The 71,204-nt window shown below is 46.1% G+C and overlaps 3 protein-coding genes, 1 long non-coding RNA gene and 1 pseudogene across 8 annotated transcripts in view; 2 read left to right on the top strand and 3 right to left on the bottom strand.

Moving 5' to 3' along the window:
- Positions 1 to 7,484, bottom strand: part of wdr91 (WD repeat domain 91) — a 16,089-nt gene extending 8,605 nt beyond the window's left edge. For 2 of the 3 annotated variants that reach the window (XR_008947802.1, XM_057019891.1), the window contains exons 1-6: positions 7,253 to 7,484; positions 6,052 to 6,188; positions 4,559 to 4,738; positions 4,273 to 4,479; positions 3,869 to 3,952; positions 3,630 to 3,739 (exon numbers count right to left, since the gene is read on the bottom strand). Coding sequence is in view for 2 of the 3 variants with exons in the window: in XM_057019891.1 (XP_056875871.1) it covers positions 3,630 to 3,739; positions 3,869 to 3,952; positions 4,273 to 4,479; positions 4,559 to 4,738; positions 6,052 to 6,174 (704 nt within the window). In the remaining variant the exon portion in view is untranslated. Of the gene's footprint in view, positions 1 to 3,629; positions 3,740 to 3,868; positions 3,953 to 4,272; positions 4,480 to 4,558; positions 4,739 to 6,051; positions 6,189 to 7,252 lie in introns of those variants that run through there. The other variant, XM_057019892.1, reaches the window with a different exon arrangement.
- Positions 7,485 to 12,772: 5,288 nt separating this feature from the next.
- Positions 12,773 to 16,583, bottom strand: LOC130517775 (E3 ubiquitin-protein ligase RNF180-like). 3 transcript variants are annotated; one of them, XM_057019893.1, is made up of 8 exons: positions 16,450 to 16,583; positions 16,212 to 16,290; positions 15,921 to 16,013; positions 14,895 to 15,623; positions 14,326 to 14,448; positions 13,950 to 14,166; positions 13,711 to 13,836; positions 12,773 to 13,193 (listed from the first exon to the last, which is right to left on the bottom strand). In XM_057019893.1, exons 2-8 carry the CDS (start codon positions 16,266 to 16,268, stop codon positions 13,000 to 13,002), a joined length of 1,539 nt encoding a protein of 512 aa, XP_056875873.1. In that variant the 5' UTR covers positions 16,269 to 16,290; positions 16,450 to 16,583; the 3' UTR covers positions 12,773 to 12,999. The 3 variants fall into 3 exon arrangements, with proteins under 3 accessions (XP_056875873.1, XP_056875875.1, XP_056875874.1); XM_057019895.1 differs by having other exon boundaries at positions 15,921 to 16,016; positions 16,450 to 16,582; XM_057019894.1 differs by having other exon boundaries at positions 14,326 to 14,415; positions 16,450 to 16,582.
- Positions 16,584 to 26,334: 9,751 nt separating this feature from the next.
- On the top strand, positions 26,335 to 27,977 carry LOC130517589 (5-hydroxytryptamine receptor 1A-beta). The gene has a single exon (XM_057019566.1). The coding sequence runs from the start codon at positions 26,404 to 26,406 to the stop codon at positions 27,688 to 27,690; it is 1,287 nt and encodes a 428-aa protein (XP_056875546.1). The 5' UTR covers positions 26,335 to 26,403; the 3' UTR covers positions 27,691 to 27,977.
- A 2,276-nt stretch (positions 27,978 to 30,253) lies between these two features.
- Positions 30,254 to 36,066, top strand: LOC130517640 (uncharacterized; annotated as a pseudogene).
- Positions 36,067 to 38,316: 2,250 nt separating this feature from the next.
- LOC130517557 (uncharacterized) lies at positions 38,317 to 41,317 on the bottom strand. The gene is made up of 3 exons (XR_008947745.1): positions 41,126 to 41,317; positions 40,143 to 40,354; positions 38,317 to 39,137 (listed from the first exon to the last, which is right to left on the bottom strand). It is a non-coding gene; the product is annotated as an uncharacterized LOC130517557 (long non-coding RNA).
- Positions 41,318 to 71,204: the final 29,887 nt, after the last annotated feature.

Genomic DNA, 71,204 nt, shown 5'->3' with positions numbered 1-71,204 from the left:
ATGCCAGTTCTGCCTTCTTCATCAGCCCTTGTAATGAACATAAATAAAACATTTGCTGGGAGTTTTCAACCTCGGCGTATCTTAAAATTTAAAACAACTCACACAAAAAATGACAAATTATTAGCATGAGAAAATATCCAAAAAGAAAATACATTTGGAAAGAAAAGTTTGCAATTTATTTTTATCCCTACTTCAAGCAGACACTGGGTGGCCATCACAGGAAATGGATCTATATTTCTGGCAACTTAGTGTGATTCATGAGTTGAGCTCACTTACATGAATAACGGTGCAAATCCTCTGTAAAAATCAGTGATGCCACAACAAAACCACGCACTATTGGCTTTGTTTGTAATATAACCACTGTCTGTAACCACTGACCTGGTAGACGGATTCTGTTACTCTTAGGAGACATTGTTCAGCCTACCTTGAATTTATAATGGTTAAATGTAGACCGTTTTATCTGCCTCGGGAATTTACATCCATCATAATAACTGCAGCTTACATTCCCCTGGATGCTAATGCCACACTCGCAATGAAGGAGCTTCATGTGGCCATTAGCCAACAAACCACCCACCCGGAGGCTGAATTTATCGTTGCAGGTGATTTCAACCACACAAACTTAAAAACAGTGCTTCCCAAATTCCACTAACAGGTTTCCTGCAGTACAAGAGGGAGCAAAACCCTGGACCATGTTTACACAAACATGGCTGATGCTTATACGGCAACACCCCTCCCACACCTAGGACAATGAGACCACCTTTCTGTGTTCCTCACCCCCAAGAACTCACCGCTCATCAACCGTGTCAGACCATCAAGGTGTGGCCAGCAGGGGCAGACTCTGTACTCCAGGATAGGTTTCAACCTACAGACTGGAGTATGTTTACTCCCCAGGCCAGCTGTGGCTCACCCATTGATATTGACAATCTCACCTCCTCTGTTCTGGACCACATCACCACCACCATAGACATCATCACAACCACGAAGCAGATCACCACGTACCATAATAAGGCATATGTGGCAAGGCATCCAGGCTGAATGAGCTTAATAACTGCCTCCAGGACCCCACTGTCAACAGACCACCAACCCCTCACACTCTCCTCCAATGCTGTCTATACATCCCTGAGCCGGATCAAACCACTCAAGGCTGCTGGTCATGACGGCATCCCTGGATGTGTGCTCAAAGCATGTGCAGAACAGCTCTCCGGGATTTTTACAGACATCTTCAACCTGTCCCTTGCCCATGCGGTGGTTCCGACATGCTTCAAGGCCACAGTCATTGTTCCAGTACCAAAACATTCCAAGTCGACGTGCCTTAACGACTACCACCTGGTAGCACTTACCTCCATCATTATGAAGTCCTGGCACACCTGAAGGACTGCCTCCTACCCACACTCGACCCACACCAGTTTACCTACTGCAGCAACAGGAGCATAGATGATGCAGTCTCCATAGCACTGCACTCTGTATGTATTTCTATGCTCTATGCCTCTCCTCTCCTATCTTCTCCGGACCGGTGTTCTTTCCATTAATTTCTGTGCCCTTTTCCCACTGAAACATACATTGCTCACTGCAGCCAGAATTCTACGTTAACCTCATCAGTCCTTGACTGAGACTTGTTCTAAAATGCATCAGGCAAATCACGGTGTTGTTTTAGGGAATTCTAAGATTTGGGGAGTTTGTGATGAGGATGTAGAGTAAGTGAGCATCCTCACCACAAAGGCGTCACTTTAGAATACCACAAATACTGAGTCAGCGAAATCTTCCTGGGGTCCTTTGTCAAACAGGGTTATGACTTGTCTTTCTAGCAATCTTAATGATATGATCATTTCTTGGCCTTCCAAATCTTAAGTTGATTTACATTTATGTCTTAATCACACTCTGAACTGAGGACCCAGGTCTTCTGGGTATTTATAAATCTTTGACATTTGCATCACCTGACCTTTCCAACAATCCATGAGCCTTACAGACTGATGAATGTCTGATCTAGCTGAAATCTCCTTTGGGTTTTCCATTCTTTTGAAGTGTGCTGCTTTCTCTTGTTCACTCTTTGGGAGCTGATTTTATCCTCCACTTCAGGAGCACTTCACAATAACAGACACTTTAAGCAGGAGTGCCACAACTCTTGCATGCCCCTGTACAATGTATGCTTATCCAGAGAATCCCTGTTGTGAGGACATTTACATTCAGCCAAATATAGCATCTGTCAGTAGTGGTATATTTTTCTAAGGTTCTGTAAGTGATACCTAACCAGCAAAATGTTCTATATCAGGAGATATGAAGATGCTTTTGGGAATAGTTGGGACATCAGGACATTTCCTACTGAAGAAACCTACAAATACATCACTGCAACAGAGTTGTATTCCGTCAGATGTACACGCAAATGTTCCTTATGAGCCTGGGAAGCAAAATATAACCACGACAAATAAACACTAATCTCACAGCAGTTGATATATGTTCACCCTCGGGAGAAGAAATGACATTTATTATTGATTTATTAAAAAGACTCCATTGGATGTCCGTAATTTTACATAGATCACTGGGATCCACTTAAATTAGAAATGTTGTGTTTGAATAATCGAATTAAATTGGATGCCAGTATAAAAACCATATTGCTTTTGTGAAACATGTTGGGAATGACTACAAACTATAAAGTATTGTAAACTGCAACAGGCTGCATATGAAATAGGGTAATGACAAGAGAAACACTCAAATACAAAAATATTAAAAGAAAATATCCAATATAAATACTTTATACTTAATGGACTGTTTATATAGTGAGACTAGATGGAGATGAGAAACAGAGTGTTTAGGATGGAAGGCTGCATCCAAAAAGAAGCTCTGTAGAAACTTAGAAACTTTCAAAAAGTTCAGGTTAGAATAAAATAATAAACTGTTTATAGAATACGGAAGAGTTAAAGTGCTAAAAGGGAAAAAAGTTAAATTTAGCGCAACAAATCATTCAAAAATGTGATGAACACAGTTAAACTGTCTAATCTCACTTTCTCACAGTCTGTTTCAATACTGAAAATGATCAATTACAAATCAATCAAAATATGAATCAGCAAATACTTAATATGACTAAACACATTTCAGTCCATCACAGTAAAGGGTTTGTTCAGATTGGCACAGGACTCAACGTCACTCTAACTCTCTAGACACAATTCAGTCAGAAATGAGGGGAATCACCACATTCCCGGAGGAAAAAAGCAGTAAACAGATAAAGAGCTAAACAATATTCATAATTAAACTAATTTCACTGTCAAACAAAATAAATAAGTTACAACAATTCAAAATTAAATTTGATTGGCAAACTTTAAATAATATATTAGCCAGCTGCCTGAGCTCAAATATGATTTATTTTATAAAATCCTATTTTACAGCTAAATCCATGTATTTTATGAATCAGGATAGAAAATATGTATGGTAAGCTTTAAATTAAATCAAGATGGTCCTATACTTTCTATATCGCCCATCAGTTCTGTCCTTTTGTTTGTTGGGTTTCAAATATTTCATCTTTAACTCCATCTAGCATCATAACATGGTAATGTATACTGGAAATGACAAACTTTTTAAAAAATGACAGCAATTTTAGTTGCAGTCAGTGATAGACATTGATGTTAGGATCTCACAGTTCAGTGTCTCCAAGGCGATCCATGTTCTGAATGTAGAGCGGCAGCTTGTGGTGCACCACCTCGTCCCCGTCCTTCGGATCTCGACTCTCCGTCTGTAGAGCAAAGAGCTGGAAGGAGAACAGGTGACAAAGAGGAATTATTACAACACGTTCAACTGATAGAGACATCGCTAATAATTTTACTGTGGAAACGTGAATATGAAATATTAGTCAGCAGAGAAAGGAGCTCTGTCCCACCAGCTGGCAGAGCTGCTCATTCTCTTCTCCCAGACTCATCATCTTCTGGACTTCACCATCAAAACTCAGCAGGACAGGCTGAGGTGAAATCAGTTAAGGAACCCACATGGCCTCATGGGAAATGCTCCCCACACACTTCACAAGGGAGTATGTTACAGAAGCTGGTCACTGGGGTTTTCACCACTCGTTTCAAGTGTGCACGTGCAGTCCAAACACACGACCTACAATCTCCCACATACGCCCATGAACCAAGAACATTTTCCATAACCAACAGCAGGTGGCAAAAGCTAACTAAGTTATTAGTTCCTGACTGAGTCTACTGTAGTATTTAAACTTTATCAAACGTTGGAGCACAACTGTCAAACTGTAAAGCATTTACATCGTGGCCTTCCTTTAAGGATATGCATACACTGGAAGAGGACAGACAGGAAGTTGTGCAGTGAAACCAGGAAGGTGTCGGCCCACTGCCGGGAGAAGTATGGTGAGAAAGCAGGGTTCTGCTCAGGAGAGGGAATAAATGGCAGGATGAACCAATCACGCCAATCAGCTTGACCCTGCAGCTCCAGTGCCTGCTTCTGGAAAAACTCCTGCGTCTTCTCCAGGTTACCTTTCTGGAAAAACAAAATAATACAATCAGAATCTCTAAGGGTTGTAGTGTTTCAGGACCACATATTCTTTTGATGAGGTTACCTGGATTGTGTTGACGACATAGTATCTGTACAAGCTGGTTCTCAGCTTGTTGACTGTGGTCCTGTAAATGTCCTCCAGCCTGGAGAACAGCCGTTTGTCCAGGTAGAGCCAGTAATCCTTCAGGCCAAATAGGTCAAAGCTCTGGACAAACTGCTGCAACTGATCAATGATCTTGTCTACCTGCAGACAGAAAAAACTATTCCATCATCCTGTGCATCAATCTCTTTCTGGGGTCAAGACAAATTATTGAAAAGGCTCACATGATGTTGAGATCTTGACAGCAATTACCGTATTTTCACGACTATAAGGCGCACCTCAAACACTGAGATTTTCTCAAAAATTGACGGTGCGCCTTATAATATGGAGCACCTTGTGTGTGGACTGAATTCCAAAAGCTGCTGTGCGCCTTTGGTGGGTGCACTACGGTAAACGCTCCACCAATCGATTAGCGGCACACCTACGCGTAAGGATCCCCTAAAATGGCGCTGGTCAAGCGAGACGCGTATGAATGAGGCTTACTTTAAACTGCAGGCCATCGAATATGCGGCTGAAAATGGCAATCGAGCAATCTTAGTGTTTTCGCTTTATGAGGAGGCGGCATCTCTCCATACGCGCGAGGACAACTGTTGCGCAGCGGCTGCCAGCGGATTACCAGGAGAGGGTGGCCATTTTCCGCACCTACTGCCTCGACAAGATAACCGCGCCCAGCCACATCACCAACATGGATGAGAGCCCTCTGACTTTTAACATCCCTTTGACCCACAAAGTGGAGAAAAAGGGACCAGCACGGTGGCGATACGCACAACGGGGCACGAGAAGTCGTCGTTCACCATGGTTCTCGGCTGCCACGGAAACGGACAGAGCGCTGGATGACGGAAGGCGAACACAAGACTGAGGCAGCGGTGGGCAAGTTATGCCACCATATGCGGGTGGATTGCAGATGCATGGGCTATGATACCATCTTCATGTATTGTAAGAGCTTTCACAAAATCAACGCTGAACCGGAACCGGTCGGTGAGTCCGATTCAGATGATTAAGAAGAGGAATTCGGGATGTTGGACACTGAAATAGCGCAGCTGTTTAATTCAGATACAGAAGATGAAAACTTTGATGGTTTTGTGGCGGAAGAATTAATATTTTGTTCAATAAATGTGTCGAAACTCACTGTTTTACTTCTGTTGTCATTTTTTACTGTATGTTTTAGCATGCGCCTAATAATACGGTGCGCCTTGTGTATGTTTTAAATACAGAAATAGCACCCATAACTGAGACTGCGCCTTTTAATACAGTGTGCCTTATGGTCGTGAAAATACGGTAGCCTGCTTTTATTTTGTATAACACTAATAATTAGAATAAAAGTCATAAATAGGAGGGTGAAATGTTGCGAAAGGAGAATGGAGACAAAGGAGGATGAGAAGAACAAGGAGAAGAGGAACAGGATAAAGAAGTGAAAGCGGACCGAATAGAACATGTGAATTTTGAGACAAACTTACCCTGAAGCCTTTCTCTTTGTCTGCTTTGATCTCACTGTCCAGATGTCTCAGAGTGTTTGTAAAACCACGGTAAATAAGATATTCTCTCACATGTTCGTCCGTTCTCTCCACAGCTGATCCCATGGTGACCTATGACCCTGCAATATAAAATGGAACTCTAAACAATGCAGAGACAGGACTTTTCAAACCTGTCTGAACTTACAGCAACAGGTTTTTTTCCCCCAATGTTTGACCTCTCATCAGTTCTTTTAACAACAGTTTGCTATTGTATCAAAACAGAGAAAAGCCACTCAGACCTGAAGGTTGTGTCATTTGTGGTGACTCTGGTTACCTTTTCTATTACAATGTTGTGACTATTTTAATAATATATCAATAATCAACAACAATGTCACAGCAACTCCATTTTGTACTGTGAACAGTTAGCACATTTATAATCAGAAGCAATCTCTGCAAAATACAAGACATTTATCTGTATGGTGAGAGATTTAATTAATATGACAACTATCTCACTGACTGTGTGGAGACAGGGGACCTTAGCTGGCAGGTAAATAAAAATAAAACCCTGGTTTACAAAAGCAAAATTAAAACATTTAAGCAAAAGAAGAACCATTAATGACAAATGTAATCAATGCACAATGCAGATTTGTGCATCAACCAACAGGCACATCAGGAGCACAACAGCATTGTCCAAGATTCATGTCAATAATGTGCATAAACCATAAAATATGGTTCCCAGTGAATTCAAAGAATGGACAGTATAGTTCAAACTCATACCTTGAACTGTTGCTGTCGCTTTATCTAACCATTGAGTTCAAACAAAAAGAAACTGCTTTTTGATATAAGAATCTAAAGATAAATTTGTGCATGTCCAATTTCAAATGATGAATCAAATCACAATAAAATTTGTATCAGTGTTGATTCACAATCTGTATAGTATATGTACAAACATATATAGTGTGTGTTTTTCTTCAAAAGAGCAATTGACATTCAACCCCTAAAGTGTAGTAAATTGTTTTAACAAAAGAGAAAACGGAAATAGTAGAAATGACTCATAAGACAATGGTTTCTGCGCACATTTGATCCGTTCTCGGGACTGAACTCAAAGGTGTGACCTTCTAAGGTCTTTGATGTTGCGCTTAACATTAACATTTGGCCAAAGATGCGCCAATAACATTAATGTGGATCTTCCGCGTTTACGTACCGGGACGGACAACCAAGAGGATCCTTTTTAACTGCAGTTCCTCGAGCAGAAATGGGTTTTCGACGTCAAACAAATGTGTTCAACAAAGCAACGTGAAAGGAAAGTATTCCTGAAGCTGATGAGAGGAGCCGATGGTCTCCTCGCACATGCTTTAGAGAACACACGGAGGCTCAAGTTTGCTCTGCGCTGCCGACGACATGAAGCGACCCTACTTCCGGTCTGCTCCAGGTGACAGTCACGTGATAATTACTCTGCGGCCGCCCCCTGGCGGCCAACATAGGATATCAATAACAATAATTAAATCCAGCTCATCAAAACATAAATGAAATATTTGGAAATACACAATTTTAATCAGCTTAACAAAAAATTACAACACAAATAAAACCATCGTTTAGCAATTTGGTTCAGCAAAAAACAGGTTTTAATACTAACTTGAAATGTTAGCGTTTACTTTCTACCCAGGAAATGACACATTGTTAGAAAAAAAAAAAATCAATTCCAGATGACTTGCTGATTTTCCCTTCTTTCATCTGAGGTGCTTCAGCTCTTCGCGCCACCTGCATAAGAAAATCAAGTTCCCGTCGACATTACTTCATATGGTAAAGTGTAGGAGAACTAAAAACTAAAAGAAAATGTTTTATGTTGAAATCATTTCATCACAGAATGCAAAATGGGCAGATTTTACAATTCATTAAAAACAACAACCAAAAAAAATAAATCCCAAAACAGAACAATCAAAATGTTTTCTGCAAATTAAACCAGATTCTGGTTCTACACCTCCCTGGGGATCTTTGAGGGGATTTTACTTTTTTGTACGATTTTATCTCGCTCTCTCTCAGTGTGAGTGAGTGAGAGACACCCCCCCCCACACACACACACACGCACCCCAGCTCAACCCACAAGTATTTTGATTTTTTTTTTAACCTGTATGTCATCGATCACTGTTGTTAGTAGCAGTTAGTGTGATTCCCTTTGAGTTTGTACGTGTTTCTCATGATTATCCTTAGTTTGTTTTTGTTGATTTTTTTTAAATATCTGATTTTTCTATGTCTGGTTTTGAAGTAATCAGGTTTTGGATGAAGTAACAATCAGATCTTGGTGTTTGGTCCAGTGATTCTCATCATGCCTCTACCTCTGTTTGGTGTTCTTTTGCCTTTACAATGGTAGAATGGAGATGTGGAGCCAAGATCAGGACAAAAAGACAGTTAGCAGATCTGGTTTTTGTCTCTTTCAGATTTGAGGGTAATATCAAAAAAGCACAGAGAAACTGCTGCCAAACTGGGAAGAGACTGAAACAAACAGAAATAATCACCAGAACACCCAACAGTGAGCAGGCTCATAATAAACAAAGCTAACTGAAAATGACTGAATGTTGTGGAGCTCCGGCACCCTGAGCAGTGGCAGATCCAGAGCTCACAGCAACAGTAGATGTGATGACTGTACAAGCATCATGGAGGCTGTAGCACAGCTACAGATATTTCAGTCATGACTTTTGTGTTGCTTCACTAGTGCCTGTCCCGAGATATTAAAGGTTAAAAAAAATCCATCCTAGGTCATCCTAGTCTTAATCAGTGCACCTCATCATGAGCAAACTTTATTTCCCTTAATGCTGGAACTTGGTGAAAAGGAGCAGGGAACAGTGTCAGAAGAGCTTGGCTTCTGGTAATCCACTAGTTACGAGCACATTCCTTCATCCATCCATCCATCCATTCTCTGCCGCTTATCCGGGGTCGGGTCGCGGGGGCAGCAGCCTAAGGAGAGAAGCCCAGACTTCCCTCTCCCCAGCTACCTCCTCCAGCTCATCCGGAGGGACCCCCAGGCGTTCCCAGGCCAGTCGAGAGACATAGTCTCTCCAACGTGTCCTGGGTCTCCCCGGGGGTCTCTTACCGGAGGGACATGCCCTGAACACCTCACCAGGGAGGCGTCCAGGGGGCATCCTGACTAGATGCCCAAGCCACCCCATCTGGCTCCTCTCAACGCGGAGGAGCAGCGACTCTACTCCGAGCTCCTCCTGGATGGCAGAGCTTCTCACCCTATCTCTAAGGGAGAGCCCAGCCACCCTACGGAGGAAGCTCATTTCAGCCGCTTGTACCCGTGATCTTGTTCTTTCGGTCATTACCCAAAGCTCATGACCATAGGTGAGGGTAGGAACGAAGATCGACCGGTAAATCGAGAGCTTCGCCTTTCGGCTCAGCTCTCTCTTCACCACAACGGACCGGTGCAGAGTCCGCATTACTGTGGACGCCGCACCGATCCGCCTGTCGATCTCCCGCTCCATTCTTCCCTCACTCGTGAACAAGACCCCGAGGTACTTAAACTCCTCCACTTGGGGCAGGATCTCCTCCTTTACCCGGAGAAGGCACTCCACCTTTTTCCGGTCGAGAACCATGGCCTCGGATTTGGAGGTGCTGATTCTCATCCCAGCCGCTTCACAGGCGGCGGCGAACCGATCCAGTGATAGTTGGAGGTCACGGGCCGATGAAGCCAACAGGACCACATCATCCGCAAAAAGCAGAGACGCGATCCTGAGGTCACCAAACCGGATCCCCTCAACACCATGACTGCACCTAGAAATTCTGTCCATAAAAATTATGAACAGAATCGGTGACAAAGGGCAGCCCTGGTGGAGGCCAACCCTCACCGGAAACGAGTTCGACTTACTGCCAGCAATTCGGACCAAACTCTGACACCGATCGTACAGGGAGCGGACAGCCCGTATCAGCGGGCCCGACACCCCATACTCTCGGAGGACCCCCCACAGGACCCCCCGAGGGACACGGTCGAATGCTTTCTCCAAGTCCACAAAACACATGTGGACTGGTTGGGCAAACTCCCATGCACCCTCGAAGACCCTGCTGAGGGTGTAGAGCTGGTCCACTGTTCCACGCCCAGGACGAAAACCACATTGCTCCTCCTGAATCCGAGGTTCGACTATCCGGCGGACCCTCCTCTCCAGTACCCCTGAATAGACCTTACCAGGGAGTGTGATCCCCCTATAGTTGGAACACACCCTCCGGTCCCCCTTCTTGAAAAGAGGGACTACCACCCCGGTCTGCCAATCCAGCGGCACTGCCCCCGATGTCCACGCGATGTTGCAGAGTCGAGTCAACCACGACAGCCCTACAACATCCAGAGCCTTAAGGGACTCTGGGCGGATCTCATCCACCCCCGGGGCCTTGCCACCGAGGAGTTTTTTGACTACCTCGGCAACTTCAGCCCCGGAGATACGAGAGCCCATCTCCAGGTCCCCGGGCCCTACTTCCCCACTGGAAGGCGTGTTGGTGGGATTGAGGAGGTCCTCGAAGTATTCCTTCCACCGATCCACAACATCCCGAGTTGAGGTCAGCAGCACACCATCACCACTATACACAGTGTTGACAGTGCACTGCTTCCCCCTCCTCAGACGCCGGATGGTGGTCCAGAACCTTTTCGAGGCCGTCCGAAAGTCGTTCTCCATGGCCTCACCGAACTCTCCATGCCCGAGTCTTTGCCTCGGCAACCGCCGTAGCTGCACTCCGCTTGGCACGCGCCGTACCCATCTGCTGCCTCAGGAGTCCCACAGGCCAGTAAGGCCCGATACGACTCCTTCTTCAGCTTGACGGCATCCCTCACCGCTGGTGTCACACAGCGGGTTCGGGCATTGCCGCCACGACAGGCACCAACCACCTTGCGGCCACAGCACCGGTCAGCTGCCTCAACAATGGAGGCACGGAACATGGTCCACTCGGACTCAATGTCCCCCGCCTCCCCCGGGACATGGTCAAAGCTCTCCCGGAGGTGTGAGTTGAAGCTCCTTCTGACAGGGGACTCTGCCAGGCGTTCCCAGCAGACCCTCACAACACTTTTGGGCCTGCCAGGTCTGTCCGGCATCCTTCCCCACCATCGGAGCCAACACTCACCACCAGGTGGTGATCAGTTGACAGCTCCGCCCCTCTCTTCACCCGAGTGTCCAGAACATGCGACCGCAAATCCGATGACACAACCACAAAGTCGATCATCGATCTGCGGCCTAAGGCGTCCTGGTGCCAAGTGCACATGGACGCCTTTATGTCTGAACAAGGTGTTCGTTATGGACAATCTGAGACGAGCACAGAAGTCCAATAACAAAACACCACTCGGGTTCAGATCAGGGGGGCCGTTCTTCCCAATCACACCTCTCCAGGTCACACTGTCATTGCCAACGTGAGCATTGAAGTCACCCAGGAGGACGAGGGAGCCCCCAGAAGGGGCACTCTCCAGCACTCCCTCTAAGGACTCCAAAAAGGGTGGATACGCTGAACTGCTGTTTGGACCATAGGCACAAACAACAGTCAGGATCCGTCCCCCCACCCGAAGGCGAAGGGAGGCTACCCTCTCATCCACGGGGTAAACTCCAATACACAGGCACTGAGCCGGGGAGCAACCAGAATTGCCACCCCTGCTCGTCGCCTCTCACCATCGGCAACTCCAGAGTGGTAGAGAGTCCAACCCCTCTCAAGAAGACTGGTTCCAGAGCCCTTGCCGTGCGTCGAGGTGAGGCCAACTATATCTAGTTGGAACTTCTCAACCTCGTGCACCAACTCAGGCTCCTTTCCCACCAGAGAGGTGACATTCCATGTCCCTAGAGCCAGTTTGTGCAGCGGGAATCAGACCGCCAAGGTCCCTGCCTCCGGCTGCTACCCAAAACACAATGCACCCGACCCCCTTGGCCCCTCCTGCAGGTGGTGAGCCCACGGGAAGGGGGTCCCATGTTGCCTCATTCCTTTACATTTGCTAAATTGGCATGTAGGATAATCTGTTAGGGTTATTATCACATTACTGTAAAATGATACAGTAAAATAACCCCCACAAAGGTACCTGGGGAGGGGAAGAACCAGAATCTTACATTTATTTAGTTTACAGGGTCATTTTTCAATATTTGTGGGTTGTTTTAATGTGTCTCTCAGGTGCTGTGGGCTCAAAGGAGCTGTGCAGTCCCTGCTGGTGTTGTTGCTTCATGGTTCCCCCTTTTTGTTGTGCATGTGTGGGGTATCACGGGTGAGTGCTTGAAGGATCCCTTTACTCTGTGGGTCATGGACATTGCCACATGATAAGCCCACATAAAATTCTGTTTGGGCAGCATTGGATTTTCAAAGCACCGTTGGTCGGCGTGCGGCTGAGGTCCGCCAGTGTGTCCCATTCTTCCACACCTATAAGCTGGATGCTCTGGTGGCGCCTAGGCAGCCTCCCAAGCTGGACAGCCTGGAAGTGGACAACTGGACACAGCTTCACCCTGGAACACTGGGCTCTGCTCACTGGTGTTCCTGTGAACTTCTCCCTTGTTGAACCGGCAGCAGGTTTACAGGCAGATTAGCTTCAACGCTGCTGCCCTCTAGTGACAAGAGGCTTGTTTCTTGTTCAGGCAGGAAGGACACCAATGCTGATGGTGGCCCCCGGCCCCCAGCAGCGCCGCTAGCTGGCAAGGAGACAAGCTTTGAAAAACAAAGGATGCCCCTGTGCAATCAAGGCTTGATAACCGGGAAATAACACCCATGCAACATATTTGAGCAATCATTTATCAGAATATCTTTGAACTATTTTACACAATGTCAGTTATTAAATGCAATAATGTTCCATAATTTGTTTCAACATTAATAATTGTAATTACTAAATTGTTCACATTTTAATCAACAGTGGCCATGTAACCCTTTTATTTGGCTAATTTTAATGTCACATTCCTTCTACTCATTCATACTTCTGCAGAAATCAGGAAACAAACATGCTGTTTTTCAAAAACAGAAATAGTACAAAAGAACAGAGAGGAAGAGAAAAATTACGATCAAGTTTGCTGAGCGGACATACAATACGACCAGGCCAAAGAGTCCAGTGTGCATGTTGGTCTGGTCCAAAGCAGCCAGTGAGTAACCTCCATGACGATGAAACCACCAGTGTCCTATTGTCCCTGCTCCCTGTCTCTTCTGTCCTGAAGTGACACAGATACATTTCCATTAGACTGGGCACCTCAGGTCATGAGTGCATTCAGATCTAGAAAGGATTAATGTCAATTCATGTGTAGTTATCGTAATCATGTTTCTATGTCCTGTTCAATAAATGAATACAATCAATAAAAACATATAGAATTTGAAAAACAATAGAAATGACATTTTTCTGAAATACAGGATGCCAAGTGATAATCCTTGCTCCATCATATTAGTAGTCTAAGATTTAACAGCCTCTTCAAGAGGTACTTACTTGATACTTGAATAAAGATTGAGGAGTCTGTTGTTAAATATGTGGTCTATGGTCTACTGAAGCAATATTTGTGTTATGCACAACAAAGTAGCCCAGCACATCAGGACAGATGGAAAACAGTCATTAAATAGCTTAAATTTGTGGAAAAATAAATTTTCTGTCAGAGCTGTTTTATTCACTGCTGAAAGAAGATCCTAACTAACTAGAAAGTTAAAAATGTCTAAGAATAAAATGACAAAGACTCTCACTCCAAAAGGTGCAGAAGCTTTTACGACTGCTGGGCAGAGGCCACTTTGCGCACGAAGCGCGCTCAAAGTTCTGCTTGCGGGTGCAATACACTTTGGGGAAGAAGGTCTGAGCCATTTGGTCGAGCTCTGAAGAGGAAGAATAGTGTAATTACTGCATGAATCCAGCTGACAAACACCCAGTGGAACACCAAATCCAGCATCAGACGGGTCAAACAGCCTCTTTTCTGTCACACAATTACCTCTGTTGGAGTTGGTGTTTGAGATTAAGGTCCGGCACAGTGGGCAGGGAGTGTTCCTGGGTCGGTCGTTGGCGATTGTGCGGAGACACGGCTCACAGAAACAGTGGCCACAGGGCTGACAGATGTGCGGACTGATGTAAATGTCAAGGCAGACAGCACAGGTTAGGCCGTCCTTGTCCTCATTCTCCTCCTCCCTGTTCTGCAACAAATCCTCAGCCTGGAAACCCAAATGTACAGAAACACAGAGGTTTGTGCAGCTATCTGTCTTACATTAGGCACTTTATTTACCATTTCAAGTTTTTAGGCTGATAGTTATAAAAAAGATTGTTAGCTAAGACATTTGTTGAGAATAAACCAGTGAGTGCTGCAGTTTCACCTTTTCCAACTGCCTGAGCAGCCATCGCTCTTTCTTCCTCTGTTTCCTCCGGAGACTCTTCAGATGGTTCTTCTCTCGCTTGCTCAGTTTCTGTGAGGCCAAAGAACCCATAACTGCTTCAGTCTAAATCCAGGTAGACCACATACACAATTATAAAACACATCTTGGAGCTGCCATTGATCAACAAAGTTGATTTGATACATCAGGAATTGCAAATTAAGTGGCATGGAAGTAAATGTGTGATTTCATTCATTATTTTGTTGAATTTTATTTGTGAAACTATAAACTCAGCAGTATAATCTCACTTAATCAAAATGAAAAGCCTTATTATTGCCATCTCCCAGTGCTTCTCCTGTAGAAACATGAGAGGAACGCAACACAAGGTTTATGGAGGATGCTAATTGAGTGCTGGTCAGCCAGACTTTTAGCTGTGGCGAGGTTTTGAATTGTTGGACCGGAGTCTCAAACCTACTCACAATGCAGCTGGAGTATATAGTAATAATATAATATAAACCTGCCGTAATGTTTGTATATATAATAACCATCTGCATTCATTATGAATTACATACTGTCACTTGCTCCTCTCCTTCGGTAAGAATGTCAGAAACAGAACTGGCTCTATGGGGCAGGAGCGGGCCGTGGACATCTTCACGGACAGCTGAGGGCTCCACAGAAGACATATCATCCAAGGTTTGCTGCAGCTGTTGATGTGGAGTTGAATTTCTCCTTGCAGAGATGAGAGAACAGCTGCCAACCGAGGGTTCGCAGGCATCATCATCATGCTGCTGCAGAACTCTGGGCTTTGACATATGTGAGGACTCATCTGTTTCTGCACTCATCAGCCATGTAGAGGGTGTGTGTGCAGGACCTACAGAACAAAGACAGGAGGGCCTGATAATGGCAACATTTCCCTTGCTGTGCTGCCGCTGTTTACAGACGTAGCACAGAGGGCTGGAGGAAAACAGCCCGCTGTTTTCACTGCCCAGATTAGAGGTGACTGCAGGACTTCTGTGGGAGATGGCACGGGTAAGGCATAAATTCTCTAGTCTTGTTTGGTTCAGTTCAGGCTCTTCAGTCTGAGATTCAAGTGTCAGAAAATTATTCTGCTCTGTTCTTGGCTTCATCAGTCTTGGTTGGACCGTAAGGAAACATTTTTTGTGTTCGGGATCTACGCGGCTTTTGTTGAGGTGAATGGCAGCATCTCTGCCGCAGGGACACTCAAAGTGATGAATGAAGTTAAAACCCCCCAAACGAGCTGAGCAGTTGTGACAGTTGAGTTTTCCTACAGTCCACTGAGCCTGCACACAAACAACAGATGCACTGAATCACTACCACATCTGGAAATATGACATAGACGTACCAGAAACACAGTTTTAGTTATCATACACAGCACAACAAGAAAGTGGAAATGACAAAAACATTACAGCTATAAAACAAGCACTGTAAAATATGTGGAAAAATGCATTTCCAAGTCAAAATTAAAGCAATTCTACAGAGAAAAACTTAACGTTGAGAATCTAAAACCAGTCAACCACGTCTGCCTGATGCACTAGATCCCTGCCAACAACACAGCATTGATCTGCTGACACACTTACCTGGTGAACAGAGGTCAGGATCCACTCCGGCAGTGCATCAACGTTCACATGCCAAATGCTGCAAACAGTTTCTGAACTTTCTGTGTCCTCAGCCTACTTTCACATTAAAGATCAACAATACAGGGATCAAAAAAGCGTTGACTTTTGGACATAAACAACACGTTTAAACGACATTGACTATTTCAAATTCTCAAAAATAATCTATGTAAAAAATAACTTCTACAAAGCGAACATTATTTTGCCACTGCTAATACTGAAATGGTAAAAGAATTGAGCGCACTTTGGACCGACCTCTAACAGAGATTCCGAGTCGAGGATTCCTTTCCGACACCTCCTGCATCGGAACATCTTTTCACACTCTTCCAACTATCTGTAAAATAACCCCCAACCCCAAGAAAAACCAAAATGTTAATCACCGAATATATAATTATTCACCACTGCATCCTTTAAATAAATATAATTCAATTATACTCTAGTGTGAGGGAAATGTAGACATTATTGCGACTATAATAAAGCCGCTAATACCTACCTGGCTGTTGGAAAGGTTACTAGACACGACCTGAGGAGGAAAACACGAACAATCAAAGTTTTTACAGCCTTAAGACTTCTTCTTCTGATCCTTCCGCTGTTGTTTCTTCTTCTTCTTTGGTTGGTAAATAGCTTGTAGGCACATTACCGCCCCCTTCTGGGCTAGAGTGTAGAGCAGAATACCCTAAAATTTAGGGCCTCAATCCTACTACTAAACCTAGTTACTTCTAAAAATTCTAAACATCCTCTGAACTTCTCCTCAGAAACTTTTAAATTAAACGTTATCAAATTTATTTTAAGCATTTATTTTAGTGGGAATCACGGTGCCTGGTACCTTGCACACTGGAAGAGGACATGTTCCAACATTTCTCTCAACCCACAATGTTCACAATTTCCCATTTCATGTTTCTCTATAATAAAAACTGCACTTTTTAATTCCGTATGGCCCAATCCCAATTGTGATATGATGTCTTCTTTGTTACTCCTGTGAAATTCTCTCATTTCTCATGCATTCGTTTGTATGCTATAAAACTGCAAACCTTTACTCACTATCCCAATGCTTATGACATTTCCTCTTTATCTCTGACTCAACTATACTTTTCATCTCATCTTCACTATATATTATATCCATTGATATTTGTTCTTTTCTTGTTGCACTCTTGGACCTATCCAATATTTCATTGTCTTCAATTGTCTGTGTAGATTCTCAATCATCCAGGTCATTGTATCCAAGGTAGTTTTCTCTGTCAACTGGACTGGGCTTCTTCTCTTGAAGACGTTTCGCCTTCTATCCAGAAGGCTTCTTCAGTTCTGAAATTGCTGGGGAGAGAGCTTGAAAATATATAGCCCCTGTGGACCATTTGCATGCTAATGATCTGGGTGGTCACCTGAGAGTCGTTAGCAGGGTCGTTGGTCGGGTCGTTCACCTAGTTTCGGTTGAGGTGTCTCCCCTTTGTCTGCTGGATCCCATGGTGGTGAGTCACTGGGTCTCCTGGAATGGTGTGAATGTTTGTTTTGCTGTTGGAAGGAGTGGAGGACTGCATTGTATGTGGGTGATAGGAAGTGCCTCAGGCCACCACCTCTGTTTAAGGAAGGTTTTTCCAATTTGACATGGACAGCTTCCTTGACCCCCCTTTCAAACCAGCGGTCTTTTCTGGCCAGTATCCTTACTTGGCTGTCCTCAAAGGAGTGCCCACTCTCCTTTAAGTGTAAGTGGACTGCTGAATCCTGACCCGAAGAGGTGGCGCGTCTGTGTTGTGCCATTCTTCTGTGGAGAGGTTGTTTGGTTTCACCAATGTACAGTTCCTTGCATTCCTCCTGGCACTGTATAGCATAAACAACATTACTTTGTTTGGGTCTTGGTGTCTTGTCCTTTGGGTGTACTAACCTCTGTCTGAGAGTGTTGCTGGGTTTGAAATGAACCGGTATGTTGTGTTTCTGGAGGATCCTCCTAAACTTCTCAGAGACTCCGGACAGGTAGGGGATGGAAACACTGTGGCGTTTGTTTCTCTCCTCCTCTCCTTTGCTGGGGTCTCGCTTTCTTGAAGTTTTGGTGAAGGCCCAGTCTGGGTAGCCACATGTTTTGAGAGCTGTCTTAATGTGGTCCTGTTCCTTCTTTCTGCCTTGGGATGTGGTGGGTATTTCTCTGGCCCGGTGTTGGAGAGTTCTGATCACTCCCAACTTGTGTTCCAGTGGGTGGTGAGAGTCAAACTGAAGGTACTGGTCGGTATGTGTAGGTTTTCTGTAGACTTCGATGGTGAGATTTCTGTCCTCAGTGATCTTGACTGCGCAGTCCAGAAAGGCCAGACTGTTTCCTTTTGTATCTTCCCGGGTGAATTTTACATACTGGTCTGTTTTGTTGAGGTGATCGGAGAACGCTTCCAATTCTTGTGTTTGAATTTTGACCCAGGTGTCATCCACATACCTGAACCAGTGGCTTGGCGCAGTTCCTGTGAAGGATGTCAGGGCCTGGGATTCCACCTTCTCTATGTATAGATTGGCAACTATGGGGGATACTGGTGAGCCCATGGCACAGCCATGTTTCTGCCTGTAGAAGCCTTCTCTGTATTGGAAATAGGTGGTGTTCAAACACAGGTCCAGCATGGTGCAGATTTGGGCCGGTGTTAAGGTTGTTCTTTCTGGATGATTCTTGTCCAATAGAAGGTGCTTGTGGATGGTGTCTATGGCGCTGGCGGTGGGGATGCACGTGAAGAGTGACGTGACATCATAAGATACCATAGTCTCTTCTGGAAGTAGTGTGAGTCCACTGACCTTTTGAGCAAAGTCTTGGGAGTTTTTGATGTGGTGTGGGGTGTTGCCAACCATGGGAGACAAGATGGAGGCCAAGTATTTGGAAATGTTGTATGTTACAGAATTGATGCTACTTACTATGGGTCTGAGAGGGGTCCTTGGTTTGTGGATCTTGGGCAATCCATATATGCAAGGGATGGTTTCTCCTGGATATAGACGGTAGTATTGTGGTCTGTCGATGGCTTTATCCTTTTCCAGTTTCTGTAGTAAGTCTACCACCTTCTTCTTGTATGAGCCAGCTCATACAAGATACACCAGCTCATACAAGAAGAACATTGGTAATTACATTGGTAATTGTAAGTGTCTTCGTTTTTTGGGGTTTTTGTATTAGTTTAGTCAGTGTGTGTGTGGCGGCCAACGCCTGGTTGAGCAGGAGGCACAGGGTGAAAATGAGATCGGGCTCCGTGCTCATTGTGGAGGAGGTGGCCCAGTTTGTTCAGGTGACTCCGCTGACGCAGCCAGCAGCGAGGATCACCCCGTCAAGCATGCCGCCATTCACCAGTGACGAGTTCCTGGTGAGAGTTGTCCCGGCATGGAAGGTGGTGTCCCCTATTAGAAAGATCTTGTCAGGCTCTAAGTCGCCGCTGTTGAGACATGTTGTGTCTCACCGAAGGTAGCTCAACGTGCTCGTTCCAGCTGCAAGGCATCGGTGATTCGGTGCGGACGGAGGCCCTGATGTCTTGGAGGATTGGTGAGGCGGGGAAGGCAATGGGCATAACAGGTGAGATAAGTGAGGTTTGGGGTGAAGCAGGTGAACTGGATGAGGTAGGTGAGGGAGGTGTGAGTACAGGTGCGGGTGGTGTTGGGGCGTTTGAGTGATGGCCTGCTCCCATGAAGCAGCGGAGCAAGCCCAAAAATGTTATAAAGGACGTGGGGGAGAGTAAATCTGGATGGCTGGAGGATGCAGCTACTATGGATACCAGTGACTGTGAATCTGTCTTTGATCAGAGGACTAATCTCAATAAAAGAAGGGTGGCGAGAGGTGTGCCTCAGGACGTGTTGGAGATCTATAACTGAGCACATCTCTCCATCCTCCTTGCTGCAAGTAAAACTTAAAGCTGTTTGCCTTATTTGTTTCTCTCATGTTTTAGGTTGTTCGATCCTAACAGAATCCTACATGTCTGGCTGTAGTGAGGTGCCACCCACACATGTCTGACAGCCAGGAAAAAAGCTTTACCGTGTAAAAATGTGTTTTCTCCATCAGACCAAGGGATGTGTGGAGGAGGATGCACACATGGTGACTGAAGATAGGATCTCCTTGACCAGACTTGACTGTTTTTACTGCTTTGAACACCACTTCAGTTGTTTTTAGGGCTTGTAAAATTATGCCAGTTGGTTTTACTGATCATTCTTTGGTTTTAAGTGAAATTTCTATTAAGAATATTTAACCTAAGAGTGCGTAATGCCATTTTAACTATTTATAAATGGATAATGGTTTGAGAAGTTTTATGCTATTTCTGGTGTAGGAAATCATATTTTACATATCTAAGACAGTGGTGGGACCGTGGCAAAACAGAGATGCAGGTCCTATGTCAGCAGTATACGCTCAATGCCACGTGAGACACATACAGATCCATTATTAGCAATTCCACAGGGGAGCGAGGATGCATTGAAGTCCTCAAGTCCAAAAAGGTGGCCTTAGACCAGCCTGCTGGACGGTAAAGTACAGGGTGCACTGGTCAGGTCCCGGATTCAGAACAGAGATGGACACAGCTTCCTTTTTCAGCTGGAGAAGGAGCGTGGGCAGAACAGGGTAACCCATTCACTGTTTTCTGGCACAGGGCAGGAACTTGTAGAGCTGGGCCAGATAAGGGAGCGTGCAGTGGAGTTCTTTTTGTCACTCTACTCCAGTGAATATCAGAAGAATGAGGCACTGGAGTTCTGTGGGGAGCTGCCTCAGGTCTCAGAATAGACCAACTCAGGCTGGACAGGCTTCTGCAGCTGCCCTGCACAACATGCAAAGTCAGAGGGCTCCAGATGTCAATGGGCTCACTGTGGAGTTATACAGAGCCTTCTGGGACACTGTGGCTCATGACATGCTGGAGATGTTCAATGAGAGCCTGGCCTTGGGTTCCCTGACATTGTCCTGCCAGAGAGCAGTTGTTACTCTTCTGTCCAAAAAGGGTAACTTGCAGGACATAAAAAAGTGGCACCCTGTGTCTCTCCTGTCTGGATTACAAGATTCTGTCCAAGGCTTTTGCTACCAGGTTGAGGGAAGCTCCAGGTCCTCCACCGGGATCAGACCTACTGTGTGCCCAGCAGGTCCATGGTGGACAATGGCCACCTAATTCACGATGTTCTGGGGGTGTCTGGCTCATTGGGCATCAAATCTGGTCTCATTTCTCATTTCACCTCTGGAAGGTGACGGAAAGGCTTGGATTCAGCCGTGTTTTCATAGCCATGATCCGTGTCTTGTCCTGGGAGGAAGACGGTTAAAATTACCTTGGTCTTTTTATTATTATTATTTTATTATTATTCTTATTATTAGGCAACAGTGAAAAAGAATTGGTTTGACACAATTGAGAGAATTGAAGGGAAAAAAATGGAACTGGCTTCTCCCCCTCATGTTGTAAAGAGATAGAACTCTTGTCCACAATAACCTGGTGGCCTCTGTGCTGTGGCAGATGGCAAATTCCGACAAGATTTCTAAACTTCTTCTTGAATGTCATGCATTGGGTCCAGGGGGTTCTGTACCTGCCTAGAGAGGAGGGAGGGCAGGGGTCTCATCCACCTGGCCAGCAGGACCACCACCTTTAGAATTCAATTTGTTATGAGGTTTTTAACAGGTCCAGTGGCTCTAACGTGGAGCAATGTGGACGGTTGTGTCTTCAGATGGGTGAGTAACTTGGGACTCGCTGATGCTCTGTTTTTAACTGACTTTAAATTCGTCACATTAAATGGGCTACCTCTATTTTATCAAAGTGTTCTTAAGGCATGGGCTCTTTAACCGAACCAAGAAGAAGCTGACTCCGTTCTGGTTGCTAAGGGAACCCGTAGTTCATGGAACCAGGCTGGATGTCTCCAGCAAAGCCGCGCCTGGACTGATGGCAGCACTGTGTGGGACCTGGACTGTTCTTGAGCACATAATGGCCACGGCAGGGCCGGACCTAATGGGCTCAGAGGCTGTGGGCTCTCTGTTGGGCATCCGCTCTGTCCGGGCAGCTGAAAATGTGCTGCAACTGTGGAAGAACAGGCTCAGCGCAAGTGAGAGGTGCCTTCTTGTGGACTATGGCCAGGGGACCGAACCAGACACTGGCGAACCCTTTCCGGAGATCAAACTGGTTGCCCATCTTGGGGATCTGGATGGTCCTCTCCTCAGGACAATAAAGTCGTTCATCCTGCACGGAGTGGACAAGAGGACCCTCGACCAGAACTGTGTGATGGTACTAAACAGTAGAGGACTGTCCAGCTGAAGTGCCAGTGTATGGACTGACCGGTTGGAAGGGGATGGAGCTCGTCCCTGCTGGAGGGTGTTGTACAAGCTACCCCTGAGGAAAAGGACCAGGGACCTCCAGTGGAGGATCCTGCATGGGGCCATTGCATTGAATGTTTTTATCTTGTAATGTGTTAAAGTGTTTTTAATAGTTTTAAAGCAGGATATAACAACTGTTCAGAATAAGTGGCAGCTCCTGAATTTTATTTCTGGTGAAGCCAAGATGGTGATTTACATTTCTAGAAAAAATAAAATTGGGGGGAAAAAAGTGGCCTCAGTGTGGCGCTGCAACATTCGTTGCAGGCCCAGGCTGGAGTTTGGTTTTTCTAAAATGATAAATGACCTGGGTCAATTCTGTTACAGGGTGTCACAAGAATGTACTTTGCACTGTTGCTGAAGACAAATTGCAAATCACTTTAGGAGTGATTATATTGCTGCTTTTATTTTGAGTTTTAAACTGTCTTTTAAACTGTGAAAATTAGTGTTGTTTTTGTAAAACTCTTCTTCGTTCTTTTCCCTACAGGTGTCACAGCCCCATTCCCCCAGTTCCCTCCTTTCCCGGTAATTTTCCACTCCACCTGCCAGCCACTCTCACCCGTCAGCTCAACTCCACTCACCTGCAAGCACAGCTGCAGCCGATTCCCAATCAGCTCGGTTTATAAGCCTCCCCTGCACTCTCAGTCTATGCCAGATTGTTTTTCTGCTTTGATGCGAGACTTTCCAGCGTTATTTCCCTGTCAGATTACCTGTTATCGACCCTGCCTGTCTTCGTTCTGCCTGCCTTGCCTGTTCCCTGGAAAACCTACCTGCTTTCTGCCCTTGACCACGACTTCTGCCTCAGCGTTTCTGGTTCCGGCCCGCTCGCCTGGTCCTGACTTCTCCGCGTGGCCCCGACTTCGCTGCTGCTCACCCCCAGTCTGCTCAGCTACATCGTCGGCCTCATCTCCTGTAAGCCCCGTTCTGTCACTCCTGCCCACTGTTAACGGGACTGTAGGGTTCTGAGGATTCACGTCCTTTCCCCTCGGTTCTGCACTCTGCCCGACCCAATCCCCGAGCCTGAAACCCACTGACTTTGTGTGGGCCCTGGGCCTGAAGAACGGACTGTTTCCTGTGCTTCCTTGTCTGCCTGAGTTCCTGTTTGCCCGTGTGCTAATAAAGGTCATTAATCAGAATCAGAGTACTTTATTGATCCCTTTAGGGGGTGTCCATTAGGGAAATTAGCATCTCCCCAAAGAAACGTACAGCACTGTTTAAGATATTAAAAATAGAATAAATTAAAAATAGAAAATAAATATAAGACTATAGAAATGTAAATAAATGAACTGAATGAATGGATGTCCCAGTATTATGTTATTGCAGTGTTGTTCCAGTCCTTCTGTTGGCCCTCCTCCCCCCCCAGCGAGGAGTTGAACAGTCTGATGGCTCGGGGAATGAATGAGTTCCCCAGTCTGTTTGTCGAGTTCCCCAGTCTGTTTGTCATTACCACGGTCCAGTTTTCCAGAGTGCTGCTTTTGGGTCCTAATTGCACCCATCACATCAGGTGTCAGTTGCCTGCAGCTACCCACATCTTCTGGGTCCTCTTCTCTCTTACCAACTACCTTCGTATCCTCTTTCACTCCATCTATGGACCCTATTGACCTCCGACCCCGCTGACCCACTCAACTCTTACACCAACCCTTTGTTATAATTAATGTATTTCCCTGATCTGTCTATTCTCTCCTCTACCTGTCCTCCCCCTTCTCCTCCCTCTCTATGCAGCCCCCCATCAGCAGAAGGGTCACCCTACATGAGCCTGGTCCTCCTCAAGGTTTCTTCCTGTGAAAGGGGAGTTTTTCCCTTGCCACTGTTGCTTGTTGGGGGTCAGGCCCTGGGATTCTGTAAAGGGCCTAGAAACAATTTTGATTGTAACAGATGCTATATAAATGATTGATTTGATTGAACCCCCTCTTTGGTCTTCCTTTAGGTCTCCTGGCTGGCAGTATGAAACTCGGCATCCATCTACCACTATATTCAGTATGTCTCCTCTGGACATGTCTGAACCATCTCAGTCTGGCCTCTTTGACTTTATCTCCAAAGCCTCTAAAATGTGCTGTCCTTCTGATGTACTCATTCCTGACGCTATCCAACCAGGTCACTCCCAAAGAAAACTTTGGCATCATTATCTCTGCTACCCCCAGCTCCGTCTCCTGTCTCTGTCCACTGGTCCTGCTCAAGGTTTCTTCCGGTGAAAGGGGAGTTTTTCCTTGCCACTGTTGCTTGTCTGGGGTTAGGCCCTGGGAAATCTGGAAAGCACCTTGAAACAATTTTGATTGTATAAGACGCTATATAAATAAAGATTGATTTGATTGATTGACCTGTTTTCCACAGACTCTGGACTGTTGACCCAAAGTACTTAAAATCCTCCATCTTCTTTACCTCTTCTCCTTGTAACCTCAGTCTTCCACATCAGTCCCTCTCATTCACACACACATATACTCTGTCTTGCTAACCTTCATTCCTCTCCAACCTCCACCCATCTAGCCTCTCCACTTATTCCCTGCTCTCACTACAGATCACAATGTCATCTGCAAACATAGTCCATGGAGATTCCTGTCTAACCTTGTCTGTCAGCCTATCCATTGCCATAATGAACAAGAAGGGGCTCAGAACTGATCCCTGATGCAGTCCCACCTCCACCCTGAACTCCCACCTACAGCATATTTCAACAGTGTCTTACAGTCCTACATGTCCTGCACCACTGTAACAGGCTTCTCTGCCACTCCAGACTTCCTCATACAACACCACAGTTCCTCTCTGGGCACCCTGTCATAACCTTTCTCCAACTTTACAAAGACACAATGCAGCTCCCTCTGACCTTCTCTCTACTTCTGTCAACATCCTCAAAGCAAATACTGCAACTGCAGTACTTTTCCTTTTTCTTTTTTTTTGGCATGAAACCATACTGCTGTTCACAAATACTCACTTCTGCCCTCAGTCTAGCTTAAATTACTCTTTCCCATAACTTCATTGTATGGCTCATCAGCTTTATTCCTCTGGAGTTGCCACAACTTTGCATTTGTCCCTTGTTCATAAAAAGGACAGCAGAAGACTTCTCCAATCTTCAGGCATCTTCTCATTATCTAAGATCAGAGTTTTTGTATCAAGTAGTATGTCAGTTATTTGTTAATAATGTTTTATACATTGGCTGGTACATATTGACAGAAAAATGTCCCCAGTCATTACTGAATGTACAAATATCAATTTTCACAGCTATGGCAAACACATTGACAATTGTTAAAGCATAATTCACACGCGTGAAGGAATAGCTCTTATAATGCAAACCCCCATTTATTGCTCAAATTACAAACACTATTAACAAAAGCAAAAACCTGAGTCAAAAATTCTAACTGGAGTTATTCCTTTGGATAACTAGATAAACTAATACATATTAAAATGCAATTCATTTTAATGTTTTAGAAAGTGTGGATCCCAGGAGGCTAAACCAACGCCAGGTGGCAGTGTTAGCTCTCTGTTACCCACATAGCGTTGATTTGGGTTTTAAAAAACCAGAACAAAGAACACATTCAAACACTAAAAGAGTCTGCATGCATCAGCGATACTAAATCATGATGTCCAAAGCTTTTTAAATGTTAAGAGTCCCCAAAAAGAAGAGAATATATGCTATAGATAAAAAAAAAACCGATGCACCGATGCTTTGAATGGTTAAGCCCATATTTTCTCGGGTTTTATATGTATTTGTACTTTTGTATTTATCAGGACTAGATGTTTGCTATGTCATTCATATTATACACGGGATGACAGCAATTCATTTAAATACAACATTTTACAACATATTTCATTTTTCAGGATTGATTCCTAGCAAATGTGGCAAAATATCTTCATAATAATCCCACAATAATCAAAACTAACGTGGGGCCAATTCAGTTTGTTACATTATATGAAAACCCAAGTGGCTATAGGACAAAGTGAAACATTTAATTCAACAAAATGTTTTCCGTTAAAAACCTGGTAAAATGTATGAACAATGGTTTTGTTCCATGCATTTTTCTACTCATCATACTGAGCGCTGATGCATCCTCATGACGCATTTTCCATCACTGGTATAAAAGTGAAACATCATTGTACGTAAGCAGCCTCGTTCGCCCCTCTGCTGCACAATATGTGCTCCTCCGGGCGCAGCGGCGTGATGCGCACCCGCCTCTCCAACAACTGATGGAAGCGCTCCAAAATATAGCGGGCTTGCCAACAATGGAGGGCACAAATAACACAACAGGCTGGACTCATTTTGACAGCACATCCAACAGAACTTCCAAATCTTTTGACGAAGAAGTGAAACTTAGTTATCAAGTGGTTACATCCTTCCTGCTCTGCGCGCTCATCCTTTGCTCAATATTTGGGAACGCGTGCGTCGTCGCAGCCATAGCTTTGGAGCGCTCTCTTCAAAATGTGGCCAACTACCTAATTGGTTCTCTGGCAGTCACCGACCTGATGGTATCGGTACTGGTGCTGCCCATGGCGGCGCTTTACCAGGTCTTAAACCGCTGGACTCTTGGGCAGATACCATGCGATATCTTCATATCTCTAGATATGTTGTGTTGCACGTCGTCCATCCTGCACCTGTGCGTCATCGCTCTGGACAGGTACTGGGCCATCACTGAGCCGATAGACTACATGAAGAAGAGGACACCGAGAAGAGCCGCTGTCCTCATCAGCGTCACTTGGCTCGTCGGATTCTCAATATCGATTCCACCGATGTTAATCATGCGCTCTCAGCCCAGCAGCATGGCAGAGGACAGAGCCAACTCCAAACAATGCAAGATTACGCAAGATCCCTGGTACACAATATATTCAACATTTGGAGCTTTTTACATCCCCTTGACGCTGATGTTGGTTTTATATGGCCGCATCTTCAAAGCGGCCAGGTTTCGGATTAGACGGACGGTGCGTAAAACTGAGAAAAAGAAAGTTTCTGACACTTGTTTGGCACTATCGCCCGCGATGTTTCACCGGAAGACTCCAGGATACGCACACGGTAAGTCGTGGAAAAGGAGCGTGGAGCCGCGACCTCTCCCGAACGTCAACGGCGCCGTGAAACACGCAGGGGAGGGCGAGTCTCTGGACATTATCGAGGTGCAAAGCAACTCCAGATGCAACCTGCCACTGCCCAACACCCCTGGCACGGTGCCGCTGTTCGAGAACAGACACGAGAAGGCGACCGAAACGAAGAGAAAGATCGCGCTGGCACGGGAACGTAAAACGGTGAAGACCCTGGGCATCATCATGGGGACCTTCATCCTCTGCTGGCTGCCGTTCTTCATCGTCGCCCTTGTCATGCCCTTCTGCCAGGAGTCGTGCTTCATGCCTCACTGGCTGAAGGATGTCATTAACTGGCTGGGCTACTCCAACTCTTTGCTCAACCCAATTATTTACGCTTACTTCAACAAAGACTTCCAGAGCGCCTTCAAGAAAATCATTAAGTGTCATTTTTGCAGAGCTTAATAAGTGAAAGAGAAGACCCCAAAAAATAAAATAATGAACAGCCGGTTAAAATGGCACAAACTGAATGTTGTAGGCTAAAACTAAAAGTAAAGCAGGGGAAAAAAACTGAAATATACTAGGGCTCAAATGGCTTTTTTCTATCATCACTACTGGCAACAGCACCATTCCTCCATCTTCCTCAGTATTCTGCCTGTAGTCAGTCGAAGCATAGAAAAGCAGTGATCATCTTATTGAAACTCTGTTCCCTGCTGTGCTCTGTAAAATTCAATAAAGAATAACGTTTTCAAGTTTCTGTGAGTTGTCTTCTTACATTTTTGAGCTTTTAAGAGAAATGATGGTAATTTATTCACAGGATTTCATGGCTCTTTAACTAAAATGTAACCCTCCAATTTTCTGTTCACTTTTTTTTTTTCTTTTTTCTGGGATTATCCGACTAGATTGTCCTTTCTTTCTATTGCAGCCGTGGGGGCTGGTCATAGGGGTCCAGGAGGATTCCCAACAGGCCGATCTGTTCCACACCGAATTGGCCGCTGGTCGGAGCGCTTTTTATCCTACAAAAAGCAGCCATGGTTGCGTTAGATGAGGTCCCCTCCCAATATGAGCTAATCACTGTTTCTTTTGAAATAGGAATCATTCATTCAGGTATCAAACGTTGTTTTCCTGTTTGTATTGTATTTGTGTTTGAAAACTGAATTATTTGCTTTTCTATCAAATTCAACATGGTTGCTGTTACTGTTCTTATTAGGTGAGAAGGCCAGTGCCAGTCAAAGAGTTGATGCAGAGACAGGAAAATGCCAGTCATAGGAGTGAGGAGGAAGAAATTAATGAGGAGGGACAGGACAAGGGGAGGAGGAGACAGAAGAGGAGGAGAAGAAGAAGGAGGAAAGGGAACAGGAGGCAGAAAGTGGAGCAGGACCCACCAAAACAACAGTGGTTCAACTAGATTTCCAGAGTTGGCCGTAGGTCTGTGCATCGATGTCATATGTTGATGTTCCAACTGTAATCAGACAGGAAAAATAAGATGCTCCACTCCTGCTGCTACATCAGTGGCTTTCAGGATTATTGTTTCTGTATATATCCTAAATTACTGTTAATCTCCATGATTACTGATGTTCATATGTGGTACTTGTACTTCAACACACTCACTGGCTGACTAATCCCTCTGTCCTGTTTAATATCATTAGATCGTTTTACACTTCAAATAAAATATTCGGACTTGAATTACGGTTCCACTTAAATCCGTGGTGCGAGTGAATACAAGACCTTTCCAAATCAGGCTCCAGGGCTGAATTTTAATCCCAGAATGCCCCTGAGTGCCGGATCGAAAAATGTATCTAAATTTGTCCAACATGTTGGAGAGATTAGGATTTTGATTATTTATACTGAATGTAAAATTGATTAAGTTATTTAGACAATGTGAAAAATCTATTTCATTACTATACTCCATCATATAAATATATAATTATATAAAATTATATAATATATAATCTACATTTAAATAAAAAAAATTACAAATCATCATACTGTCCTACATAAATACATGTTACCACAATTATAAATGTAATTATAACTAAAGTTGTTTTTAAGTTAGTATGCTAAATAATCACCAAAGGATGTATTATGTATTCAAAAAACATGAGTGACATGTATGAGTACAGGACAGGTAGCAGCTATATGTCCCTAAAAAGTTTCATGTAAACAGCAAGAGACCAATTATATTGATCCTCTGGTGCAACTTTAGCTGGTCCAGACACATTTCTGTGCTTCTGAACACAAATGTTCCTCAAAAGATTTGAGTTGTGGAAAAATTCCACCAATGGTCAGTCGGTCCATCCATCCCTCCATCCCTCCATCCCTCCATCCATCCATACATCCATCCATCCACTAACTGACTGACTGACTGGATGACTGACTGATGATGGGGATCCAGCAGTTGCTTTGGACAGACAGACAGACATGCACAGAGTTTGATATCTGATACATTACCAGTGTCTCTCTTCTCATTTCTTTTGACAAAAAAAGGCTGGAAAATGGCCACACAAATGCAGCCTAGAGAGGTGGTCACCATAGCAACACACGGGGATGCATACTCTGGGAACCGAAGGGGCAATTACCTGATCAAAGGTCTACTAGCTCACAGGAATACAGAGGTGAGGGGCCCACAGCTGGCTGCCTGTCCAGACAACAGGCAGGTGTAAAATTTATTCTCACTTTTAGTCTCCCGATCATTTTCCTCCAGATTTTCACCTGGAGGCAGGAGGAGTTAAAGAATTCTGTGTTGGATCTATAGGCTAAATCTGATTTCTTTAGAACCTGGACGTCTGTACTGGTGCATAATACTTTTGAAAGTTTCTTCAGGACTTTGGGGCATAACACAATACACAGTTGATTTCAGCTGCCTGTATATTCTGGCTGTACTGGTGAGCCTTGGTGATGCAGCAGTAATTGGTCTTTCAAGATAACAACATTATTTAATAATTTATAATTTATTTATTTCCACCTAAAAAGGGTCCTGGCCCAGTGGAAAAACTTATGGATTCAGATGTTTAAACATGTCTGGAGCGGGAGGTTGAGGTGCAACGCACAGGTCCTGGACCTGGTGAGACACAGGAGGAGCCCGGACAGGAGGCAACCCACAGATCCCAGTCCCTCCACGTACCGGAGCCTCCCAACCCTAACAGAGTAGTTCAACAGCAGCGGATTAAGTGGCCCCCAGCAAATAGACGGAGTGAGTGGCTGCAGTTTGATGAGGATGTGTCCAACATCATCCAAGCCACAGCCAAAGGAGATGTCGACAGCAGACTCCAGGCGATGAGTACCATCATCGTTAGCTATGGCTCAGAAAGATTTGGACGGATCGAGAAGGGCAACACTGAGACCACCTCTTACACCATGAACCGCAGGTCCTTTAAGATACACCAACTGCGCAAGGAGCTGCGAACCCTCAAGAAACAGTTCAAGAGAGCTTCTGATGGGGACAAGCAAGCTTTAAAAGAGCTGTATAACATCCTGCGGAAGAAGTTGAAAACTCTCCGCAGAGCAGAGTGGCACAGGAGGCGCGGGAGAGAGAGAGCTAGGAAGCGAGCAGCCTTCATTGCCAATCCCTTCCGGTTTTCTAAACAGCTGCTCGGGGACAAGCGGAGTGGCCAACTTGAGCGCTCAAGGGAGGAAGTGGATCGCTTCCTCCAAAACACCATGAGTGACCCACTAAGGGGTCAAGACCTAGGACCCAACAGAGCGCTCATCAGCCCTGCCCCACCATCGGCAGAGTTCAAGCTGGCAGAGCCTAGTTTGAAGGAAGTCATCAAGGCAGCCCGTTCTGCATCTTCCCCAGGCCCCAGTGGTGTACCTTACCTTGTCTACAAGCGCTGTCCAGAAATTCTCCGGCATCTGTGCCAAGCTTAAGTGATCTTGAAAGGTGAAGGGGGAGAGTAGCCGACCAGTGGAGGAGTGCTGAGGGACTTTGGATACCCAAGGAGGAGGACTCGAAAAACATCAACCAGTTTCGGACTATCTCACTACTGAGTGTGGAAGGGAAGGTGTTTTTTAGCATCGTCTCCCGAAGACTGACCGAGTTTCTCCTCAAGAACAACTACATCAACACTTCAGTGCAGAAGGGTGGGATCCCTGGAGTCCCCGGCTGTCTAGAGCACAATGGTGTAGTCACACAGCTCATCAGAGAGGCCCATGAGAGCAAAGGAGAACTAGCGGTTTTGTGGTTGGACCTGACTAACGCCTACGGGTCCATCCCACACAGGCTAGTTGAGCTTGCGCAACACCTACACCATGTTCCCAGTAAGATCAAGGACCTGATTCTGGATTACTATAATAACTTCAGTCTCAGGGTCACTTCAGGGTCAGTAACCTCAGACTGGCATCGCCTTGAGAAAGGAATAATAACAGGCTGTACCATCTCCGTTGTTCTCTTCGTACTGGCGATGAATATGGTGGTAAAGGCGGCTGAGGTGGAGTGCAGAGGGCCTCTATCCAGATCAGGTGTTCGACAGCCCCCCATAAGAGCCTACATGGACGACCTTACCGTCACAACAACATCAGTCCCAGGGTGTAGGTGGATCTTGCAGGGTTTGGAAAGACTCATCCTATGGGCTAGGATGAGTTTTAAGCCCACCAAGTCAAGGTCCATGGTACTGAAGGGGGAAGTGGTGGACAGATTCCGATTCTCAATCTCAGGAACCGTAATTCCATCAATCACGGAGCAACCAGTCAAGAGCCTGGGAAAGCTCTTTGACTCCAGCCTGAAGGACACTGCTGCTATCCAGAAGTCTACAGAAGAGCTTGGAGGGTGGCTCACTAAGGTGGACAAGTCTGGCCTGCCTGGTAGATTTAAAGCCTGGATCTACCAGTACTCCATCCTTCCCAGAGTCCTGTGGCCTCTCCTCGTGTATGCAGTCCCAGTAACAACAGTGGAATCCTTGGAAAGGAAGATCAGCAGCTTTTTGAGCAGATGGCTGGGTCTTCCTCGCAGCCTCAACAGCGCTGCACTGTACGGGACAAGGAACACCCTGCAGCTACCCTTCAGTGGGCTTACTGAAGAATTTAAGGTGGCACGCACAAGAGAAGCCCTACAGTACAAAGACTCCAGGGACTGCAAGGTGTCATCAGCCGGGATTGAGGTGAAGACAGGAAGGAAGTGGAAGGCAGAAAAGGCAGTGGATGTGGCTGAGTCACGCCTAAGGCAAAAGGCACTAGTTGGGGCCGTGGCAACAGGAAGAACAGGCTTGGGCTACTTCCCAAAGACCCAAGTCAGCCATGCCCGGGGTGGTTTGATGGTTTTGTGGCGGAAGAATTAATATTTTGTTCAAAAAATGTGTCGAAACTCACTGTTTCACTGTCATTTTTTACTGTATGTTTCAGCATGCGCCTAATAATACGGTCCGCCTTATGTATGTTTTAAATACAGAAATAGCACCCATAACTGAGACTGCGCCTTTTAATACAGTGCGCCTTATGGTTGTGAAAATATGGTAATAATTACGAACCGGTCGCCGGGAAAAGTGGCCAGGTCCATTTCATTATCTTAACCCATCAGAAATACATTCAGCGGTCATTTTATGAAAATTCAATATTTTACCCTATAATTAACTTTATATAATAAAATGAAATATTAATGTTAATAATAATACAATAATAATTACTTATTACCTAAAATAATTAGTGTCCCTTGACGTTTTCAAGCCAAGACGTGATGGCACATTCTCAAGTCATATTCCGCTGTAGTGAAAACATATAATAAAGCAATTTTTCATCAAAAAATTGATCCAGAGCTACTTTGTAAATCTTTGTAAATATTCTTTTACTGAGATTCTGTCGCCTGGTGAGGAGGATTCCGAAGAACAATTTTAAGTGAGGGGCGGGGGATCAGTGAAGTTTGATTGATTTTTTTTCTACACATTTATGTTTTAATATTTTAATTTTGATCATATTGGACCCCTACTGAAAAAAAATTATTTCCAAAAATTTCATATATCAAACCGCACAGTAGAAACTACATTAAAAAATGTATCCCGTCGGTATCACGTGATACTGTAAAGGCTGATGGAATACATTTTACGAGTTAGGGTGCTTGCTTGTACACTACTTTTCGCAGTGCATTGTGGGATACATTGAGTGCACTACATAGGGTACAGTGATGCTCACTAACATTTCGGACACTATTTCAAAATGGCGTCCACACTATTGAGTGCACTATGTAGGGTATAGAGGGTGGTTTCGGAAACAGCCAATGTCTGGCTTTTGCATCCTACCAGGGAGAAACAGCTTTCACCAAGGTAAATGGAACCCCAGGTGAAAGTGTTTACCTGTAGGACAGAAAGTCTTGCTTGGATAACATATTGCGTCACTTCCTGTCTTCTCAATCGTTCGTTGGTTGCACTGTGCACGGTGTGTTGTATTCACTTTACTTAAAATTTGAACACTTGGGACATTCTAGTCACCCGATAACAGTGAGAAATAACCCATATTAAACAAATACAGGGCTCCGCCAATTATCAGCGTTAGCATGGCCTCGCCATCTGTTTCACCCGGTGTCTTTGTCTGTTCAGCGTGTGAAATGTTTAGTTACTCTTCTGCCTCCTTTAGTGAAGGGAATAGGTGCAGAAAGTGTAGTTGATTTAGCTTGGAGTTAGCTGGAGTTGCGTCAGGTAGCCAGGAGAAGCTAGCTGCCGCCTAGCGTAGCTACAGCTAGCGGTCCCCCGGCAGCAGCCGGCTAGTCAGGGCGGTCCCCTCCCCAATCTGGCCAGCGATGAAATGTTTAGTCGCATGTCGTCGCTTCGTCGCTGGCTGTCACGGTGGTGCCCTGAAAACCAGATGGTCTTTGTAGACTATTGGAGCACTTTTTGGGAAAAACCTGGTCTGTGTCCATCCCACACGGGATGGTGCCTCTCTCATTTTTAGTAACTTGGCTAATTTTATTAGACCCAAAGTGACCTGACAATCCAGGGTCCAGACCAGGATGCAGAGTTGTAGTCTTATACACCTCTCTGCTGCTTCCATAGAACCCTCATCCACCAACAACAATATATTTAACACTATAGAGGTAGTCTCTGTTCCACGGTTGAAAGTTCACCAAGCACAGAGCAGGGGAGCGGTCAATCACCATAATCGTATTAAAATTAATACTAAAGCACAAGTTGGAGAAACTAATATCACAATTAAGTGTGGACTGTTAAATATTAGATTTCTTTTGTGTAAATCCCTGTTAGTGCACGACCTGATAGCGGATCATCACATTGATTTATTTAGTCTTACTGAGACCTGGCTTCAGGAGGAGGAGTATGTTAGCTTAAATGAATCTACTCCTCCTACCCATCTTAATTATCATATTCCTCGTGTTACTGGTTTAGGAGAGGGAGTGGCAGCAATCTATCACTCCAAGTTATTAATTAATCCTAGACCAAAAAATGGCTCCATTGAAAGCCTGACTCTTGGCATCAATCATCTGAACTGGAAGGCGGAAAAGCCACTTTTGTTTGTAGATGTTTATCGGCCTCCTGCTGGGCCACATTCAGAGTTCCTATCTGAGTTCTCTGATTTCATATCTGACTTGGTCCTTAGAACGGACAAAGTCATTATCATTGGAGACTTTAATATCCATGTTGACGTTGTAAAAGACAGCTTTAGAAATGCCTTCATTTCATTACTTGAGTCAGTTGGTTTCCTCCAGCAGATAAACCAACCAACTCATAGCTTCAACCACACCTTAGATCTAGTTCTGACGTATGGTGTTGAGGTAGAACATGTGTCAGTGTTCCCTCAGAACCCACTCCTGTCAGATCATTCATTGATCACTTTTACATTTATGATTCTGAATTATAAATTATATAGGATTCTTCTATCCTCAGAACACAGTCTTACTATAGCAGATGTCTTTCAGATAATGCTGTAGCTCAGTTTAAGGAAGCGATCCCTGTGCTAATCCCAGGACCACCGTGTGTTTCCCTAGGGATCAATCATTATAATCTTAGCCCTGCTGAGGTTGACTATTGCTGAAGGTGCAGCAACCTCACTGAGAATCACGCTTGATTCTGTTGCCCCCCTGAAAAAGAAAATAGTAAATCAGAGGAGATGTGCCCCCTGGTATAATTCACACATTCGGACCCTCAAGCAGAAAGCGCGCAGACGAGAAAGGAAGTGGCATTCTTGTAAAATAGACAACTACCATGTAGCCTGGAAAGACTGTCTATTAGTTTACAAAAAAGGCCCTCCATAAGGCTAGAACAACTTATTTTTCTTCTTTAATTGAGGAAAATAAGAACAATCCCAGGTTTCTTTTTGTGGCCAAATTAACCAAGAGTCACAGTGTTTTAGATCCACGTATTCCTTCTTCCCTTAGTGGTGAAGACTTCATGAGCTTCTTCACTGATAAAGTTCTAGCTATCAGAGAAAAAGCTAACCAGGCCATCCCAACAACTGGACCATCACCAGATGTGCTGACTGTGGGAACATACAGGTTCTCCAACGAGCCCTTAAACTCTTTCAGCCCTATATATTTTTCTGAGGCGTCATCGCTAATTCGGAAATCCAAGACCACCACGTGTCTTTTAGATCCCATCCCAACACACCTGTTGAAGGATATTTTACCATTGATAGGCAGTTCTATCCTGGACCAGATCAATTGTTCTTTAGTGACAGGTTATGTGCCCCGGTCGTACAAGGTGGCAGTGATTAAGCCGTTGCTTAATAAACCATCACTGGATCCTGATGTCTTAGCAAACTATAGGCCAATATCCAACCTTCCTTTTATCTCTAAAATTCTTGAGAAGGTTGTGGTGACGGTTGAAGGTTCTGTACTTCGACCAATCCTCTTCACCTTGTACATGCTTCCCTTAGGGAACATTTTTCGGCCGCATGGGATAAATTTTCATTGTTATGCTGATGACACTCAGCTTTATCTATCCATGAAACCAGAGGAGACAGAGAAGTTAGTGAAGCTTTAGACCTGTCTTAAAGACATAAAGGATCAGGAAGTCCTGGATGTCTTCAAATTTCCTCCTCCTTAACTCAGGAAAAACTGAGGTCATGGTGTTTCATCCTGAACCTCTCTAGGATAGATTAGATCACATGATCACTCTAGATGGTATCTCATTAACATCTAGTCTCTCTTTGAGGAATCTAGGAGTAACTTTTGACCAAAATCTCTCCTTCAACTCACACATTAAAACAGTCTCTAGAAGTGCCTTTTTTCACTTGAGGAACATCACAAAGATCAGGAAGCTACTGACGTGACATGATGCTGAAAAGTTAGTCCATGCATTTGTTACTTCCAGGCTGGACTATTGTAATTCTTTATTATCAGGGTGTCCAAACAACTATTTAAGAAGCCTCCAGCTGATCCAAAATGCTCAGCCAGAGTTCTGACAGGTATTGACAAAAGAGATCACATAACTCCTGTACTGTCTCTTCATTGGCTTCCCGTTAAATTTAGAATAATTTTTAAAACCCTTCTTTTGACCTACAAGGTCCTCAGAGGCCGAGCTCCATCCTACCTGGAGGAGCTAGTGACACATTATTATCCCCTTACCCACCCAATAGACCGCTGCGCTCTAAGAATGCTGATCTACTTGTGGTTCCCAGATTCTCTGGGAGTAGAATGGGGGGCCGAGCATTTAGCTACCAGGCCCCCCTGCTATGGAGCCAGCTCCCTGTCCAGGTACGGGAGGCGGACTTCAGCTCTACTTTTAAGATCAGACTTAAAACCTACCTCTTTAAAAAAGCTTATTGTTACTAATTCTGTAGTTCCAGTTACTATTATAGACAGACAAATTATCATACTTTGGGGGTCGTCTAATCATTAGGTTAACATCTTAGCTATGCTTTTATAGGCCAAGGCTGCCGGGGTCCAGAAACATGATCACCTGACAGGCCTCTGTCACCCCACTGGGTCATGGGCTCTTCTCCTCTCTCTCCTCTCCTCCTCTCCTCTCTCCTCTCCTCTCCTCCTCCTCTCCTCTCCTCATCAAGCAGACTAGTTATGCTGATTCTCTTGTAGTTTTTCTGTTCCCCCTCCCTCCCTTCTGTATTCATTTACAGGTATCGCCGCCTTCGGAGCTGCATGATGACCTCTGGCCCCGCTGACCCACTCGGCCGGTGGCTTGCATAAATAGTATATTTTTGTATGTGTTTCTGTGTTCTGTGCCCGTCCTGCTCCTCTCCTCTCCTCTCTCTCCTCTCCTCTCCTCTCCTCTCCTCTCCTCCTCTCCTCTCCTCTCCATTCTATCCTCTACCTGTCCTCCCCCCTCTCCTCTCTCTACCCAGCCAGCCATCAGCAGGAGTGTCTAATTTTGATTGTAAAAGACGCTATATTAATAAAGATTGATTTGAAAGTCTGGCTTGGATACGGCCCTCAAGGACTGGATTTGCCCACCCCTGAATTAGACTGAGAGTGTGAGACTGAGACTTTAACTATGTTCCCTGAAGGCAACATGATTTTGGGATGGTCTCAGCCTTCATTGTAATGTTGTCACTCAACATCTGTTAACATGCCCCCTCCCAAGTCAGATCAGAGCCATAAATCTGTACCCCAAAAAGTATGAAAGATTCTGTATTAAATATTAGTTTTTGATCTAATGTTTTTTTTTCTCCAATGACAAAAGTCCTGCAAGTCCTGAATCCTTTCTACTGTCCTCCTGCATTGTCAGCACTAAACTTGGGGGGGCTGATTAGAGGATACACAAGGAAAGCACCCAGCACGTCTGGTGAACCTCCTAACCTCTCTGTTCTGACGCGCAGCAATATGCTCACTTATCTCAACTTGAGGACCAGGGATGTGCTCCCCCAGCACTTCTGGTGGCCCAATGTGAATGAGGACATTCACCGCTTTGTTACAGCCTGTCCAATGTGTGTCAGCACAAATCATCGCATCGGGCTCCTGCTGGTTTCCTGGGGCTTTAGGAAACCAGCAGGAGCCCGATGATGTCCTCATCCATAGTGGACCACAAGAAGTGCCAAGAAGTGGTCCCACATTTCTTCAGGTTTTGCGGGACTTCCTCCCTCCAGTGTTAATTTCTCACAGGGGGCCACATTCTTTAACAAAAAGTATCCCAAATAAACACCCATTTGTTGCAACTGTGGCTCAAAGGGTGGAACAAAGTACAGGGACACTGAACATTCTGAAAACATTGACTTTTTATTTAACTAATCAGCCAAACCAAATAGGAAAATCATTAATTTCCTAAAGAAAGGTCTCAAATCAAGTCAGATTTTAGTACTGATGTACTTTTCTACTACTGACATATCCCTTAAGGTGACATTATTGCAGCTGCTCATTATGACTTGCAGAACATTTATTATATCCACATTGTTTTAATACCATTTCCGAGTAGTTAGATTAATATTTTATTTTTATTTTCTCAAACAGACAGTCCTTCCATTGAAGGCAGGTACAGCTGGCAGATCATCATAAGTGAACAAATTGATTCATTACTAACAGATTACTCATATGCAGCTCATCATGTGTGCGTTTCATCTGTGGAGTTTCATCGTGCGGCAGAGGTCAGAGAGACGAGTGCTCAAATAGGATGACTTTTGAATGGTTGGACAGACTGGACAGTCTTGAGGGTTTGAAAACTCCGATTCGAGAGTACACGTCCGCGTCTGAGCAGGCCCCCCATGACAGGTGAGGGCTGGGTGGAGTGGACTGGATTACAGGTGGAGGTAAAGGCAAACCATGTACAGGTGGGGGTGGAGGAAGAGAGGGTGGAGGCATTACAGGAGGTTGTGGGAGTTGCAGTGGGGGTGGAGGGTCCTCTGGAGGAGGTGGGAGTGTTACTATTACACTAGGTGTTGCATTTTGGAGAGGTGGTGGTGCTTCAGGAATATGAATCTTGGTTGATTGCTCCTGAGTTGGCTGTGGATGTTTGAGTGTGTAGGTAGCACAGTGGAAAAAGCTGTAGTATTCCAGGGTGTTTCTCGCCCTCGCCAGCCTCAGCCTGCAGGACACAGGACATAGTTTGATATATTTATGAAGGTTGTACTGAAATGAAGCTCAAATATTCAGACATGAGCTTAGCTATCATGCACTGAAGATCTAAGAATCCTTTTGGTCCTTTTGCAGTCGAGGAAGCCAATTATTTACCACATATACCACATCTGTTCTTTCTGTAGGAATGATTTTTTATAGAAAGGCAATAAACAATTTTCACACTTCTGTTCACTGTTGCGCACTGTACACCAAAACAATTGGCACGTGTTGTCTAGTTTTGCTCCAGTAAGGCATATACATGCCGGATCATATAGATTTCCCATTGTACTAATTGTGTGTCGTAGTTGGATACAGACAGCACTGATATGAAAAACAGATGAGGTGTTCCATTTGCCATTTAGTTCAAATATAAGGCTATATGAGCAACAGCTTTGTTTACGTTAAATTGATAAATAAGAAACTTAGATCCCCCTTGTCAAAATGCTAAAATTTACAACAAAATACAGACTAAGACCTAAACACCTGGATTTTATGTAATTTGGCGAATGAATCACAGCTCCACTGGTCTGCAGAGGTGCCATTCACTGATGAAGCAATACAGACACAAACCCACCATGACCCATTCGGAACCATAACGATGCTTTACCGGGCAGATTTATGTAATAATTAGTTTATTGGCGTGGCAAACAATAAGTGATAGAAACTGTCAAAAGCAGGGAAAATACATACTGCACAAGAAGATAGCAATTAAATAAATCTTATGTTGAAAGAATGCCATGCTTTTTTTCCTTTTTTTATTCACAAAGATAAACCTTCTGGTTGATTCTGACCTTAATTGTATTTAATATCAATTCACAGCAGACCCATTCAGAAGACAATGGTTTATGTTTGCTAAAAGGTTACCATTGCTGTGGTAGAAGCCTGCATGTTTCAGGAACCAAAGAACATTTGCAATTTTATAGATTTCCACTGCCCATACTCTGACAGGTCACCATGTTCCTAAGCTACACACCTGTGTCTCAGCTGTAACATTCTGTACAACAGCAGCAGGATTACGACTCCAGCCAGAGTCAGCAAGAGCATGGATGCCCTCATGTCTAAGCTCCAGCATAATTTCCCAGTCGATGTGCAGCTCTTGGAAGGCTGTTGTGACTGGACTGGTCCATCCATACCTTCTTTAGGATTCACGACTGCCTGGACCAGTGGAAGATGCTTTGTGATGGACTGTGGAAACATCTGGAGATCAGTTTTTTATGACACCAGTCCCTCTGTCTGTCTGTCTGTCTATCTATCTATCATATGATCTACATTACTGACTGTATATCAAATCTAAATTGATAGTAAAATAACAAATATATTAAAATGACCACCCAAACCCAAATTCTGTGTTCTTGCTGCAGTAACATGTAAATGGGTTGTTTCTGCTGGCACTGGTAACTCTTCAATGTCATTAAACAATTATGTTAATCTCTCCAGCCATCTCTGAAGCCAATGACTGATTAGTAAATACATGTGTTCAAAAGCTTCAGTAAGTGGTGTTGTGGCCATTCAGGGACAGTGATCACAAACCGTGAGCTCAGTCTTGAGCCACTCAAAAATAATTGATGTTAGAAATAGTTATGTTACATGTGGTTTTTCAAAGTTCCTGTCCCACCAAAACACCCTTATGGACCTTTAGAATCTTGACTCTTCTCTGGACATTGATGTTGCGTAAGTTTTCAGTTGTTTCTATCTGGAATTCCCGTATTTAAGTGCTTAATAATTGTTGTAATCATTCAGTTAATGAGCAAATATTCTATTGAAATAGTTGGTGCTGTATTGTTATTCTGTTTAAAACATATCAGGTGAATCCTTGAGCCTAGACAAAAATGCACTGAATGCCTCCTTCCCATCTACAACACTGAAACTAAAACACACAGAAGGAAGGCTTACAATGTCTCAATGTATACTGTTACACACAGCGATAAAGAAAGGAGCAAAGGATTGCCAACTTACGTATATCTGTTGATGTTGCAGTAGTCACGTTCACAGAGAAAACAGAGAAATTAATGTGTTCATGACTTTTCAGGATAAAATGTTGAATCCTATGGACATGCTAGTGGGAGGAAGCCATTGAAAGCCTCAGGAAACAGTTCACTTCCCGAACACACAATCCAGGGATGTGACTGGAGACCACTTCCTATCTCCATGGTTACAGGAAACTGGTCAAGGATGTCTTTTTGGCGTGCACTTTCAGTGTGGGCCAATGCAGATATTTGTTGTCACAGCAGATTGTGAACACACAGTGAAGGTCTACCTCCAAGATCAATTAGGCAGAGATGCACAGGATTGAGTTTTCAGCCTGAAGAATGAGATGAAACATCTTCAGAAGTATTTTTTATCAAAAGTCTAATTATGGATCTGAAGTATGAAGCCTGTCAAACGCTGCTTCATGAACAGTAAAGTGCAGAAAGTTTGGCAGCATATGCAACCGTGTTTTTGGGGTTAAAAAACACACACACACACACTGTAACTGTAGATATGTGACAGCAGCCCATATGTGAGAGAAATATTACATTTATTCATTTGTTAGTTTGTCTTCGGAAATCTTTTAAAGACTTCTTGACACACATGTAAAGGACCAACATGAAGCAAGTTTTTTTTTTTTTTCAAACTGATTCATCTATTGACAATTATGATAAGTAAACTCCATGAAAGAGACTTTCACAGAAGAACATAGTGTGGTCTTGTAGAAAACAGATTTTTGGTGAGTTCCACCTTTCCATAAATATCTTACATAACTGAAGAGGTTGTTTTGGATGGACACACTGCTTAAATTATTATGGTTTGGTTTGTTGAACTGTAATTATAGTCTGAAAAAGCCAAAAAGATGCTTGAAACAGTTGTGATCAGTATATGCTTATTGCTGTGCACCATACATGTATCCAAGGTAGTTTTCTTTGTCAAGTGGATTGTGTTTCTTCTCTTTGAAGACATTTCGCCTTCTATCCAGAGGCTTCTTACCATAAATGTAAATACAAACTAATTTTCTAATAAATTGCTCTAAACAAATTTTTTTTTAAAAACGACATGGATTAAAAAGGCTTATTTGATAAGGATTGATTAAATAAAACCTACATGTGTTGTCAGGACAAAATGGATGAAAGCTGCACACACAATGGTTTCAGTGTGTGTTCTGACAACATTCATGCAGGTCAAAATGTGGAGACTTGGTCACAGTGAATGGCTGACCGCTATCAGATTGAGCCAGTATTCAGGGGATGAATAAATGACACATGGACACTGAAAGAGGCTGGTTTCCGATGTAAGCCCACCTCTCATTTATCTGTCTAATAAGTTCTGATGTCCAGCCAAAACGAAAGCACAAACTCTCAGCTCTCACTCAATATCCCCACCTGGCACCTCCACAATTCTCTGATATTGAAGAGAGTAATATTAAAAGATCTGTTATCAGTCGCTCAGTTGTGGATAGATTGGTGGGGAGAGAGCTGAGAATACCAGCTTCAAAAGTGCTGAGGTGCTGTTCTGCTTTTCAAAACCACTCATTTATTTTGTTGCGTATTTATAAAGCAACAGTGGATGAAAACATCGTAAAGATGACCACTGTCGGCTGCTGATTTGGAATCTTGCACACGGTGAACAGCAGTCAAGGCATTTCTTTCAGCTAATCACCATAGATATTTTGATCTGTTGAACAGCTTTGATGTGAAGAACTAATGTGTCTATTTCCATGGAAGCACAGAGCCACTCTTCCAGCCATGTGGTTGGAGAAGGAGCCTGGTGATTGGACTTTTCTGAGCGTGTGACTAGCAGGGAACTTGAAGTGTTCTCTGAGTGTCCATTCACTGTTAACCCACAATGACAGATACAACGGTGTCCATCTCATCACAGCAGCCTCAGAAACTCTTGGGTTGTTTTTTTCAAATATATGTTTTTGCATTGTATAGGAAATGATATTTTGTTCATCACAACCACCTAGGTGTGCAGTTGTGTCCCAAGCTCAATGCTGGCAGCAGCACCGGATATTCCTTCTCGTAGCTGTCCACTCAGCTTCAACATCAACTCAATTAACTTCAAACGAACATTTCATCCAATCTTTGGTTGAACAATTGAATACATTTTTATAGGTGTTGGACTGAAGCTTTAAAACAGAAATGAATGTACTAGATAACCTAAAAATGAGCTGAACCTGGAACAGCTGATGATTCCCTGCATCTTATGTTTGCCAACAAACACAGAGACTGTTAGTGAAATGTTTATTAAAGTGTGACTGCATTGCTCTTCAATGTAGGTCTTTTTAATTTCTTAATCAGCTAAAATGCATGAACATATACTGCAAAATATGCTGCTGGTTTATATGCAGAGCAGCAGACATTGAAATGGTAAATGACGTTTGGCCAGATATTGAGCCCTGCATGGAAGAGCTCACCGTGCTGTCATAAATCAATTGAGCACATAACAAACTGCATATGCTAACAAGCTGTCCTTGAGTCAGTCAAGCTGCAAGTCCAACCAAAGCCGTTTGCATTGTTGCAATTTCAAAGATAAAGCTGATAATTATAAAAAGTACTGGTGAGTATTCCAACATTAACATTACAAATTACCAGTGGTGGGCCGTCAGGGTTAGGGTTAGGGTCTGAATCACAGACTGATGTTAATTATATTTTGTCCATGAATACGTATTAAATAATTCCAAATGGTCTGTCCTCTTCCTTTCATTGCTAGCCCTCTGGTTGCGCTGTTTCCAGACGTGTATTTTCATATTTAAGCATTTAACCAATCACATTTCAGCCACTATTTGTTGCCAGGGTCAAAGAAATCTGCCTGGAGGCCTTCACAATCAGTTCTGCGGGCCCTGTAGCATAAAATAAATGTCGATCAAACTCTTGCTTCAACCAATCAGATTTTGAGTTGGTGACACCAAGGCCCTCTAGCAGGCGTATGGAAACGTCAGCGTATTCACACGCTTTTATTGGATAGTCAGAGAGTGTACTAGCCAGAGCTAGCAAACTGCATCTGTAGCGAGCTGCACAAGCAAAGATATTGTTGTGTTGATTTAATAGCTGTTTTGTCAACCCACAGTGGCTAAAGTAGGAGAAGAAATGGATTTGGTTGCAGATTTACTGTCAAAACCATTTTCAAGACGGACTTTTCAACAAGGCTGCTGAACGCACCGCGGGCGCTCCGAGTGCACGAAGAGGTCCAGTGCAAGATCCTCGCGCGCACTACCGCCAACTCCACGGCAGGATTCTGGACAATATTATTTGCCAGACACAGACCAGATTCCAAGACCACGAAAAACTGATCTTTGTCACCCTCCTCGACCCCCAGAAGTTTCGGGAATACCAAAATATCCCACTGATCTCCTTGACTTCCTTCATCAGAAAAATCTGAATGAGAGCATGAGGCAGCTATATACATTTGTGTGTTTGGCGGTGACCATCCCTGTGTCTACTGCTTCTGTTGAACGGACATTCTCAGCCCTAAAGCGAATTAAAACTTATGCCAGAAATACGACAGGGCAGGCTCGACTTTCAGCATTAGCTTCGATGGCGATAGAAAAGGACTTCTTGATGGAACTGAAACGCAGGGATAATCTGCACAACAGAGTAATTGAAATCTTCTTGAGAAAAGAAAGGAGGATGGATTTTGTATACAAATAATCAGGAATTTTAGTGAGTAAAATGTTGCTATATTCCTAAATAATATTGCAATTTTATCAGGTTATTTTGATGCTTTTTTATGTGTGTTGCAGCTGTACCTGCAGTAGAAGTTTTATAGCCATAAAATAGTTATTGCGGGTTGGATTGATTCAGACGGAGCACTACTGAAGGCCTAGGTGTGAAATCCACAGCCCGCCACTGCAAATTACAGAAGACTCAATATCAACATTAAACAAACAAGCATGGGACCAAATTCTAACATGTCTCTGCAAAAAACAATATGTTTTTGTTGAGCCCACAATCACAGAATAAAGACAAAACTAGTGTTTAAAAAAACCCTCAAAATTCAACATGAATGATAGTAGAGCTTTGCCTGAACTGTTATTTTTCAGGTGATCTTTGATTGATATTAATTATTTTTTTGTTACATGCAATAACTAAATTTTCAATGCATGTTCAGCAGAAAACTGGTAGAGGCTACTATGATGAAAGGGCACTTTAGGACTGACAAAGATGAAGATAAAATGTTAAGATTGTAGCGGTCACTTGTATTTCATAATTCTCTACAGCTGTTCATGTACTCAAATATCATAATTCACCATAATTGTTCATATCTGTTCCATTGCCATAGTCCGGTTTGGAGGCGGCGAGTGTTTGATTCAGTCCACAACCTCTCCCATCCGGGGAGGAAGGCTTCTCAACGTCTTGTAGCTGCTAAATTTGTTTGGCATGGGCTCAGAAAGGACGTCAGGGATTGGGCTGCCATGTGCGTCGCATGCCAGCGCTCAAAGGTACAGTGCCATGCTAGGGCCCCGCTGGCCCCATTTCCGGTGCCAGAGCAACGTTTCGACCATGTCCATGTGGACCTGGTTGGGCCCTTTCCCCCTTCCCGCGGCTGCACTTACCTCCTCACAATGGTGGACAGGACCACCCGCTGGCCGGAGGCGGTGCCCCTGCAGTCGGCCACCTCGGCCGAGGTGGCACGTGCGTTTATTGGGACTTGGGTTGCCCGTTTCGGTCCCCCTGCTGACATCTCATCTGACCGTGGCTCGCAATTCACCTCTGAGCTTGTTGTGTTTTTTTCTCTATGTCTAATTACTTTAACAAACTTACACTTTTCTTAAGTTAGAGTGCCTATGTTAGTGCCAATGGGTTAATGTAGAGTTACCGCAACAAAGTCGAATGATGAGTCAGAGTCAGCTGGTTCACGGTCCAATGATGGTTTATTGATGATTCACAATTCACCATGCATGAGAAGTAGCCCGGGCTAAGTCTGCAAACTAGCGAGAAATCTCCAGCTTTTATACAATTTGGAGCCTGGGTTTACTCCTCCCCGGGCTCCTCCTTCTTATTATGCAATTTTTCCCGTTTTCCACCGTTAGGTATTTTTTATCATTCTTATCAGAGGCTAAATGTGCTTTTGCATATTTTTTTAAAACAGGCAATCTCTTGCTTACGTGGACAACCTCTTGTCCTTGTACCACGCCTCTGAAACCCCCTGTATCATCAACATTTTTAGGCATTTAACATCATTTTTCTGCCCAGTAAGCATAATAGAAAACTTTTACAATCGTACAGGTGTTGATCAGCAAAATTGATTAGGCACTTAGTCTGGATAATCATTGACACCAATCATCAGATGTCCTTGACCTGCCTGACCATGCTTACACAGGCTTTTAGAAACCTTTACCTTTTACTACAAGCTCTGGACTTCTGTAGGGGAGAGCCTAGGGGTGAAACTGCATCACACAACGGCATACCACCCACAGGCCAACGGCATGTGTGAGCGGTTTCACCGCTCCATGAAGGCTGCTCTTCGGGCGTCTCTGAAGGACAGTAGCTGGGTGGACAGACTTCCTTGGGTCTTGTTGGGGCTGCGCACCGCCCCCAAAGATGACCTGCAGTGTTCCTCGGCGGAGATGGTGTATGGAGAGCCACTGCGGGTGCCAGGTGAGTTTGTCCCTAACACTACAGCGCCTTGGTCTGCGAGCGCACAGCGTGCAACACTCCTTGATGCTGCCAAGGTTTTTGCACCCATCCCTATTTCCCAGCATGGTTTGCCACCATCCCATGTCCCACCATCCTTGGAGAGGGCAGACTATGTTTTTATCCGCCATGATGCTCATCGAGGCCCGCTGCAGCCACCTTATGATGGGCCTTTTCGTGTTTTAGAGAGCGGGGACAAGCATTTTCTGCTAGACGTGGGGGGCCGACCTGAACGCGTTATGATAGACCGCCTCAAGGCAGCTCACTTGGACCTTGGTCAGCCAGTTGCCACGGCCGTTCCCCCGCAGCGAGGACCCCCCCCGCTCAGCCCAGTCCTCAGATCCCTGAAAACTCTGTCAGTGCCACTGACCGCCCTGCGCGTCCTGTTTCCCCTGGTCCTCTAGCACCACCAATACCGCTTCGACGCACACGGTCTGGCCGACCCGTTCAAGCCCCAACTCGTTGACTGTTCTTGCTTTGTGATGGTGAATTCTGGGGGGGCATGTGTAGCGGTCACTTGTATTTCATAATTCTCTACAGCTGTTCATGTACTCAAATATCATAATTCACCATAATTGTTCATATCTGTTCCATTGCCATAGTCCTGTTGAGCATTTTGCCATGTATGAGTTCCTTACTCGCTCGCACTATTTGCCGACAACTAAGTCGGGTAATTTGGCACGGTCCCTTTAACGGACCGTGGGAGTTGAGGGGCAGGGGTGTCTGTTTTTCCCGCTCTGATTTGATTTTTCTTCTACTCGTTGTTGTGGCTTTAATAAAAGGCACACACGATTGTGTGTCAATGGTAATCTAAGTTGTATTGCCTTTACTTTGCAAACGCAACAAGATATCCTTTATTATACACACTGCTCACACACATACCTTCTCATTCCCAGTTTTTTCTAACTACATTTCTTATTTATTTACTATGGTTTTTTTTTTTACTACATTATAGATACTTACTGAGGATGTCAAACCTCAGGAGGCATTTATCAGGCCTTTATTGTCAAATATGTGCTAAGAAAACCACTGCTACAGAAAAGCAGAAGAGATGTGATTGGGCAAAGAAATACAAGGGATGGACACTGGACCCGTGGAAATATGTGTTTTGGTCTGATGAGTTCAAATTTGAGCTGTATGCTTCCTCCTACTGTGTCTTTGTGTGATGCAGAAAAGGTGAACGGATGGTCTCTACATGCACGGTTGTCACTGAAGCATGGGGGAGGAGGTGCTGGCGTGGGAGTGCTTTGCTGAATGCACACTGAATCAGCATGGCTCCCACAGCAGTGACATGCCGTCCCAGCAAACCTCCAGGCTGTCAGGAGTTTTGACCAAGGAGGATAGTGATGACCTGGCCTCCAAGGTCACCCGACTAAACCCAATTGAGATTTTTTTGGGATCAGATGGACGGATCAGAGTAAAGGAAAAGGGCAGAACAAGAAGCCAGCATCTCTAGTCCCTTCTTCAAGACTGTTGCAAAAGCATTTCAGGTGACCACCTCCTGACGCTCACTCAGAGAATGCAAATCAGGAGTGTGTGAATCAAAGTAAAGGGTGGCTCTTTTAAAGAATCAAAAAAAAATTGTGTTGCTTCCCACGTTTTTCTATATAAAGTGTGTTCATCCATAGTTTCAGTGTCTTCAGTGAGAATCTACAATGCAACTAATTGGAGCCATTAGTTATCCAACCTTGTATGATCAATGATGAGATTCGTGCTGTTGATTAAAGCTCCTTTCCCAATAAAAACACACATTTCCTGATGTGAACTGTGACTCACAAACAAGAGCTCTCACAAGACCAACCATCCAGAACTTTTGAAAGTAAGTAAGAAGAAAGTTCTGAACTGCTGCTACGCCACCCTAGCTCCTCTGTTGCGTCGTGGTCTTTAACAACAATCAATATTATTACTGTATCTGTCTCTCTCACCTGCTGTACTGTACAGCATCACACTGTCTCGTCATGTTCACCTTGATCGACCACACACTCACTCACCAGCCTGTTCACGAGCATGACACACAATGTTGTGTTCTGCAGACAGATAAATGGGGCCTGTGGATGACTTCTTCCTTAATTGAGGAAAATAAGAGCAACCCCAGGTTTCTTTTCAGCACTGTGGCCAAATTAACTAAGAGTCACAGTGTTTTAGATCCACGTATCCCTTCTTCCCTTAGTGGTGAAGACTTCATGAGCTTCTTCACTGATAAAGTTCTAGCTATCAGAGAGAAAGCTAACCAGGCCATCCCAACAACTGGACCATCACCAGATGTGCTGACTGTGGGAACATACAGGTTTTCCAACAAGCCCTTAAGCTCCTTCACCCCTATATATTTTTCTGAGGAGTCATCGCTAATTCAGAAATCCAAGACCACCACGTGTCATTTAGATCCCATCCCAACACACCTGTTGAAGGATGTTTTACCATTGATAGGCAGTTCTATCCTGGACCAGATCAATGGTTCTTTAGTAACAGGTTATGTACCCCGGTCGTACAAGGTGGCAGTGATTAAGCCGTTGCTTAAAAAACCATCACTGGATCCTGACGTATTAGCAAATTATAGGCCAATATCCAACCTTCCTTTTATCTCTAAAGTTCTTGAGAAGGTAGTGGTGACTCAGTTACTGGAGCACCTGCAGAGGAACAGCCTGTTTGAGATGTTTCAGTCAGGCTTTAGAGCTCACCACAGCACAGAAACGGCCCTTCTTAAAGTTACTAATGATCTTCTCATAGCTTCAGATCATGGACTGGTCTCTATGCTGGTTCTGGATCTCAGTGCTGCTTTTGATACAGTTGATCATAGCATCCTGTTACATAGACTGTAACATGTGATTGGGATTAAAGGGACAGCACTAGACTGGTTTAGATCATATTTATCTGATAGATACCAGTTTGCTCATGTCCATAGTGTTCCCTCCTCATACAGTAGGGTTAGCCATGGAGTTCCTCATGGTTCTGTACTTGGACCAATCCTCTTCACCTTGTACATGCTTCCCTTAGGGAACATTATTCGGCCGCATGGGATAAATTTTCATTGTTATGCTGATGACACTCAGCTTTATTTATCCATGAAACCAGAGGAGACAGAAAAGTTAGTGAAGCTCCAGACCTGTCTTAAAGACATAAAGTCCTGGATGTCTTCAAATTTCCTCCTCCTTAACCCAGGAAAACTGAGGTCATGGTGTTTGGTCCTGAACCTCTCAGGGATAGATTAGATCATATGATCACTCTAGATGGTATCTCATTAACATCTAGTCTCTCTGTGAGGAATCTAGGAGTAACTTCTGATCAAAATCTCTCCTTCAACTCACACATTAAATTAGTCTCTAGAAGAGCCTTCTTTCACCTGAGGAACATCACAAAGATTAGGAAGCTACTGACACGGCATGATGCTGAAAAGTGAATTCATGCTTTTGTACTTCCAGGCTGGACTATTGTAATTCTTTATTATCAGGGTGTCCAAACAACTCTTTAAGAAGCCTCCAGTTGATCCAAAATGCTGCAGCCAGAGTTCTGACAGGTATTGACAAAAGAGATCACATAACTCCTGTAATGGCGTCGCTTCATTGGCTACCCGTTAAATTTAGAATAATTTTTAAAACCCTTCTTTTGACCGACAAGGTCCTCAGAGGCCTAGCTCCATCCTACCTAGAGGAGCTAGTGACACATTATTATCCCCTTACCCGCCCAATAGACCGCTGCATTCTCAGAATGCTGGTCTACTTGTGGTTCCCAGAGTCTCTGGGAGTAGAATGGGGGGCCGAGCATTTAGTTACCAGGCCCCCCTGCTATGGAACCAGCTCCCTGTCCAGGTACGAGAGGCTGACTCCATCTCTACTACAAGATCAGACTTAAAACCTACCTCTTTAAAAAAGCTTATTGTTACTAATTCTGTAGTTCCAGTTACTATTATAGACAGACAAGTTATCATACTTAGGGGGTCGTCTAATCATTAGGTCACATTTTAGCTATGCTGTTATAGGCCAAGGCTGCCAGGGTCATGATGACATGACCACCTGACAGGCCTATGTCACCCCACTGGGTCATGGTTTCCTCTCCTCTCCTCTCCTCTCCTCTCCTCTCCTCTCCTCTCCTCTTGTTGTGACTCCTACTCTGGCCCCACCTCCTCCTGTGCAATCAGCTCAACCACCACCACCCGTGCCCTCTCCTCCAGCTGCACCCAATCCGCCCAAACGACTCTGCACCCATAAAAGGCCCCTCTGCACTCAGGCCAGTGCTTGATCTAACTGGTGTTTTGGCAACACGTACCGTCGACCCAGCATCTCTCCAGGCTCCCCAGCGACTCCCCAGCGATCCCCAGCGACTCCCAGCGACCCCCAGCACCTCTCTGTGTCTCCCAGCGACTCCCTGCGACTCCCAGCATTCTCCAGCGTCTCCCCCTGCTCCTTTGCAACCTTCCTAGCCCCTCTTCCTCTGCCCTCTTCCTCTTCCCCTTCCTCGGACGGATTTCCCCTGGCCTCTGGACACTTGGACTCCCCCACGGACTCTCGCCCCCGGATCTCGGACTTGGTTCGTCTGCCGCATCACGCACATGTACAACACCCCCTCCACTGATATTTCATACACGCACTCACGCACTCACGCATTCACACACACACCCTCACGATTCACACTTCATTTACATCCAACATCTGCATCCAAGACATTCCCCCACGCCCCCTATAGTTTGTCTCGGCTTCCCTCCTCATTTAGTTTCTTCCCTCCTGTCCCTTTTTTGTTTCATTAAAATCGTCTGAGTTACTTTTAATTCCCGTGTCTGTCTGCCTTCTTTGGGGTTCTGCCACACTTGACCGCCAGTCCTCTTGAGCTTAACAGATAGATCAAGACAAAATGAGTCAAGGTGGAACCCCAGGGCAGACGGGCGGCCCTAGAGCCCCCACATTACCCTCCCCCCTCGAAAGAAAAGTGGAGGCCCACGCTGCCCAGCTCTCCTCCCTTCAGTCTGAGCTAACCAAGGCCTTCCCCACAATCCAAGGGCAGATTTCCGAGCTCCAGAGCTCCTCCCAGACCACCTCCAGTACCCTGTCCGCCCTCTCTAACCAGATGGCCGCCATGGCAACCATTTTGGCTTCCATTCAGCAGAATCTAGGCAGCGACCCCGGCGGGGCTGCGGCACCAGCCCAACCCGAAGCACCGCCCCCTAATCCACCAGACCCATCTCTCCCGCCTCCTCCCCGAGCCGAGCCCAACCTTGCCAGCCCCCGTGTTTTCGGCGGGGATTTCGACCAGGGCAAGGGGTTCCTCCACCAATGTGAGCTGCTCTTCCGCCATCAGCCCTCCAGATTTGTTTCCGACGAGGCCAAGGTTAGATTTTTAACCTCCCTCCTGGCCGACAAGGCACTGAGCTGGACCATAGCTGCCGTCGACCTGGACCCCCGCCTCTCCTCAGACTACAGCGCCTTTTGACGGGAGTTCAAGGCAGTGTTCGAGCACCCCACCTACGGTGAAGACGCCGCGAGTCGTCTGCTCACCCTCCAGCAGGGGTCACGGTCAGTTGCGGAGTACACCCTTGAGTTCCGCATCCTGGCTGCAGAGAGCCGCTGGGGCGAGACCGCGCTCCGTAGCGCCTATCGACGGGGCCTGAGTGAGGCAATCAAGGACCTGATTGTGAGGGACCGCCCCTCGTCACTCAACGAGCTGATCACCCTCTCGCTCCAGATGGATGAACGACTACGGGAGTGCCGCCAGGAGCGCGCCCAACGTGCTGGCGGTTCTAACCGCCAACTCTCCCACCGCACTCCCTCTGCCCCTGACTTCTCCCCTACCAGCACTGCCGCCCCGCCTCCTCACATCCCCTTGCTACCCCCAGCTCACTCCTCCCCCAGAGCCGGAGAGGAACCCATGCAGATCGGCCGGTCCCGTCTCTCACGGCAGGAGCGGGAGCAAAGACTCCGAGACCAGCTGTGCCTGTACTGCGGAAACAATGGCCACTTCATCAAAGCCTGCCCCGTCCAACCAAAAGGTCCTGCTCACCAGTAGGGGGAGTACTGGTGAGCCGAGCTGTGATTCCCCAACCCACCGAGCAACACAACCGCCTCTTCCCCGCAACACTCTCCTGGGATAAGGAGTCTATTCCGGTGAGTGTTCTCATTGACTCTGGGGCTGATGAGTCCCTGACTTTTCTCTCACGCGTCAGGCTGGCGTTCCCCTGGTTCCTCTCGATCGCTCCCTGTCCCCCCAGGCGATCGATGGCCGCTCTCTGGGTAACATCACTCATCGCACCATCCCACTCACCCTAACACTCTCGGGTAATCACATAGAGAGTACACGTTTCCTGGTTTTGCACGCCCCCACCGCTCCACTCGTGTTAGGGAGACCGTGGCTGGAAAGGCACGACTCCCACATCTCATGGGCTTCTGGTCGGATCCTGGGTTGGAGCGTGGCCTGTCACGCCAACTGCCTTCGCTCCGCCCCCTCTCCATCCAGTACCGGCGAAGGAGGCTGGCCCCTGCTTACCGGCCTGGCCAGAAGGTCTGGCTGTTGGCTCGGGACCTGCCCCTCCAGACCTCGCAGACTTCCTCCAGAAAGCCCCCCGCTACATCAGTCCCTACACCATCTGCAGCATCATCAACCCCTCTGCAGTCCGTTTGGATCTCCCCGCCGCCCTCAAGGTACACCCGGTCTTCCACGTCTCGCTCATTAAACCCTTCTCCACCAGCCCCCTGTCCCCTCCTGCTCCGACTCCACCTCCCCCACAGGTCCTGTCGGACGGAGAGCCGGAGAGTTAACAAGCTGCTGGCGGTCCGCCGACGGGGAAGGGGCTTCCAGTACCTGGTGGATTGGGTGGGTTACGGCCCCGAAGACCGGAGCTGGGTGCCCCCATCCTATCTCGCTGACCCCTCCCTCCTCGAAGACTTCTACCGAGACCACCCGGATGCTCCTGGGCGGTCGTCCGGTGCCTCCCGTAAGGGGGGGGGGGTACTGTTGTGACTCCTACTCTGGCCCCACCTCCTCCTGTGCAATCAGCTCAACCACCACCACCCGTGCCCTCTCCTCCAGCTGCACCCAATCCGCCCAAACGACTCTGCACCCATAAAAGGCCCCTCTGCACTCAGGCCAGTGCTTGATCTAACTGGTGTTTTGGCAACACGTACCGTCGACCCAGCATCTCTCCAGGCTCCCCAGCGACTCCCCAGCGCCTCTCTGTGTCTCCCTGCGTCTCCCAGCGACTCCCTGCGACTCCCAGCATTCTCCAGCGTCTCCCCCTGCTCCTCTGCAACCTTCCTAGCCCCTCTTCCTCTGCCCTCTTCCTCTTCCCCTTCCTCGGACGGATTTCCCCTGGCCTCTGGACACTTGGACTCCCCCACGGACTCTCGCCCCCGGATCTCGGACTTGGTTCGTCTGCCGCATCACGCACATGTACAACACCCCCTCCACTGATATTTCATACACGCACTCACGCACTCACGCATTCACACACACACCCTCACGATTCACACTTCATTTACATCCAACATCTGCATCCAAGACATTCCCCCACGCCCCCTATAGTTTGTCTCGGCTTCCCTCCTCATTTAGTTTCTTCCCTCCTGTCCCTTTTTTGTTTCATTAAAATCGTCTGAGTTACTTTTAATTCCCGTGTCTGTCTGCCTTCTTTGGGGTTCCGCCACACTTGACCGCCAGTCCTCTTGAGCTTAACACCTCTCCTCTCCTCATCAAGCAGACTCGTTATGCTGATTCTCTAGTTTTTCTGCTTCTCCCCCCGCCCCTCCCTTCTGTATTCATTTACAGGTATCACCGCCTTCAGAGCTGCATGATGACCTCTGGCCCCGCTGATCCACTGTATAGTGTATTTTTGTGCGTGTTTCTGTGCTCTGTGCCTCTCTCTCCTTCTCCCTCTCCCTCTCCCTCTCCTCTCTCTTTACCCAGCCGGCCATCAGCAGGAGGGTCCCCCTACATGAGCCTGGTCCTGCCCAAGGTTTCTTCCTGTTCAAGGGGAGATTTTCCTTGCCATGGTTGCTTGTCTGGTGTTAGGCCCTGGGATTCTGGAAAGCGCCTTGAAACTAATTTGATTGTATAAGACGCTATATAAATAATGATTGATTGATTGATTGATTGTTGATTGATGAAGGTACCACTCACAGGAGCTTATGGTATAACACAGCAAAACTCCTACTTCCACAACTCATGAGCCGATGAGGATTCATCCAAATGTAAACATTAAGACTTCCTTCAGTATCTGGCTCAGTCTGATTTTTCGTGTTTGACGTTTGACTCTGAATTGCCTTTTAATGTCCATCTCAGTAAACGTGTCCAATTGAAATATTCACCACAATCAGATTGTCTGTCTGCTCTGTGGACTTACAAAAGGTCATCCAAGCTTTTATTTCTTCCAGACTCAACTACTGTAATTCAATTTAGCTCACCGATAGAAACTGCTGTTTCTGATACTTATTGAGTAAAGCAACCACGTCACATCCGTCCTCGTTGGCCTTCTCCTAATGAAATCAAAAGATTGTAAAGACTTTAATGATGCTTGAAATGTTACAGCAAAATCATGCAAATTATTTGAAATTTTACACTTGTCACATGGGGGACGGAGATTCCAATAAGGGTTCAGGGAGAAAACTGTCTTCTTTCAAATCTACTTCATTGAAAAACTCGTCTGATTGTTTACATCATAAGATTGCAGAAAATGCCTGAAAACACAGAAATGGGCTCCTGGTATTTCGAGAAATGGATTGCTTTCATATGCATACATTTTTATCCTTGACTGCATATGATTAAAGATTCAAGAACTTCACACTCGCTGAAGGATCATGTCCAAACACTGGCTGCTTCAAAGCATCACTTTTAACTGTTCAGATGCCCAAATCTGCATTGTCAATGCCAAAAGGCAGAAATAACAGACACTAATTGCTTAACTGATGTGCAAACTGTCACTGTTAATGCCAGCTGCTGCTGTTTCCCAGTCCTCCTGACACCAACACAGACCAGTCTGTGTCCTCATGGTTGTCTGCATTCTCACATGGGTGTGTGGCCTCAGGTCTCGTGCTGTCAGATCAGCTTTTTACGGCAGACAGCGCAAGGTCATCTGATGACGACCCACAGCTGGGGGTGCCCCCGGTGCCTCAACTGTCCAAATTCATTCTCATTCTGCAGTTGTCCTGTGCTCACCATCCGTCTTGGTGGCAACACTGTGCACTCATGACAAACTGTCACCTGTCCACACAATCACATGACTATCAGTGCTTTTTCTATGTGCAGTTTTACTCTTATCTGTGTTTTCTAAGAACTCCTGCAGTCCAGCATGTGCAGATTAGGCTGACTGGAGAATTTCAATTACCCCTAGGTGAGACTGAATTTGTGTTTGCCATCCAATGAACTGGCAATGTTTCCAGGGACTGTTGTACCTTGCAGGATAATGACCCAAATGTAGTTGTGAACAGAACTTGTATAGGTGGAGGGGGTCTGGACCCCTATCCTGAAAAATCATGTCAAAATCAATCATTTCCCCATGACATGATGTTATTGTGAGCTTTGAATTTTAATAATAATTAAAAGTATTTTTGAATTAATGTTTTAAAGTTCTGACTCCCCCCTTTACTTGTTTCCCAGTGGTTTGGTCCAGTAGGGAGTTGGAACTGAAATCAGGTCCTGTAAGGTCCCTTTCATTCAGGACATAAACGCTCACCGACACAAAGTCAAATAGTGTCACACATGCAGTTTCCAGTTCAGGAAATGATGTCAGGTGCATTACAGTGTGCCCATGACTGCAGGACATTTCTGCCACTTTTATTCCACTCTTGTAGCCTCCAATTCATCCAATGATACAATGGTTTCACAGCATTCCCATTCTAATTCCCATTCATTTCTGGAATCTACCCAAAATCTTTTCAACCACCCCTCAGCAGTAGTTCTCATGGTTTTGGGTTTCCATGACCACAACATGCAATGAAGAGGAGGATGTAGGATTGAAGTGTACTTTTATTTACAAAGTGAGGAGTCAAAGGTGTCTCAAATTGAGCAGAGCTTGCAGTAAATAGCAGCATAGACCGTCAACCTTTGTATCCAGAAAATCATCAGCCGCAGGTTTGCTTGATTTCTAAACTCCACCTCTCAGGGACTGTTGTGCTGCAGGGGGAGACACGTGCACCCACACGCTCTGCATAGAGGTCACGACACTTGAGGTGAATACACAGTATTACATTAAACTTAGCTTCAAATCAAATGTCACATTAGCTACAGATTTGATACCAGGTCTAATTTCAATCCCATAATATTTTCACCTCAGATTTTGTATCTACAGTATGTCACTAAAAATGTCACAGAGCTTCAGATGCAAAATTTAAAATGTATTTGTCATAGTAGGCTATAGTGAAGTACATTTTAGCCCTGTCATAACCTAATAATTTATGCTGTTTAACTGCAACAACAATTTGAGAAACAGCCCGTAAATTACTATCACAGTGTATGTAGATTTTCATTGGCTAGTATTTTTGGAATCTGGTGACCACGTGAAAGCCACAGACTGAGCAATGAGCATGTTTAGGGACTTAAATTTTTCTGAAGTGTTTTAGGTTTTATCATTCATTTTGGGCTCAATTAAGACAGTTTCCCAATGCAAAGGTGCTTAAGTTCCAGTCGTGAGTCTTTTTGCAGTCAAAGACAATTATTTATTTAAGAAAGTCTTCTTTAACTTGATGTAGCTTGACTAAAAGACAAAATCGTTTTCTCCCGCTTATCCAGATCCGGGTCACAGGGGCAGCAGCTTCAGGAGGGATGCCCAGACAGCCCATTCCCCGTCCACTTCCATCAGCTCCTCCGGGGGGACCCCCAGCCGTTCCCAAGCCAGGCGAGAGATGTAATCTCTCCACCTAGTCCTGGGCCGGCCACGAGGCCTCCTCCCGGTGGGACATGTCCGGAACACCTCTAAAGGGAGGCGTCCGGAAGGCATCCTAGCCAGATGCCCGAGCCACCCCAACTGACTCCTTTTGATGTGGAGAAGCAGCGGCTCTACTCCGAGCTCCTCCCAGATGTCCGAGCTTCACACCCTATCTCTTAGGTTGAGCCCGGCCACCCAGAGGAGGAAACTCATTTCGGCCACTTGTATCCATGATCTTGTTCTTTCGGTCATCATCCAACGTTGATGGCCACAGGTGAGGATTGGGATGTAGATCGACTGGTAAATCGAGAGCTTTGCCTTCCGGCTCAGCTCCTTCTTCACCATGACAGATTGGTTAAGCGCCCGCATCACTGCTGACGTGGCTCCGATCCGCCTGTCGATCTCACGTTCCATCCTACCCTTACTCGTGAACAAGATCCTGAGATATTTGAACTCCTCCACCTGAGGCAGGACCTCCTCCCCGACCCGGGGAAGGCACTCTACCTTTTTCAGAGGAAAGACCATGGACTCTGACTTGGAGGTGCTGATCCCCCTCCCTGCCGCTTCACACTCGGCTGCGAACTGCCCCAGCATGTATTGGAGGTCCCTGCTCAATGGTGCCAGAAGAACCACGTCATCCATGAAAAGCAGCAACAAGATCTTCCGCCCACTGAACTCGACACCCTCCACTCCCTGGCTGCGCCTAGAAATTCTGTCCATAAAAGTTATGAACAGAACCGTTGACAAAGGGCAGCCCTGGCGGAATCCAACCCTCACTGGGAAGGAGTCCGATTTACAACTGGCTATCCAAACCAAGCTCCTGCTCCTTCGGTACAGGGACTGGATGGCCCTTATCCAGGGATCTTCCACCCCATACTCTCGGAGCACCCCCCACAGGATGCTCCTTGGGGCCCGGTCATAGGCCTTTTCCAAATCCACAAAGCACAGGCGGACTGGTTGGGCAAACTCCCAACTCCCCTCAAGCACCCTAGCAAGGGTAAAGCGCTGATCCATGGTTTCATGGCCGGGGCGAAACCTGCATTGTTCCTCCTCGATCAGAGGTTCGACTATCAGTCTAATCCTCTTTTCCAGCACCCTGGCATAAACTTTCCCAGGGAGGCTGAGGAGTGTGATCCCCCTATAGTTGGAACACACCCTCTGCCTCCCCTCTTAAAAAATAGGGACCACCACCCCGGTCTGCCAGTCCAGGGGCACTGCCCCCGATGTCCACGCAATGTTGCAAAGGCGTCTCAACCAGGAATGCCCTACAACATCCAGAGCCTTAAGATACCCTGGGCAGATTTCATCCGCTCCCAGAGCTCCGCTGCCAGGCAGCTGTTTCAATACCTCGGCAACTTCCGCTCCGGAAATTGGATGGTCCACCTCCTGGTCTCCCGACTCTGTTCCTCCTTGTGGATACGTGTTGGCTGGATTGAGGAACTCCCGGAAGTATTCCTTCCACCGCCGGATAATTGCTCCAGGAGACGTCAGCAGCTCCCCACGCACACCTAGCACAGTGTGAGCAAGTTGCCGCCTGCTGCCCCTAAGGCGCCGGACAGTTTGCCAGAATTTTCTCGGTGCCAACCAAAAGTCTTCCTCCATAGCCTCACCGAACTCCTCCCACGCCCGAGTTTTTGCCTCTGCGACTGTCTCAGCCGCGGCCCGCTTAGCCAACCTGTACCGGTCAGCTGCTTCTCGAGACCCACACACCAGCCATGACCTGTAGGCCTCTTTCTTCAGCCTGAAGGCTCCCCTCACACCTGGTGTCCACCATCGGGTACGGGGATTACCGCCACGACCAGCACCAGTGACCTTGTAGCTGCAACTCGTGACAGCCGCCTTGACAATGGCGGAGCGCAACATGGCCCATTCAGACTCAATGTCCCCTACTGCCCCTGGAACGCGATCAAAGCTCTGTTGGAGGTGGGAGTTGAAGACCAGCCTGACGGGTTCCTCCACCAAGCATTCCCAACAGACCCTCACTAAGCGCTTGGGCCTGCCAGGTCCACATGGTGGCTTTCCCCCCCACCAGATACAACTCACCACCAGGAAGTGATCAGTTGACAGCTCTGTTCCTCTCTTCACCTGACTGTCCAAAACATATGGCCCAGATCAGCTGACACGACTATACAGTGGGACCTCTACTTACGAACATCTCTACATTCGAAATTTTCAGGTTACAAAACGTCTCAACGGGAAAATATTTCCTCTTGGTATGAAAGAAATTTCAGGATACGAAAGGCAAAAATACGCTACCGCTGCTACTCACAGCTTGCGGAGTTTAGCGAACACAAATATGCTTGTAGCTACTTTGTCATTGGCTATTGCCTAGCATCTTCCTGTAATCCCATTGAGTAGGAGGGATGTGATCCTGTACAAGTTTGTGTCTATCCCAGCGTCTTCTTCGTCGTCTTCGGGATTTATTGTGGGTGTTCGTATGTTTGTCCATTAGATGGCAGTGGTACCACAAGTGTTAACGTTCATTGATAGTAATGACGGCTAATGAGAGATTAGCCTGTAATAAATTTTGTTCCTGGAGAAGCCTTGCGCTGAATTCCTACATTTATTGTGCGGTCATGTAATTGTAACATGTATTTTTTACATGTTTTGATGCATTTTTATGATTTATAGAAAAAAAATATGTCCAAATTTTTGGGGGCTTGGAACGGATTACGGCATTTACATGGAAAACGCATCTCTACTTATGTGATTTTCAGGTCACAAAACAACTTCCAATTAATTTTGTTAGTAGAGGTCCCACTGTAAAGTCAATCATTGACCTACGGCCCAGGCTGTCATGGTGCCAAGAGCACCAATGAACAACCTTATGCTTGAATATGGTGTTAGTTATGGCCAAACTGCGACTAGCACAGAAGTCCAATAACTGCACACCACTCTGGTTCTGATCGGGCAGACCGTTCCTCCCAATCACGCCTTTCCAGGTTCAGGCTTCCCGGTTGTGTTTTTCCTGCAGGGGGCGTGGTGGTGCCATGCTCCGGCCACCACTGGGCGCACCTGCAGGCCATCAGCGATCAGCCGCCTATTTAAGGACTAAGACTCCTGCCTACCGGTGTCTGAGGATTGTTGTGTGAGTTTGATGTTTTTGGTGACTTTGTTGGTTTTTGAAGATTTTGGTGATTTTTGTGGCTCCACACTGGAGCTCTTTGTGCGCACCCGGAGTAAGAACTGTTGCTTCCCGGCAGTCCAGGAGGACTGTCCTTTTTGTGTTTGTTTAATAAAACCTATTTTGGACTTTTCATCACTGCGTCTTGCCTGCGTTTGGGTCCTGGACAACCATGTACCGTAACACCATTCCCTGACCTGAAGGCGCAGGGAAGCGACCCTTTCGCTCGACCACAAGAACCCCAACGTCAAACTAGAGAGTCTAGGGGCAAGCTAAAAGCCCACCCCAGCTCTCCATCTCTCACCCTGAGCAACTCCAGCGTAGAAGAGTGTTCAACCCCCCTCGAGGACTTGGGTTCCCGAGCTGACGCTATGTGTGGAGGTGAGGCTGATCATATCTAGTCGGTAGCGCTCAACCTCCCCCACAAGCTCCAGCTCTTTCTCTGCCAGAGGTGACGTTCCATGTTCCAAAAGCCAATTTCCATAACTGAGGATCGGACCGCCAAGGCCCCCGCCTTGGTCCGCCGCCCAATCCACCCTGCACCGGATCCTTCATGCTCCTCCTGCGGATGGTGGGTCCAAAGACAAAATGTTCAAAACACATAGCTTTCTCACCAGTGTTATGGCAAACAACAGCATCCACATCAGGAGAGAGGAGTATGGCTGAGAAACATAAATTGAAATGACCTGAAATGCAAAGCATGTGTTTGTGTTACAGACAGGGCAATATTAACACAAAAAGTCAAATACTTTTAGTCGCCGTGGTGACAGCATGTGGACTGATGCAGTCCCTGGAACATGTAAAGGAGAAATAGGTCATGTGTTAAGTTGATATTACTTTCCTTACATGTTAAGTGCATTTACGATCAGTCTCCAGAGGCACACAAGAAAGTTTCAAATTTAGCACAAATGAAAGCAAAAAAATGGCACAATGAGGCACTGGTTTATGAGGAATAGGGAGCTGACAAGAAAAATCAGAGTTTAGAAAATGCAAAACTTTAACCAGCCTGAATCTGGGTAGCCTGTATTGTATGAAGATCTTTTGTTTGGTGTACGACATGCTAGTACTGTGTAAAAGGTTTGAATAAATAATGTATGGACTCCATAATGCATTATGTATAGATATGCGCCCAAGTACTGCTAAATTTAATAATTTAAAGCAATAAATGTATATATCCTAAAATGCTGTAGCTGAATCCACTCTTTATGATAGACAACAGACGTCACTAAGAGTTAGCAAAGGTTAACGAAGTCGGGAAGAAAGGTAAGAAACACTAAATCAATCAATCAATCAATCTTTATTTATATAGCGTCTTATACAATCAAAACTGTTTCAAGGCGCTTTCCAGAATCCCAGGGCCTGACCCCAAGCAACAGTGGCAAGGAAAAACTCCCCTTTAACAGGAAGAAACCTTGAGCAGGACCAGGCTCATGTAGGGGGACCCTCCTGCTGATGGCCGGCTGGGTAAAGAGAGAGGAGAAGGGGGAGGACAGGTAGAGGATAGGATAGGTAGGAGAGGAGAGGAGAGGGGTAGAGGAGAGGAGAAGTAGAGTGAAGGGGAGGTAGAGGAGAGGAGAAGGCGAAGGAGGAGGAGGGGAAAGAGGAGAGGAAAGGAGAGGAGAGGAAAGGAGAGGAGAGGGAGAGGAAAGGAGAAGGAGGGGGAGAGGAGAGGAGAGGAGAGGCACAGAGCACAGAAACACACACAAAAAATATGATATACAATCACTTCAGCGGGGCCGGAGGTCATTATGCAGCTCCGAGGGCGGCGATACCTGTAAATAAATAGAAGGGAGGGGGGGGGGGAGCAGAAAAACTACGCAAGAATCAGCATAACTAGTCTGCTTGATGAGGAGAGGAAAGGAGAGGAGAGGAAACCATGACCCAGTGGAGTGACAGAGGCCTGTCAGGTGATCATGTTTCCGGACCCCGGCAGCCTTGGCCTATAACAGCATAACTAAGATGTGACCTAACAATTAGACGACCCCCTAAGTGTGATAATTTGTCTGTCTATGATAGTAACTGGAACTACTGAATTAGTAACAATAAGCTTTTTCAAAGAGGTAGGTCTTGAGTCTGATCTTAAAAGTAGCGATGGAGTCAGCCTCCCGTACCTGGACAGGGAGCTGGTTCCATAGCAGGGGGGCCTGGTAGCTAAATGCCCGGCCCCCCATTCTACTCCTAAAGACTCTGGGAACCACAAGTAGACCAGCATTCTGAGAGCGGAGCGGTCTATTGGGCTGATAAGGTATCACTAGCTCCTCCAGGTAGGATGGAGCTAGGCCTCTGAGGACCTTGTAGGTCAAAAGAAGGGTTTTAAAAATTATTCTAAATTTAACGGGCAGCCAATGAAGCAACGCCAGTACAGGAGTAATGTGATCTCTTTTGTCAATACCTGTCAGAACTCTGGCTGCAGCATTTTGGATCAACTGGAGGCTTCTTATAGAGTTGTTTGGACACCCTGATAATAAAGAGTTACAGTAGTCCAGCCTGGAAGTAACAAATGCATGGACTAACTTTTCAGCATTATGCCGCGTCAGCAGTTTCCTGATCTTTGTGATGTTCCTCAAGTGAAAAAAGGAACTTCTAGAGACTAATTTAATGTGTGAGTTGAAGGAGAGATTTTGATCAAAAGTTACTCCTAGATTCCTCACAGAGAGACTAGATGTTAATGAGATACCATCTAGAGTGATCCTGTGATCTAATCTATCCCTGAGAGGTTCAGGACCAAACACCATGACCTCAGTTTTTCCTGGGTTAAGGAGGAGGAAATTCGAAGACATCCAGGACTTTATGTCTTTAAGACAGGTCTGGAGCTTCACTAACTTCTCTGTCTCTTCGGGTTTCATGGATAAATAGAGCTGAGTGTCATCAGCATAACAATGAAAATTTATCCCATGCTGCCAAATAATGTTCCCTAAGGGAAGCATGTACAATGTGAAGAGGATTGGTCCGAGTACAGAACCTTGAGGAACTCCATGGCTAACCCTACTGTATGAGGAGGGAACACCATGGACATGGGCAAACTGGTATCTATCAGATAAGTATGATCTAAACCAGTCTAGTGCTGTCCCTTTAATCCCAATCACATGTTCCAGTCTCTGTAACAGGATGCTGTGATCAACTGTATCAAAAGCAGCACTGAGGTCCAGCAGAACCAGCATAGAGACCAGTCCATGATCAGAAGCTATGAGAAGATCATTAGTGACTTTAAGAAGTGCTGTTTCTGTGCTGTGGTGAGCTCTAAAGCCTGACTGAAACATCTCAAACAGGCTGTTCCTCTGCAGGTGCTCCAGTAACTGAGTCACCACCACCTTCTCTAGAACTTTAGAGATAAAAGGAAGGTTGGATATTGGCCTATAATTTGCTAAGACATCAGGATCCAGTGATGGTTTTTTAAGCAACGGCTTAATCACTGCCACCTTGTAGGACCGGGGTACATAACCTGACACTAAAGAACCATTGATCTGGTCCAGGATAGAACTGCCTATCTATGGTAAAACATCCTTCAACAGGTGTGTTGGGATGGGATCTAAAACACACGTGGTGGTCTTGGATTTCTGAATTAGCGATGACGCCTCAGAAAAATATATAGGGCTGAAGGAGCTTAAGGGCTCGTTGGAGACCCTGTATGTTCCCACAGTTGGCACATCTGGTGATGGTCCAGTTGTTGGGATGGCCTGGTTAGCTTTCTCTCTGATAGCTAGAACTTTATCAGTGAAGAAGCTCATGAAGTCTTCACCACTCAGGGAAGAAGGGATACGTGGATCTAAAACACTGTGACTCTTAGTTAATTTGGCCACAGTGCTGAAAAGAAACCTGGGGTTGCTCTTATTTTCCTAAATCAAAGAAGAAAAATAAGCTGTTCTAGCCTTGCGAAGGGCCTTTTTGTAAACTAATAGACAGTCTTTCCAGGCTACATGGTAGCTGTCTATTTTACAAGAATGCCACTTCCTTTCCAGTCTTCGCACTTTCTGCTTGAGGGTCCTGATATGTGAATTATACCAGGGGGCACACCTCCTCTGATTTACTATTTTCTTTTTCAGGGGGGCAACAGAATCAAGCGTGATTCTCAGTGAGGTTGCTGCACCTTCAGCAATAGAGTCAACCTCAGCAGGGCTAAGATTATAATGACCCTGGGGAAACACACGGTGGTCCTGGGATCAGCACAGGGATCACTTCCTTAAACTTAGCTACAGCATTATCTGAAAGACATCTGCTATAGTAAGACTTTGTTCTGAGCATAGAAGAATCCTTAATCATAAATGTAAAAGTGATCAAAGAATGGTCTGACAAGACTGGGTTCTGAGGAACACTGACACATGTTCTACCTCAACACCATAAGTCAGAACTAGATCTAGGGTGTGGTTAAAGCTATGAGTTGGTTGGTTTATCTGCTGGAGGAAACCAACTGACTCAAGTAATGAAACGAAGCCATTTCTAAAGCTGTCATTTATAACGTCCATATGGATATTAAAGTCTCCAATGATAATGACTTTTTCCGCTCTAAGGACCAAGTCAGATAAGAAATCAGAGAACTCAGATAGGAACTCTGAATGTGGCCCAGCAGGGGGCCGATATACAACTACAAACAGAAGTGGCTTTTCTGTCCTCCAGTTCAGATGAGTGATGCCAAGAGTCAGGCTTTCAAATGAACTGAAGCTATGTTTTGGTCTGGGATTAATTAATAACTTGGAGTGATAGATTGCTGCCACTCCCCCTCCTCGACCAGTAACACGTGGAATATGATAATTAAGATGGGTAGGAGGAGTAGATTCATTTAAGCTCACATACTCCTCCTCCTGAAGCCAGGTCTCAGTAAGACAAAATAAATCAATGTGATGATCCGCTATCAGGTCGTGCACTAACAGGGATTTACACAAAAGAGATCTAATATTTAACAGTCCACACTTAATTGTGATATTAGTTTCTCCAACTTGTGCTTCAGTATTAATTTTAATAAGATTTTGGTGATTGACCGCTCCCCTGCTCTGTGCTTGAACTTTTAACCGTGGAACAGAGACTACCTCTATAGTGTTAAATATGTTATTGTTGGTGGATGAGGGTTCTAAGGAAGCAGCAGAGAGGTGGGTAAGACTACAACTCTGCATCCTGGTCTGGACCCTGGATTGTCAGGTCACTTTGGGTCTAATAAAATTAGCCAGATTACTAGAAATGAGAGAAGCACCATCAGAAGAAGAAGAAGAAGAAGAAGAAGAACAAGAAGGTTTATTGCCATTGTTCATGTAATACACAGTATTGCACAAACTAGGAATTTGTCATGGTGTGCCGCTGCGACATTCAACATAACACTAGACATCAACACCACACTAGAATAAGATAAATACAATAAAATAAGACTTATATACAGTATATACATAAATAGTGAGTGGTAAGAAATAGTGCAGGTCCATGAGGAGTAATGTATTGTTTATGAGTCCGGCTGGCTGCTGTACATGGTGCTTAAGTGATAAGTCACTTGGTGTTCAGCAGCCTGATGGCAGAGGGGAAGAAGCTGTTAGTGTAGCAGGAGGTTCTGGTCCGAATGGACCGTAGTCTCCTGCCTGAGGGGAGGGGGGAAAACAGTCCGTGACCAGGGTGGGAAGGGTCGGCCGTGATCCGACCTGCACACCTCCGGGTCCTGGAGATATACAGGTCCTGGATGGATGGAAGCCTGCAGCCGATCACCTTCTCGGCAGCGCGCACGACGCGCTGCAGCCTCAGTCTGTCCCTGGCGGTGGCGCCAGCAAACCACACGGTGATGGAGGAGGTGAGGATGGACTCGATGATGGCCGTATAAAACTGCGCCAACATCCTGGGAGGCAGTTTGAGCTTCCTCAGCTTCCGTAGGAAGAACATCCTTTGCTGGGCCTTCTTGATGAGGGAGCTGATGGTTGGCTCCCACTTAAGGTCCCGGGTGATGGTGGTGCCCAGGAAGCGGAAGGAGTCCGTGATGGTGATGGGGGAGTCCATAAGGGCAAGGGGGGGCAAAGGGGCTGTAACTTTAAGTCCACAATCATCTCCACTGTTTTCTGAGCGTTCAGCTGCAGGTTGTTGTGTCCGCACCAGGACACCAGTCGAGCCACCTCCCTCCTGTAGGCAGTCTCATCGCCATTGGAGATGAGACCGATGAGGGTGGTGTCATCCGCAAACTTGATCAGTTTGACAGACTGGTGGCTTGAGGTGCAGCAGTTTGTGTACAGGGAGAAGAGGAGGGGGGAAGGACACAGCCCTGGGGTGATCCGGTGCTGATGGTGACAGAGTCCGAGACAGTCTTCCCCAGCCGCACGTACTGCCTCCGATCCGTCAGGAAGTGAGTGATCCACCTGCAGAGGGAGTCAGGCACACTAAGCTGGGACAGCTTGTCCTGTAGCAGAGCGGGGCGGATGGTGTTGAATGCAGAGCTGAAGTCCACGAACAGGATCCTCGCGTAGGTTCCCGGGGAGTCCAGATGCTGCAGGATGGAGTGAAGGGCCAGGTTGACCGCGTCGTCCACAGATCTGTTGGCTCTGTAGGCGAACTGCAGTGGATCCAGGAGGGGGGTGGTGATGGACTTGAGGTGTGGCAGGATCAGGCGCTCTAAGGACTTCATGACTACAGAGGTGAGCGCCACAGGTCTGTAGTCGTTAAGCCCAGTGATCCGTGGCTTCTTGGGGACAGGGACGATGGTTGAGGTTTTGAGGCAGGCTGGCACCTGGCACGACTCCAGGGAGGAGTTGAAGATGTCTGTGAAGACAGGAGTCAGCTCCTCTGCGCAGTGCCTCAGGGTGGAGGGAGACACGCCGTCCGGGCCAGGGGCCTTGCGCGGGTGCAGCCTGGCGAACTGCCTGCGCACATCCTGCTCACTGATGGTGAATGAAGGGGGGGAGGAGGGGGGAACTGGTGGTAAGTGATGGGGGGGGGACTGATGGTGAGTGGAGGGGGGGAGGAGGAGGGGACTGCCTTTGATGGAGTAAGGTCCATGGGGGCAGAGACACTGGGGGGAGGGGAGGTGTTGGGCATGGCTGACGAGGTGTCAAAGCGGGCATAGTGGAGGGACAGACTCTGACAAAGGGCTTTGTCGTCCTGACCCTTTGAAGCCTGAGGCCTGTAGTCGGTGATCTGCCTCAGGCCTCTCCACACAGAAGCAGAGTCGTTAGCAGTAAACTGCTGCTGAAGTTTCTCCGAATACACAGATTTAGCTCTCCTCAGTTCCTTGCTAAACCGGTATTTGGCCTCTCTGTAGCAGTCTCTGTCTCCACTTTTCAGCGCTGCTTCCTTTTCTTTCCTGATCTGTCTGAGTTTCGGTGTGAACCAGGGCTTGTCATTGGAATAACTCACCCTAGTGCGCGTTGGTAGAATGCGCTCCTCACAAAAGTGGATATATGAGGTCACAGTGTCCGTGTACTCATCCAGATCATGTGTGGCCCCTTTAAACATGTCCCAGTCAGTTGTGTGGGATGGACACCGTCTCTCCTAATCAGACCAGGTTTTCCCCAAAAGGTGCTCCAATTGTCTACAAAGGCCACCTGGTTTTTGGGGCACCACCGTGACAGCCAGCGACGAAGCGACGACATGCGGCTAAACATCTCATCGCTGGCCAGATTGGGGAGGGGACCAGAGAATGCTACGGAGTCCGACATCGTTTTTGCGTAGTTACACACCGACTCCAAGTTAATTTTAGTGACCTCCGACTGACGAAGCCAGGTGTCGTTGGCTCCGACGTGAATAATAACTTTACCAAATTTACGTTTACGTCTCGCCAGCAGCCGTAAATTTGCTTCTATGTCGCCCGCTCTGGCCCCAGGAATGCACCTAACTATGGTCGCTGGAGTCGGCTTCACGTGGCGCAAAACAGAGTCGCCAATTACCAGGGTTGGTTTCTCAGCGGGTGTGTCGCCGAGTGGGGAAAAGCGGTTAGCCACGGGAAGCGGTTGGTGGTGCACCGTGGGCCTTTGTTTTGGGCTACGCTTCCTACGAACCGTCACCCAGCCGCCCTGGCTAGCCGGCTGCTGCCAGGGGACCGCTAGCTGTAGCTACGCTAGGCAGCTCCGCAGCAGCTAGCTTACCCTGGCTACTTGACGCAAGTCCAGCTAACTCCAAACTGCGGAACCGCGTCTCAAGCTCGCTAAGTCTCGCCTCCATAGCCATAAATAAACTACACTTTCTGCACCTATTCCCTTCACTAAGGGAGGCAGAGGAGTAACTAAACATTTCGCACGCTGAACAGACAAAGACACCGGGTGAAACAGACGGTGAGGCCATGCTAACGCTAGTGATTGGCGAAGCCCTGTATTTGGTTAATATGGGTTGTTTCTCACTGTTGATATCAGGTGACTAGAATGTCCCAAGTGTTCAAAATTTTAAGTAAAGTGAATACAACACACCAAGTGTTCAATATTAAGTGAATACAACACACCAAGTGTTCAATATTAAGTGAATACGGCACCCCGTGCACAATGCAACCAACGAACGATAGAGGAGACAGGAAGTGACGCAATACTCACGCAACTGACGTGGCGTAAATGTAAAAGTAAAATAAAAATGTTTAAAAAAAAATCCTGCATCTAATCAAACACCAGATACGATTTTGTCACTCCTTGAGTTAACACCTGATATGGAAAGCTTGACGAAGCCCCAAGCAAATCACCATCCATCCTCCCCCTGTGCTTTGTTAACAGAGCCCTTTTACATGTTGTATGATGTAGAGGAGTCTCAAAGCTCGCTGCATGAGTGATGTTGTCTGAAGTTCCACACAGCTTTTTTTTCCAGTTTGTTTTGTTTTTAAGCGCAAGCATATAAATAGTGGTTAGCTTGATCAGCTTTTCCAAGTAACAGCATTATTGGTAAGATCTGCAGTAACTAAATCAGCATCTCCTGTCTGACCTTTGACCTGTAACAATCAGTGATGCACCACACAAGCACTGCCACAAAATCTGTCTGTCATGAGTTATCGGCTAACTGCAAATTAATGTGAAAATGAAAGGGAAAATGAGGGTTTTCTGTCCTAGTGACCTATAAATAACTCTTATTCACTCAGTGTAAACCATCTATTCAGATATATCAGTGCCACAGTGTATTTTCATTGAGCTACAGGACACGGCTGTTGGCGCTCCGCCAGGGAGAGAGGTCCGTGTCTGATTATTCCATTGACTTCCGCACACTGGTCAGTCGGAGTCGGTGGAGCACGGGCTGGCGGCACATATGAAGGACACACTGGTGGCCTACGACGTTCCCAGCTCCCTGGATGGGGCCATTGATCTGGCGATCTGGGTGGATCTGCGGGTTCAAGACCGTCGGCGGGACAGACTTCAGATGAGACACCTAGTGATGCCAGAAGAGTTCCCGACGGAGCCCCCTCCTCGGCCTGCGGCGTCTGCAGGAGAGGAAGAACCCATGCAGCTGGGCCGCACCTCGCTCGATCCAACCTGTGCCTTTTCTGCGGTGGACAAGGTCATATCGTGGCCACCTGTCCAGGTAAAAACCCTGACTCACCTGTAACAGGGGGGATACTGGTGAGTCCTATTGCATCTTCCCCCCAACAACCCTGCCTCTTGCTCCAGGTTCGCTTCCTGCTTCCCGTGGGGACCACATGACCTAGCTGCCCTCGTTGACTCTGGTGCGGACGCCTGCCTGATCGGCAGAGAGGTGGTCCAGCAGCTAGGTCTCGGACGCGAACCCCTGGCATCGGCCATTCCAGCCCAGGCATTGGACGGGCACCACCTGGGGAACATTCGCCACCAAACGGGCCCGGTGACAATGTTGCTGCCAGGCAATCACCAGGAGGAGATCCGTTTCCATATCTTGGAGGAGACACACCTGCCCTTAGTTCTGGGCTACCCATGGCTCCGCCGTCACAACCCGCATCTCAACTGGGAGACGGGGGAGATCCTGAATTGGGGCCCAGACTGCTATCGGTCCTGCCTGTCTCCAGCGGGGGACCACGGCTCCTGCCGTCACACCACCAGACCTGACAGGGGTTCCGGAGCAGTACCACGATCTCGCCGCAGTGTTCAGCAAGGCCCGGGCAACCACGCTGCCACCGCACCGGCCTTATGACTGCGCAATTGACCTCCTCCCGGAGACTGCCCCGCCCAAGTGGAGACTGTACTCCCTATTTCAGCCAGAACGCAAGGCCATGGAGGAGTACATTACCAGTTCTTTTGCGGCCAGGCTGATTCGGCCATCCTCCTCTCCCGCAGGTGCGGGATTTTTCTTTGTAGAAAAGAAGGACAAGTCCCTGCGCCCCTGCATCGACTACGGGAGCCTCAACAAGATCACTGTCAAGAACCGATACCCGCTGCCCCTTGTCTCCTCAGCCTTTGAGCTGCTCCAGGGGGCGAGGATTTTTACAAAACTGGATCTGAGGAACGCTTACCACTTGGTCCACATACGGGAGGGTGACGAGTGGAAGACGGCGTTCAACACCCCGGCAGGTCACTATGAATATCTAGTTATGTCATTTGGATTGACCAACGCACCGGC

Source organism: Takifugu flavidus, chromosome 20 (assembly GCF_003711565.1).
Source record: "Takifugu flavidus isolate HTHZ2018 chromosome 20, ASM371156v2, whole genome shotgun sequence".
In the NCBI taxonomy this organism is placed as follows: Eukaryota; Metazoa; Chordata; class Actinopteri; order Tetraodontiformes; family Tetraodontidae; genus Takifugu; species Takifugu flavidus.
The sequence above is the reverse complement of the archived record's forward strand: the minus strand, read 5'-3'. Positions and strand labels throughout refer to the sequence as shown.

Excerpts from the sequence above, each read along its gene's own strand:
- LOC130517775 (XM_057019893.1), bottom strand. The coding sequence starts at position 16,268 with ATGTTCCGATGCAGGAGGTGTCGGAAAGGAATCCTCGACTCGGAATCT. Across the intron at positions 14,167-14,325 it reads TGCTCAGGCAGTTGGAAAAG|GCTGAGGATTTGTTGCAGAA; the intron begins GTGAAACTGCAG and ends TTGGGTTTCCAG. Across the intron at positions 13,837-13,949 it reads AAACACCAACTCCAACAGAG|AGCTCGACCAAATGGCTCAG; the intron begins GTAATTGTGTGA and ends CTTCCTCTTCAG.
- LOC130517589 (XM_057019566.1), top strand. The coding sequence starts at position 26,404 with ATGGAAGCGCTCCAAAATATAGCGGGCTTGCCAACAATGGAGGGCACA.